Source organism: Triturus cristatus, chromosome 5_1, assembly GCF_964204655.1.
Source record: "Triturus cristatus chromosome 5_1, aTriCri1.1, whole genome shotgun sequence".
NCBI lineage: Eukaryota > Metazoa > Chordata > Amphibia > Caudata > Salamandridae > Triturus > Triturus cristatus.
Window position 1 is genome coordinate 192,342,501 of NC_140587.1, and position 72,089 is coordinate 192,414,589.

The following is a 72,089-nucleotide window of genomic DNA, read 5'->3' on the forward strand; positions in this document are numbered from 1 at the left end:
CTTATGATAGCCAGAGCATGGCTGGATAAGAACCCCCCAGCCTGGCATACATGGTTATCCAATCTTCTGCAAGCATACAACCTAGAAAAGTCCATATATGAAAGAAAAGGAAAAAGAAAAAGGCAGCTGGGGTTAAAAATATGGGAACCCATCATTATGTGGAAGGCAGGCCTTATTTAGCCCTAGGCAGTTGAGTAAAGTTGTACTATAAGTATACGGTTAAAACGCATTGAATCTTGTTGTGTATAGATGTGGCTAAGGAATTCTATGAGTTTGCTGAAATGTATGTATGGTGTTTATTATATCTGTAATATGGTAAAATAAAAAAAGGATTAAAAAAAAAAAAAAAGGATGCGTGCACCGTGCGCGCATTTCGCCGCCTTTTTAAAAAAAAAAAAAAAGGGGGGCCTTAGGGGGTCCTTCTGGGACCCCCTAAGCAGATCTAGAGGGTCAGAGTGTTTCCACTCTGCCCCCTTTATATCTTTTACATACTTATTTCCCTTCCATCTTCAGCCTCGCTTCTACCGAGGCAGAAAATGGCTGCCAACAGTTCCTGGTTTCGAATGTAGAGAGACGCTCGACAGCCAATTAGCATTCAGCGTGCGATCGGGAGGGTGCGTGCTCCGTTCGGGGAGGGTGCGCTTACAGTGCGGGTACGGTCCGCGGATCCTCCGCGGCTATAGATATCACTAACTTTTTTACCCTAATTTTCTCAGGAACTACTGAACAGATTCAGACCAAATATGCACAAGGCACGAGTCCGAACTGAGGACTACCTCTTTGCCAAATTTGGTGTCATTCCGTTCAGTGGTTCGGGCTGTAGCTGCGACAACAGATCCTATGGGAAATTGCATGGGGAAAACGTGTTTTGGGATCCCCCTTTTCTCTCGGCCCCCGCTTCACAGATCACCGCAAAACTTTCAGGGTAGGAGCGGAGCGGAGCTGGCCAAAAGTTTGGAGAATTTCGCAAAGATTCGTCAATCGGCGCCAAAGATATTCCCAATAGAATGTTGCGGATTTCCTATGGAAAATAGGTCCTAACTATAACTATCTACTGGCGACCGCAGGTAGATAATATATATATATATATTCCTATGAATGGGCACACTATTAAGACTCAGTAGAAATACCTAAAAGGGAAATATATGACAACGGAGTCTGGTCACGATCCATGTTTTCATCTTTTTCATATAATGGTATTATAAGAGTATCTATATATAATGAGTATAAAAAGATGTGCGTTACAGAGAGAAAAATAGTATAAAGAAAATAACCTGTCGCCACCAACTCCCATAGGAAATCAAAAAAAAACTATGACTAAATAGTTCATTAGAACAACAAAAAATCAAAGAATACATGTGTTTTTTTTGAATATGTGCAATTTACAGTATATGCTTTTTAACAGTATTTTATATTCCGATACAAAAATGGAATTTTACTGTTATTAATATTCGTGATTGTTTACATATTTATTGAACTGTAATTAATTTTATAAGGTATTTTATCTAAAGCACTGCATAATGTAATATCTTTGCGCATTTTGCACTATTTTTCGCACTTTTTTGCACATTTTGCACATTAATATTGTCTTTCTTGCTGCTATTGCACTTATGCACTTTCTTTTTCTGTCATGGTACTGGATTTATCCAGTTAGAAAATTCGTTTTTTAAAAAATCCAGGGATTTATCCTGTAATTTCAGTAATTGTTTGATATAAATATGTAACAAAGATATATGAAAAACATATGCTGAATTAAGACTTGCATGTAAACATATTCCTACAATGGAGTCAGCTTACATTAATGTCCACCGCAAGTCTTTCTACCCTGCTCATTACCATGTGACACGGAACTAGGGAAAGTGGGTGGTACACTTAAAACACATTTAAAGTGGAAAGTGAAAGGTTAACTTGCATGTGATCAAGGGCTCTTGAAGCCCGAAACGCGTCATTACTGGGTTGTGATCTGCAATAAATAACATCTGACCTGAAGTCCAGCGGGGTCCGAGTTTCCTTCTTCGCCGCCGTCGAGTGGAAGTAGCAGGAATTTCGAATTTTCTGATATTGTTACGGAGGTCGGTTGCCTCCGTCACCGGACCCCCTCCCCTCCAAGTAGGCGGCCGCCCACGACCGAAGCACAGCGAGGATCCGTGGTGGAACTTTGGCGACCGCCCCCTACTATTGCGAAAGAAACCGAGCATCGGTGAGAGAACGCGATCGGCTGGGTCGGAGGACCCGCAAGAAAACGTACTTCACCGGTGAGTTGAATTTGCAAATGTTGTAGGTGGGGAGAGACTGTTCATTAAGGCTATTGAACGACAAGTCCAGAGTTTACCGACTCGTACGACTTGCACGAATCCAGCAAAATTTCCACAACCCACAATGTCGGCAGAAATGATGCGAGAGAGGGAAATGGCGGCAGAGGAGGTGTTTGGCATCCTTCCAAGCACTTCAAACAGCACAGCACAAATGGCAAACATGGAGAGCGATCAAGACTCAGATGCCAAGTCCCTTTTGAAAAACTTAGAAAAGAAAATGAAATTGGAGACCACAAAATGGTGGGAGCATAAGTCACTGTCTAAATATGCCGAAGTTGGGAGGGTCCCGCGTGGCCTACGTATTTTGCTGGCACCTAGCTTCGACAAACCTAACCCCAACATGTTACGCGAGTGGGGAGAAAGCAATTTAGCGGCTTCCATGAATCTAGTCAAGATTTTGGTTAAATATGCCAACATCGATCGTCTGGAAATCTTAAAGGAAATTGAGGAAATAAACAACCAGTTGAGTAAATGCGAAACAACAGATCTGATTACTAAAACAAAGGAGGCTATAAAAGAAAGAGTAAAGAAGCATGAAGAAAAAATAAAATTCAGAAAGGCACACAAGTTCGCCCGTGATCTAGCGGACTATGAAAATGGCCAAATCTTTACTTTTGCCCGCAAGTTCGATACAGTAAGGAGACAACACTACAGTGAAAAAGCCAAGCGCGACACTGCAAGTGCACATATCGAGATCAACAACGACAATGACACATCCAGCATTGATACTGCTTCGTTGACGAGCGGATCGAGTATAGAAATAGATCGTCCCCATGCTAAACAAACTAAATTAAATGTAGAACAAGAGCTTGATTTTTTAGTGGAGGAAAGACTGTTAACACTGCGACCGAGGCAGCAAAGGAGGCCAACAGAAAACGCAGAAACAAGAGAAGAGCCAACAGGCGCAAAAGGTGCAAACAAAAGCACGAAGAAGAAAGCACAGTGGCAAAGAAAACGGCGCTAAAAGACAACAGTATTGTCAACTTAACCTCAATAGAATTAACCAAAGCGGAGGAACAACTTTTGGCACTCGGCTTGAATTTCTGCCCTGGTGATAGCTTTGACTATGCACGTACTCGCATTGATGTTTATTGCTTCATTAGGAAGCTCAAACTGAAGAAATTCTTTGCATTGCAGTCAGGCAAACAACAAGAAGACACATCCTCAGAACAGAACAGCACCTCAGATCCACTGTTGGCAGCCTCGGACATTCCTACTCTGCTTATATTGCAAGACCTGCATGGACAATCAGAATCTGAAATCCTCAATGACGACACAGACTTAAATACACAAGAGAGGCTAAGAAAAATCAACCAAACGCAGAAAGGGGCTGGGATCAGCCCTTTTAAATCTAAATCATGTTTTGTACCACTAATGCCGAAAGATGCCGTTGATACATATCACGACATGATCAGCAATGATCTAAAAAAGTTGAACCACAAAATTAATAAAAGCAGAAAACAAAGAAACATGTTTTTTAAAAAAAGAGAGTATGATAAGCTAATGAAAAAGCTAAGTGAAAATCATAATGTGGTTATAAAAAAATCGGACAAAGGTGGGAATTTGGTTTTATGGCCGAAAAAAGATTACATTTTGGAAGCACAGAGACAGCTTAATAATGAAAGTTGCTATACTAAATCTAGCATCAAAGAATATAATACAGCCAAGACAGTTTTACACAAAAAGCTGGCGCATTGGAGACGTGAAGGTCTCATTTCCACGGAGGAGTACAAATTTATGTATAATGAGTTTCCAGTATTACCTGTGTTATATTTAATTCCCAAAATCCATAAAAATGTTATGCCCATCCCTGGTAGGCCTATTATATCGGCCATTAACAGCGCAAGTGAAAAAGTTGGCCAATATATTGATCACTTTTTACAGAACATAGTTAAAGATTTACCTAGCTATGTTAAAGATACAGGCGATTTTTTACAGAAAATTGAAAAACTAAACTGGACTGATGATCTATGTCTTATTACTTTAGACATAGAATCATTATATACTAGTATAGATCATATCCAGGGACTACAAGCGGTAAAGCATTTTTTGGACCAAAGGTCTAGTGAATTTTACGAGCATAACAAAGTCATTCTGGAGCTCATCTCATGGTGCCTCAACAACAATTTTTTTCTTTTTGATAAAGATATTTACAAACAACAACGAGGCGTTGCGATGGGAGCCTGTTTCTCCCCCAGCTATGCATGCTTGCATGTAGGCTGGTGGGAGGAACAGGTTCTTAACAAGGCACACCAAGCAGCAGTTGAGACACACATAGTTTCTTACATGAGATACATAGATGATGTTTTTATATTATGGAAGGGAAACGAGGCAGAAGCCCATTCTTTTATTGAAGACATAAATAGAAACACCAAGAACCTTGTCTTTACATCCCACATACACAAAACACGCTTTGAATTTTTGGATGTATTAGTGCACATCAAGGAAGGGAAACTTGCCACCACACTATACAGGAAGCCAACATCGGGCAATATCATGTTGCATGCAAAAAGCCAACACCCTAGACATCTTATTGCTAGTATCCCTTACGGAGAGATTTTAAGACTCAAGCGGATATGCAACAATGAGTCAGACTTTAATGTGTGTACTGATGAAATGGTGGAAAGACTGAAGGATAGAGGGTACAGTGACAAAATTATTGGTGACGCCATTAAAAAAGCAAGTATGCGTCCAAGGGAAAGTCTGTTCAAAAACATCAACACTGATATTCAGTGCATATCAGATGCTAGTACGTTTAAAATTGACAGCCCAAGACTAATCACAACGTACAGTAATGAAGAAAGTAAAATTAGAGCTATAGTTAGAAAACATTGGCCTATAGTGATGACTGATATTGTACTATGCAACAGACTAACAGAAACCCCGAAAATCACCTTCAGAAGAGGTAAAACCATGGGATCTACCTTAGACAAGAGTTCCCCAGAAACCAGGAAATCGGCCAGCTGGTTACAACCCAGCAACGGCTTCAGAAAATGTGCAACTTGCAGAGCTTGCAAGTTTGGCTGCAACAAGACCCATTACACAACCCCATTCAGTGAATCTCCTATTCCAATACGTGGCCATTACAATTGCAAAACCGAATATGCTGTATATGTCCTGTCGTGCACATGTGGCCTTAACTACATTGGGAGTACGAAGCTGCAGGTGCACGTCAGGATATTGCAGCATATTAGAGCCATTTTACACAGTGATCCAGCTTATCCTGTGGCACGGCATTTTAAGCAAATCCATGCCAACGATATCAACTGTCTAACATACTTTGTCATCAACGCTGTCCCAAAGTCACGAAGGGGTGGGAACAGGGAGCGCAAATTAAGGCAGTTAGAAACTAGGATTATTCTGGAATTCGACAGTAAATGGCCTAACGGTTTGAACAACACAGAGGATATGCATAACTTCCTATGAATGGGCACACTATTAAGACTCAGTAGAAATACCTAAAAGGGAAATATATGACAACGGAGTCTGGTCACGATCCATGTTTTCATCTTTTTCATATAATGGTATTATAAGAGTATCTATATATAATGAGTATAAAAAGATGTGCGTTACAGAGAGAAAAATAGTATAAAGAAAATAACCTGTCGCCACCAACTCCCATAGGAAATCAAAAAAAACTATGACTAAATAGTTCATTAGAACAACAAAAAATCAAAGAATACATGTGTTTTTTTTTAATATGTGCAATTTACAGTATATGCTTTTTAACAGTATTTTATATTCCGATACAAAAATGGAATTTTACTGTTATTAATATTCGTGATTGTTTACATATTTATTGAACTGTAATTAATTTTATAAGGTATTTTATCTAAAGCACTGCATAATGTAATATCTTTGCGCATTTTGCACTATTTTTCGCACTTTTTTGCACATTTTGCACATTAATATTGTCTTTCTTGCTGCTATTGCACTTATGCACTTTCTTTTTCTGTCATGGTACTGGATTTATCCAGTTAGAAAATTCGTTTTTTAAAAAATCCAGGGATTTATCCTGTAATTTCAGTAATTGTTTGATATAAATATGTAACAAAGATATATGAAAAACATATGCTGAATTAAGACTTGCATGTAAACATATTCCTACAATGGAGTCAGCTTACATTAATGTCCACCGCAAGTCTTTCTACCCTGCTCATTACCATGTGACACGGAACTAGGGAAAGTGGGTGGTACACTTAAAACACATTTAAAGTGGAAAGTGAAAGGTTAACTTGCATGTGATCAAGGGCTCTTGAAGCCCGAAACGCGTCATTACTGGGTTGTGATCTGCAATAAATAACATCTGACCTGAAGTCCAGCGGGGTCCGAGTTTCCTTCTTCGCCGCCGTCGAGTGGAAGTAGCAGGAATTTCGAATTTTCTGATATATGTATATATATATATATATATATATATATATATATATATATATATATATATTACCTACTGGCGGTCGCCAGTAGGTAGTTATAGTTAGGACCACGTTTCCATAGGAAATCCGCAACATTCTATTTTGAATAACTTTGGCGCCGGTCGACGAATCCTCGCAAATTTTTCAAAATAGATGGGGCGCTACGCTCCGCTCCTACCCTGAAAGTCTCGGGGGGATTCGTCAAGCGGGGGCGGAGATAAAAGGGGGGTCCCAAAACGCGTTTTTCCCATGCATTTTTCCATAGGACCTTTAGACAGGGCTACAGCCCGAACGGCTGAACAGAATTACTAGAAATTTGGCAGAGAGGTAGTCCTCAGGTCAAGGAAGTGCCTTTTGTAGGTTTGGTGTAAATCTGTTCAGTAGATTCTGAGAAAATAGCCTTTAAATCAATATATATATCTGAGCCAGCTTACGGTGCGCTTACGGTACGCTTACCTTACGCGTACGGTGGCGTGCGCAGCGCGATTCTGATTGGCTCTTAGATCTTAGTAAACATTCGAATCGGCCGAAACCAGGAAGCGGCGGCCGCCATTTTCTCTCTCGCACTGAGAGTGATGTTTAAAATATAAAGCACAAAAACATGTAAAGGGGCTGTTTAGACAGCTCCCACACACATAGCAATGTTGAGGGAGTCCCCAAAGATCCCCCAAGGCCAAAAACGGAATTTTTATTTTTTCGCTAATTTCGCCGATTACGCTTACCGTACGCGTACGGTAAAAAATTATAAAATATCCACACTCTCCCCACCCCGTGTGCAATTTGTGCCCGAAGGGCACCAATTGTGCATGGCTTATTAAATATGAGTTAAACGAAAATATTAAAAAAAATAATAATAAAAAAAAAAATTATCCACACTCTCTCGACCCCGTGTGCAAATGGTGCCCGAAGGGCACTATTTGTGCATGGCTTATAACATATACGAAAAATTAAAATATTACCTTTCAAAACGAAGTGCATCATATGTCCTCCATGTGCGCACGGTGCGCGAAGCGCATCGTGCGTACATGGCCCATCTAGCGTAACGTGGGCACGCGGTGCGCGTAGCGCACCGCGTGCCCACCGTGCGTGCACGGCACTAACTGCGTAAAGTGGGCGCGCGGTGCGCGAAGCGCACCGCGTGCTCACTGTGCGCGCACGGAACGACCTGCGTTAAGTGGGCGCGCACGCCACGAATGGCGTAAAGTAACTTAGCATTTAAAAAACCGTACAAATTCACTGAAAAAAACATAGGTTTCACACATGTTATAGTTAACGGAAATTTTACTGATAAAAAACCAATGAAATTCCCCCGTTATAGTTAGTGCAGGCAACTATAACTCACGCAACCGCAATCTTCTGCTTATGACATATGTGTCTTTATGAAAAAAAAATATTTGTAATATATGTATAGCTAAAAATGTATGGAAGAAGACATGGGCAAATAAGTGTCTAAATACAGTATTAGCATCAGCAGAGGATTGCGGTCGCGTGAGTTATAGTTGCCTGCACTAACTATAACGGGGGAATTTCATTGGTTTTTTATCAGTAAAATTTCCGCTAACTATAACATGTGTGAGGGGCGTGGCTTGGCTGCCGAGCGGAATGGCTGCCTGAAACCGCAGCTCCGCCGATCGAGCACAGAAATCCTTCAATTATTAGCTGAACTGGGGTGCGAGCTCGGTCCTCCCCGCCCGAGACGGTAGTCCTGGGTGTCCGCCCTGTGCTCTGGCTTTTCTGACCCCGTCGGCGGCTTGTGGACGGAGAGCGGCCCGCGGGCGGCGCGGAGTCGTGGCGGCCTACACCATTCGCTAGAGCCGGGGCCTTGCGTGTGGAGTGCCCGAAACCTGTCCGAGGGGCGAGGCAGAGGCTGTTCGCTCGCCCAAAGAAACGCGCACCCCGGCGAAGGTCTCACCCCCTACGGCTGTCGGAGTGAAGCTGAGGAAGCGGCGGCTGGTGTGGAAGACCGCCGAACGTCCGCCCCTGGATTGCACGACGGCGCACGGCGACGGGCCCGATCGGCTGATCGCAGTGGCGGCCATTTTGCCTGAAGCAGTAGTCCCATGGTCGAAGGTTTCAGGGAGACGATCGGAGAGACGAGGTCGGCTGCCGTACATGCCCCGACAATACTGTGGTGAGGTTGGAGCGTTGACCTGGGATGTGGACAGTGCACGGCTGTACTAGGGTTGGCCTGCTCCGGCGGCCTGAGCTGTGACTCTCCCCGCCTGCTCCGCTTAGGGTGCGCGCCCCGCTATTGGAGGCCCAGCCCTTCAGCCTACCTACTGGGACTAACCGCCCTGCTGCCCTCGGTAAGACGCTGAGGGTCGGCGACTGGCGGCGACTGGTCGCGGCCGCCAAAGCATACTCGCGGCGCCGGGTGGCGGCTGGTGAGTGGCCATGGGCAAACCGGACACGCGGCAGCCGAAAATCACTTTCGACAAGTCCAAGCAGAAGCCGCCGGACCCAGACCCAGACCTCCGTGAGGCCGAATCTTCTCGAGCGGACCGGAGTGGTGCTCAGGAGGCGGACATTAAGGCCATGTTTCAGGAACTGAAAACAAGCTTACATGGCATTGATGGCAAAATGGATGCGCTGGCTGCCCGCATGGACGGTATCACGTCCCGCATGGACAAACAAGAGGGGAGAGTGGAATCGCTCGAAACACGTGTGGCCGACACGGAGGAAAATCAGACCGGCCTTGCCGGCCAACTGCGGGGCATGGAGAAGATTCTGACACTCATTCAGCAGAAAAATGAGGATTTGGAGGCGCGCTCGCGGCGCAACAACGTCCGCATCACGGGTGTGGCGGAAACGACGGACATAACCAGCATGGAGCTCTTTGTCGAACAAATGTGTAAGGATCTGTTTGGGTCGGGATTGTCTCCGATGTTCCTGGTCGAGAGGGCTCACAGATCACTGGGGCCCAGGCCTAAACCCGGTGCACCGCCCCGGCCTATTATTGCACGAATCTTGAATTATAGGGACCGGGACGTGATCTTACGAATGGCAAGGGACATATCGGACTTGCAATACAGGGGCAACCACATTGCACTATACCCGGACTATACGATGCAGGTTCAAGCCGCTCGAAGGGAATTTTTGCCGGCGAAGAAACTTTTTCAACAGGCGGGCACCAAATACTCCCTCATCTACCCTGCTAAACTCCGGGTCCAAGGTCCCGGTAAGCCATCCTTTTTTGTTGACGCTAAGGCGGCTATGAAATATGCCAAACAACTGTTAAAGGACCAAAAGGCTCAGACACCTGCAGTTGACCCGGACCAGCGGGACAGGCTAAGTGACGTTGAATGACTACTCCTGTTTACTTCTTGTTAAATCGCTGGGTGTCGCCTGTCTACGCTGTGCTGGGCCATATTGAGAATGTTTAATTCCCTGGAGTTCCAATTTCAGATGCTATGAGGGAGCTGAGCAGGGCTGCGGGATTGGGGGGGGATGGTCCTTGAGCTGGTACACTAGTCTCGCGCTCGATCGCCCTGTCACAAGTACAGGGCCTGTAGGTGGCCAACCTGCGTACCTCAAGGGATGATTCCCATTCACTGTTCACAGTTAGAGACTGTAGTTACAGTTGTTGTAGTTGGGAGGGGGTCCAGGGAGTTCATTGCACAACCTGATTGGGGGGTTGGAGCGGGAGGGTTAGGGGTTTGGCTGGGGCTGGGGGTTTTTGTTGTGTTTTATTTAAGTTTCAGAGCCGGGTCGGAGGAGGCGAAAACTGCTATTGAATCGCACGTTGTGCACAGCGCGCTGTCATGTCGACAGTCACCTAGCAAGAGGTGTTCTGGCATTTACCGGGCAGGCTGCCCAGCTGGCCGGGTGGGATGTGTGTTGTCTGACAGGGACGGGCTGCAGGAATCGATGCAACGAGGAACGGGTCCGTGGCCTGCTCGAGTTCTATTTCCCTGCTTGGTGCCTGGTGGAGGTTCCCTGCCCTGTCGGCGGGCGTACAGATTGCTGTGGCATTGCCGCCCTCATATATTGGGACCCGCTGGATTGGAAATGCGTGCTTCGAGATTTGGCGTGACTTGGCCGGGTGACTGGGGGGTAGGTGTATGCTTGAGGCTTGCCCGAACTCTGCTAACACGTATGGTGCGGTGAATAGCATAAAGTGTATTACCTGGAATGTACGGGGCATGAATGATAGGCGGAAAGTGAGACTGATACAGGCCTTTCTGATTAGGAAGGGTGCGGACATTTGCCTTCTGCAGGAGACGCACCTGACGGACAATGCTGCGCAGCTGCTCAGACACAACCGATGGGGTGAGGTAGTTCACGCTCACTACTCTAACTACTCTAGAGGGGTGGCGATACTTATCAGAAAAGGGCTTCACTGGAGGACGCATGAGGAAATCAGGGACGTGGGGGGCAGGTTTGTTCTGTTGGTAGGTTCGCTGTGCGGCGCGAGAGTGATTCTGGTGAATGTTTATGGCCCGAATGACGATAATCCAGATTTCTACGAGGGATTGTGGCATAAGGTGCGGAACTGTGGACCTGCTGCGATATTGTGGGGAGGAGACTATAATGTGGTGCTGTCAGATACTGCAGATAGGCAGGGCACCACTCGGGAACATCACCCTAGGGCGTCGGAGGCGCTTGGCCATATTATGCAAGAGGCAGGGCTGGTGGACTCCTGGAGGACACTGCACCCTGAGACCCGCGCCGGTACGTGTATCACGGCTCATCGTGCGGCCTGGTCCAGATTGGATTTCTGGCTGCTGTCCAGAGATCTGCACTCATCGGTGTTAGAGGTGACTCACTTGCCGCGGTCACTATCTGATCATGCCCCGGTTTGCTTAACGATATCCACCCCGCCGCAGTACATTCAGCCGTTTAGTTGGAGATTCCCGTCCCGGGCTCTGCGCGACCAGGTCTTCCAGCACTCTTTGCGGGAAAAACTGGAGGAATACTTCGCACTAAACGAGGGCTCAGTAGATTCACCTGGCGTGCTCTGGGAGGCCTGTAAAGCTGTGACAAGAGGTCACTGCATGGCGCTAAAAACTGGAGTTTTGCGCTCCATTAGAGCTAATCTCGGCAGGTTGGAATCTGAACTGGCTCAGCTTGAGGCTGCGATGGTGGCAGCCCCGTCTGGTGGTGCGAGTGCAGACTTCAGGACGAAACTGACCGAGTATCAAGAGGAGGCTGAGAGGGAGGTCAGGTTCTTGTCCAGGGATTCTCAGGCCAGGCGTTACGGAGAGGGTGATAGAGCTGGCCGAACACTAGCAAATCTGCTGCGCCCGCCACGCGGGTCGGAGCATATTCTTGAGCTACAGGAGTCGGGGGGTGCAGTGATTCGAGATCCTCCGGCTATACTGGCGGTGATGACAGACTACTATAAGGACTTGTACACCTCTAAGGTGTCCCCTGACGACACTATTATTAGTGATTACCTGGACACCATAGCTCTTGCGTGGTTCAGTAATAGTGCCCGACAATATATGGACCTCCCCTTCACGCAGGAGGACATTCGAGCGGTTATAGCCGCTATGCCGCTCAGCAAGGCACCAGGCCCAGACGGGCTGACGGCAGCCTTCTACAAGGAATACGCAGACCTACTGGTCCCTCGCTTGCATAATGTTTTTGAGGAAGCGATGGAGGTTGGCATCCTCCCTGCCTCGATGCGAGAGGCCCTCATCATTACGCTGCTTAAACCTGGCAAGAATCCTGTTACCCCGGACTCATATCGCCCACTCTCGCTAATTAATCTTGACGCCAAAATCTACGCGAAACTACTCGCTGACCGCCTGAAACTTATGCTGCCTCAGATAGCGTTGTCCGATCAGTCGGGCTTTGTGATGGGGCGGTCCACTTCCCACAATCTTAGAGTGCTGTTTGGGCTCCTGCATTATTTGGATCCCAAGGTACAAGCCGCGGCCGCATTGCTTGACGCCACTAAGGCGTTCGACTCACTAGAGTGGAAATTCCTACGGGCGTTATTCACTCGCATGGGTTTCAGCCCCTCCTTTGCCAGGTGTATTGGAATAATCTATAATCACCCGACGGCTAGGGTACGGGTTAATGGTCAGACGTCTTCCCCGATCCCCATAACAAGAGGCACTCGGCAGGGCTGCCCCTTGTCGCCATTGCTGTTCGCTATTGCGACGGAGCCGCTGGCGGCTCGTTTGCGCCAACACCACACTCATCGCAGTATCGGCTTCACGTCGCGTGGCCTGCTGGTCTCTATGTACGCCGACGACATAACCATATATATGATGAATCCATCGGAAAACTTCGACCCACTGATGCGTGAGGTGACAAGGTATAGCGGCCTCACGGGTATCGGTATCAACTGGTCAAAGTCGGCGATGTTCCCGCTGACGGACGGTACGAGTCAATGCCACACGGAATTCCTGATTGACTGGGTCACTAATGAGATTAAATACCTGGGCATACGGTTTAGCCGATCGATACAGGACATATGGCTGGCCAATTTTGGGGTGGCCGTGGAATGGCTGGAGTGCAAAGTGAAGCGCTGGAAAGCGCTGCCGCTATCTCTGATGGGCCGCATAGCAATTGCTAAAATGGTGGTCGTTCCTAAGTTTCTTTACTTATTCGTAAACATCCCCGTGCCACTCACTAAGTCGTTCTTTCGCCGGCTCCGCTCCGCCTTGATTGAACTGGTCTGGGCGGGTAAGCAGCCCAGAGTGGCCTGGAACCTCCTCACACTTCCCTTCCGTCAGGGGGGACTCGCGGCCCCGGACATGGAGCTATATGCGTACAGTGCTCAGGCCCAATATCTGCACTACTGGCAGCACCAGATCCCTTACCAGCCGCACGTGGCTATCGAAATGGATGTTGCGGCCCCCTGCCCCCTTCGTGCAGCGGCATACCAGAGATACAGACGCTCCAGGGACGACATTGACACTGTTGAGATGGTGCGCTGGGCCTGGTCAAGCATTGCCAAACGTGCAGGCGTAGATGACTTATATGCGCCGAGTATGCCCCTCGCGGATAATCCACTATTGGGGCCATTGACGGACGCGGCAGTGGCGCGGCGGGCGCAGGCCTGCGGACTGAAGGTGGCGGGAGACTTGTACCCGGACGATACCTTCCTCGCAGTGCGGGACATGGCGGCAGCGCCGGAACCGACGGCCTCGGAGCTTCTTCTCTACTATCAACTGTGGTCCGCCTGCAAGGGCAGGTACCCTATGTTTCCAGAGGCTCCGCCGACGATTGCGGCCTTGGAGGACGTACTCTCGAACTCCTCCGCGCGCAAACTGATCACACGGATCTATAGAGCTACTCAAAGCACGGCTCCGGTTGCGTACACTGACTCTAGATCCGCGTGGGAACTTGAAGCGGGTATATCTATTACCGAGAAGCAGTGGGAGTACTGTTGCTCCCAACTTGAAAACCTATCCCCTAATTATAGGCTGCGGTTGGTACACTTCAACTATCTGCACCGGACCTACCGGACGCCCATTCAATTGTGTAGGATGGGTCTGCGGTCTGATGCGTGCTGTTGGAGATGCGGTGCGCAGGATGCCGCGTTCTATCACCTTGTCTGGGTGTGCGGCCCCATACGCGACTTCTGGATTGCAGTCTTCAATGCCGTGGGGCAGATCGTGGGGATGGTACTGGGGCCGGACCCACTTGTGGCCCTATTGGGATTCGTTAGAAATGTGCCCAAGACCTCACGTAGGCTTGTGGCCATTTTATTATTACTTGCTAAGCGTCAGGTAGCGCTACACTGGAAGAAGACAATGCCGCCAAACGTGAAGGCCTGGATAAGATCGGCGGTGTACTGTAGGGAGCAGCTGACCTCATACTGGGACCAGCTGCCGCAGCGCTCGCAGCCTGTAGATATCTGGCAGCCACTGGTAGACTGGTTGGCTAGTACGACGGCGTTGGAAGATGACCAAGCGGGCTGATCGTGGCTTAAATGACGTGGAGTGGTTGGAGTTCGACTGTGGGGTGCTGTAAGTGGTGATCCGCCTGGCATTAGTGATCTGGGATACGGGGTTCGTTCTCTGAGGGGGTTTGTCTGTCGCTTGCTCTGTCTGGGAGGGCTGTGGGTGCAGCGTGAAGATGATTATGTCATTTCGATCATTTAATGTTTGCTTCCCTTCGACTCGGGCTCTTTATTAGTTCTGTTTTGTTTGTTCCATTGTAAAATGCTGTATTGCCGGTTGAAAGTACGATCTCAAATGCTTGGGCGGAGTTCCGCCTCGTATACTAGCTGCCTGCCTCCGGGTTGTTGGCTGAATAGCGGTGTACTCTTCGATGGAACAATAAAGGTTTTTGAAAAATTAAAAAAAAAAAAAAAAAAAAAAACTATAACATGTGTGAAACCTATGGTTTTTTCAGTGAATTTATATATATATATATATATTTCACAGTGGCAGTAGACACTGCATAATATAGTAAGACCTAGTTATCATAGGAAGTGCGATTTTTGGCTCGCTAATAACTTCGGTGCTGCTTAATGAATCTTCATGAAACTTTTCAAAAAAAGTTAATTCATCTCAGCTCCTTACAGGAAAGTTTTATGGTGAAAAAAAAGGGTGAGTCCCAAAACACAATTTTCCCATGCAATTTTCCACTGGAAAATTGCACAACAATGCCACAAAAAGATTGTCGTAAAGCTAGATCTTGGTCCAGAAAGCATGTATTTTTTGAGAAATTAAGGTTCAAAATCTTTCTGGACGGGTGAGTTTGCCAGGCACATGAGAGTACTGTATCATGTAACTTCAAATATTAGAACAAGCTGATTGGCCGAGGGATCTTTTTTTTTCGTGGTGCCTGCTTTGCTCCAGCAGGAGTGAAAGGCACACATGAACACACGGGGGAGCTTGTGCTGTAATTGGCAGGCCACAAAATGAAGAGAAGTGCCTCTGTCCTGAAAATGTAAAAAAAGATAAGCTAGGGCAAGGTAGGGCTACCTTGTTCCCCCTGGACCTTGTGGGGGGTGTCCCAGATGGATCTCCTTGTGGGCAAAATAAAAAAACATATTGGGTTTCCATGATCCCTCTGGTGTCCTGCAGGAACCAGCATGGTCTCCTGGACTCCTGTAATTTTTACGGGATTAATTTTTTAAATTTTAAAATAAATGGGGTGGGGTCTGAGTGTCTGCATTGGGTTGCCACGAACAGGTGGAGGCTGTGTTGGGGGGGATGGATTGGCTGCCTACAAGGGGGTGGGTGGTTGAGTGCAGGGTCTGACCGCAGGCCAGGACCTGTGGCCACTACCACGCCATGGTGTTGGATGGCTATGCAGGGTTGGGCGCAAGGCCTGGCTGTGTGCGCCAAGGACTTGTCCTTACATATGGTCATGAAGTATATTACTTTATGGTAAATTAAAACCTAGAATTTCACTGAACATATAAAGGTTGAAGTCATGTTATAGTTAGGGAAATTTTGGCCACTCCTCGTTACTCTTTAAACCTGATTAAGGGCTACATTTCGCCAATCCCTTTGGCGGAATTTGTCTCCTGTGAGGCTCAAGAATATGCAATATATATATAGTCGCCACTGTGTAGTTATAGTTAGGGCAGACTTTCCACGGGAAAATGATTTATGCTTTGTGATGTCATTGGCTGGTCACAACATGAAAAATAATGTTGCGCCTGCCATTACAGGACACAGGCACTGAGCCCCCGTGTCTCGTAAAATAAAATTGTAACTATTATAAGACGGCAGTATGGGGGTACCCTGCCCCCTGGTTTTTATGATGGGGCCTCAAAGGGACACCTCTAGATTCAAATTAAAAAAAACAATTATCCAGCCAGTCCCATAGTGCTCATGCAGAAGATTTTGACAGGTCCAATCGGGTCCTGCGAGACCCATTGTGAGCCTCCAAATATAGTCCAATGGGCTTTCCGCAGGCCCTGGGCTCCATTGGGAGTCCTTGGGACCTAAACAAAACTCTGAAAAAGAGGACTCTAAAGATGGAGGTCCATGGACAGTTTACCGCTCACAGTATTAGGGGGGGTGTTGGCTGCCCATGTGGGGTTGGCCACAGGCCATGCGCAGTGGCGGGTTCACTACCCATGGAGGTTGGGCGTGGTAATAACATTTTACTTTAGATTTAAAAAATCCAGGAATGTACTGAAAAAAAGCAAAGGTTAAAGTGACAATACAGTTAGGTAAAGTAATAAGTTGCTACTTTATAGTAAAACCCCCTCAGAAAGTCACAGAAAAAACAAAGGTTAAAAGTGACATGATAGTTAGATATGGTAACAATATCTAGATTTGTATTAAAAAGAAAACCTAGAAATACATTGAAAAAAACAAAGGCTAAAGTGATGTAATAGTTAGGTGACAATGTCAGGCATTATGTCATGTTTTAAATGCAAAAAAAGACAGAAATTCACTACTTATAGTTTACTGAGGTAGCTATAAGTTGCACCCCCACCATGCCCTGTTTATGACCTCACATTCCACATCAATCATGACGGGCTCAATGACATGAATGATGACCACAGTGATGGAACCTCAAATGTCATAATTGATGAGATAACTGAGGACATCATCACACCTGCTGTTGTTCGAATTACTCTATAAACCAGTACAGGATTTAAGATGTCAAATGAAGTACTAAGGGGGTGATTAGGATGGCGTGCGGACTTAAGTCTGCCCGCCATCCCCGCGGTGTTGGGACCGGCCGCCAGACATGCAATGCAACCGTCACCCTGGCGGTCGCATTTTGCAGTTTAACATCGTGGCAGATGCTGCTTACAGCAGCACCCGCCTCAACGCCAAATTGCCATGTTGTGCATTTCCATGCACAACGTGGCAGGCAAAACGCGGCGCCTGCCACCTTGTGCATGGATATGGAGGGGGGTACCATAGGTACCCCCCAAGTGCACCCCCATCCCCTGGGGACCCGCAACGGGCCCCCATAGCAAATCCCCGCCAGCCTTTCCATGGCGGCGATGCTGCCATGGAAAGGCCTTTACATCCCAGCATCCTAATATGGCTGGCGGTGCCTGCTAGGCACCGCCACCATATTAGGCCCAAGTCCTCCCGGCCGGCAATCGGAACGATTGCCGACCGGCGGAAAAGCGGCGGTTGGACTTTCCATCCGCCGCATTACCCACTGCCATTGTAATCTGGCGGTGGGTAAATCAGGTTGCGATGGCGGGTGGATTGCCACCGCCGGGCCGGCTGTGGTGATCCGCCCGCAATCATAATCAGCCCCTAAATGTCACAGAATCATGTATACTACAAATTACATTCACAAACACAAACTTTCTTAGGTGAAGCAAGGTCCTCCTATGCACAGCCTTTGCCCTGTACTGAACACTTTGTGGCTAACCGAACTCAGTTGAGCAATCAACCAAACGTGAGTGTGGAAGCTTGTACTGCTGACAATCTTTGCCTTGAGGACAACTTTTCATGGAAAGCCCGCTATCTCCAGACACCCGAGCTAGAGTAGGTGGCCAAGCCCCTACTATGCAAAGCCTTTTTCCTGAACTGAATCCTTGCGGAAAACTGACCTCTCGTGACCAATCCATCATACATGGGTGGGAAAGTGCCTATTAAGAACAGTTTTTGCCTTGTGCAGAAACACTCCAGAGAGCCCACCCCCCCTACCCACCCAAGGCCCCTTGAGCCGTGAATGCTCTAATATGAACAGCCTTCTCCCTGTACCAAACAATTTGCAGATAAAAGACTTCTATTGGGCAGTCTGGCTCTCATTGATTGGACAGCTACCCGGTGGGTACAGTCTTCACTCCTCTGCGCAAATTTTCATGTATTTTTCCCTACCTCCAGACACTCATGGCCCCTTAGGAGAGTTATCGCTTACTATGTACAACCTTCTTCCTGAAGCAAAATGTCTGACCTTTTGTAAGTAATCAACAAAACATGAGTATGTGGAGTCATAAGCAGAGCATGTTGGGGAGCAAGTTATAGCTAGCTCAATGAATTGTAACTGGCGAATTTCAGCTTTTTTGTTGTTTTTATAACGTGGTGTTATGGCTGACATTTTCACCTGACTATAATGTTGCTTTAACCTTGTTATGTTATGTTATGTTAAAATGACTTGTAGAGCGCACAAATACGAGAAGGTGTCTCGGCGCTGGCTTCTCCTAGGACTAAACGATAGCCTAATTGTTAAAAAGCCAAGTTTTTAATTGTTTCCTGAAAGCCAATGGGGTAGGAAGGGCCCTAATCTGAGAAGGGAGATAATTCCATAACTTGGCAGTGGAAACCACAAAGCTTCTGTCACCCCAGTTGGTTCTATATGTTCTGGGGACGGTGGGCAGGTTTGCACCAGAGGAGCGCAGGAATCTGCTAGGTGTATAGATCAGCAAGGAAATCTTCAGAAACTCTGGCCCTGTGCTTTGGATCACCTTATAGGAAGCCTTAAATTGTATTCTGCTTCTAATTGGCAGCCAATGTAGTTGTCTGATAACCTTAGAAACAGAATCAAATTTAGGTGCGTCAGAAAGCATCCTAGCAGTTGAGTTCTGTACCAACTGGAGCTTATTTAAAACTGAATCCCGGGCAATGATCAATAAATTGTTACAACCAATAATCCACTTTGGACATGACCGAAGTGGAGATTACAGTCCTCCTAGCTTCAACAGGGATGAAAGGGAACAGTTTCTTCACCTTTGCTTTTTCCAGTGAATATATATATATGTATATATATATTCACTGAAAAAACAAGAGGTTTCACACATGTTATAGTTAGCTGGACATTTCACTCGTACAAAACCATTGAAATTCCTCTGTTATAGTTAGTTCAGCTAACTATAACTCGCGCGACCGCAATCCACTGCTGATGACATCACATATTACATCACTGATGACGTCATCCAGTGAGTGTGTGTTTCTGTAAAGTTTAAATAATTATAATATACATAGGGAAAGGCCTGTGGAAGAATGAGTGGCTGTACAAGTGTGTGAATGGATGAATTTCTAGGTGCGTAACTGACTCTATAAGTGAGTCATTTGAGATGTCATCAGTGATGTCATGAGTGATGTCACTGACCATGTCATGAGTGATGTAATATGTGACGTCATCAGCAGTGGATTGCGGTCGCACGAGTTATAGTTAGCTGAACTAACTATAACGGGGGAATTTCAATGGTTTTGTACGAGTGAAATGTCCAGCTAACTATAACATGTGTGAAACCTATGGTTTTTTCAGTGAATTTGCAAGGTTTTTTAAATGCTAATTCCTAACTATAACGTGTGTGAAACCTATGGTTTTTTCAGTGAATTTGCAAGGTTTTTTAAATGCTAATTCCTAACTATAACGTGTGGGAAACCTATGGTTTTTTCAGTGAATTTGTAAGGTTTTTTAAATGCTAATTTATGTATGTATTATTATATTTTTTATATATTTATCTTACAATAAACTACCTATGTATATAGTTATAGATTGACTGTATCCTGTAAAATGGAATGGCTCAGCTCTTTTTTTTTTAATTTGGATAAAGTTGAACAGCATAGTTAATAGCTTCTATAAATTTATAAACAGTTTAAAATGTTTTTTTTTTTTTAAGGGTTTTTCACGGCAATTTTTTTATTAAACGAAATGTTTTTTTTTATTTACGAGGTACTTTAGGGACCCCCTGAGAAGGTCTAGGGGGTCAGGGACTCTCTACCCTGCCCCCTTTTAACGTTCTCCACTTGTGTTTTTAGCTCTCTACTGCCTCTAAAACTCAAAATGGCAGCTGGGGGTGCGCGCACCGTGCGCGCACCCCGCGATTTTTTGAAAAAAAATTAAATGTTTTTTTCACCCTTCGGGGTCCTTCAGGGACCCCGCGATTTTTTGAAAAAAATTAAAATGCTTTTTTCACCCTTCGGGGTCCTTCAGGGACCCCTGACAAAGGCTAGGGGGTCAGGAACTCTCTACCCTGCCCCCTTTTCACGTTCTCCACCTTTCTTTTTCACTGTCACACACAAAATGGCATTCAACACTTCCTGATTTTGACCGATTGGAATGTTGACTGACATCTAACCACCAATCAGAATTACGCTCGCGCACATTTGGTGCGAGCACGGTGCGCGCACGGTGCGCGCATATAGATATTTATGTCCTTATAACTGCAATTTTCTCAGGAACTACTGAACAGATTGACACCATATATGCAAAAGGCACATGCCTGACCTGAGGACTACCTCTTTGCCAAATTTCAAGTAATTCTGTTCAGCCGTTCGGGCTGTACCTTCGACTAAAGGTACTACGGGAAAATGCATGGGGAAAACGTGTTTTGGGACCCCCCTTTTTTTCTCAGCCCCCGCTTGACGAATCACCCTGAGACTTTCAGGGTAGGAGCTGAGCGGAGCGCCCCATTAGTTTTGAAAATTTCACGAAGATAAGTCAACCGGCGCCAAAGTTATTCAAAATAGAATTTTCAGATTTCCTATGGGAACTCGGTCCTAACTATAACTATCTGCTGGTAGATAATATATATATATATATATATATATATATATATATATATATATATATATATATATATATATATATATATATATATATCCAGCTCATTGGGGAAATGTCCAAAAAGCGAGCCGCACTCGAGTGTGAGAAGCTTTCTCCAAACGCTTTTATTTGGTACAGGCAATGCGCGCTGGTAATTTAAAGCACCTGACATCGCCGACGCGTTTCGATTAACATCTTCTTCCTGGGCTTTAACGTCAGAAGGGTGCATGTAGGTCCACCAATCCCCCTTCGTTTGGCATTATCGTGTGCCCCAATGGGCTGCATTGAGTCCCACGTAGCCTTATGGGAGTTGGAGTCCTCGTAATTCCTGAATGGATGCGCCGTCAATTAGTGCAAGTTTCTGGCTCACACATGAACCCCAGAGATCACCACTGCCTTCAATCCATGCTCACACCCCCAAATCATGAACTGCCAATTTCTCGGGTTCCGTGGCCCCCCCTTGGTCCTGGGGTGGTGCAGGCCCAGCGGCAGGACGGCCGCTAGTATATCCAGCTCATTGGGGAAATGTCCAAAAAGCGAGCCGCACTCGAGTGTGAGAAGCTTTCCCCAAACGCTTTTATTTGGTACAGGCAGTACGCGCTGGTAATTTAAAGCACCTGACATCGCCGACGCGTTTCGATTAACATCTTCTTCCTGGGCTTTAACGTCAGAAGGGTGCATGTAGGTCCACCAATCCCCCTTCGTTTAGCATTATCGTGTGCCCCAATGGGCTGCATTGATTCCCACGTAGCCTTATGGGAGCTGGAGTCCTCGTAATTCCTGAATGGATGCGCCCTCAATTAGTGCAAGTTTCTGGCTCACACATGTGCCCCAGAGATCACCACTTCCTTCAATCCATGCTCACACCCCCACATCATGAACTGCCAATTTCTCGGGTTCCGTGGCCCCCCTTGGTCCTGGGGTGGTGCAGGCCCAGCGGCAGGATGGCCGCTAGTATATCCAGCTCATTGGGGAAATGTCCAAAAAGCGAGCCGCACTCGAGTGTGAGAAGCTTTCCCCAAACGCTTTTATTTGGTACAGGCAGTGCGCGCTGGTAATTTAAAGCACCTGACATCGCCGACGCGTTTCGATTAACATCTTCTTCCTGGGCTTTAACGTCAGAAGGGTGCATGTAGGTCCACCAATCCCCCTTCGTTTGGCATTATCGTGTGCCCCAATGGGCTGCATTGATTCCCACGTAGCCTTATGGGAGTTGGAGTCCTCGTAATTCATGAATGGATGCGCCATCAATTAGTGCAAGTTTCTGGCTCACACATGAGCCCCAGAGATCACCACTGCCTTCAATCCATGCTCACACCCCCAAATCATGAACTGCCAATTTCTCGGGTTCCGTGGCCCCCCCTTGGTCCTGGGGTGGTGCAGGCCCAGCGGCAGGACGGCCGCTAGTATATCCAGCTCATTGGGGAAATGTCCAAAAAGCGAGCCGCACTCGAGTGTGAGAAGCTTTCCCCAAACGCTTTTATTTGGTACAGGCAGTACGCGCTGGTAATTTAAAGCACCTGACATCGCCGACACGTTTCGATTAACATCTTCTTCCTGGGCTTTAACGTCAGAAGGGTGCATGTAGGTCCACCAATCCCCCTTCGTTTGGCATTATCGTGTGCCCCAATGGGCTGCATTGATTCCCACGTAGCCTTATGGGAGTTGGAGTCCTAGTAATTCCTGAATGGATGCGCCGTCAATTAGTGCAAGTTTCTGGCTCACACATGAGCCCCAGAGATCACCACTGCCTTCAATCCATGCTCACACCCCCAAATCATGAACTGCCAATTTCTCGGGTTCCGTGGCCCCCCCTTGGTCCTGGGGTGGTGCAGGCCCAGCGGCAGGACGGCCGCTAGTATATCCAGCTGATTGGGGAAATGTCCAAAAAGCGAGCCGCACTCGAGTGTGAGAAGCTTTCCCCAAACGCTTTTATTTGGTACAGGCAGTACGCGCTGGTAATTTAAAGCACCTGACATCGCCGACGCGTTTCGATTAACATCTTCCTGGGCTTTAACGTCAGAAGGGTGCATGTAGGTCCACAATCCCCCTTCGTTTGGCATTATCGTGTGCCCCAATGGGCTGCATTGATTCCCACGTAGCCTTATGGGAGTTGGAGTCCTCGTAATTCCTGAATGGATGCGCCCTCAATTAGTGCAAGTTTCTGGCTCACACATGTGCCCCAGAGATCACCACTGCCTTCAATCCATGCTCACACCCCCACATCATGAACTGCCAATTTCTCGGGTTCCGTGGCCCCCCTTGGTCCTGGGGTGGTGCAGGCCCAGCGGCAGGACGGCCACTAGTATATCCAGCTCATTGGGGAAATGTCCAAAAAGCGAGCCGCACTCGAGTGTGAGAAGCTTTCCCCAAACGCTTTTATTTGGTACAGGCAGTGCGAGCTGGTAATTTAAAGCACCTGACATCGCCGACACGTTTCGATTAACATCTTCTTCCTGGGCTTTAACGTCAGAAGGGTGCATGTAGGTCCACCAATCCCCCTTCGTTTGGCATTATCGTGTGCCCCAATGGGCTGCATTGATTCCCACGCAGCCTTATGGGAGTTGGAGTCCTCGTAATTCCTGAATGGATGCGCCCTCAATTAGTGCAAGTTTCTGGCTCACACATGAGCCCCAGAGATCACCACTGCCTTCAATCCATGCTCCCACCCCCACATCATGAACTACCAATTTCTCGGGTTCCGTGGCCCCCCTTGGTCCTGGGGTGGTGCAGGCCCAGTGGCAGGACGGCCGCTAGTATATCCAGCTCATTGGGGAAATGTCCAAAAAGCGAGCCTCACTCGAGTGTGAGAAGCTTTCCCCAAACGCTTTTATTTGGTACAGGCAGTGTGCGCTGGTAATTTAAAGCATCTGACATCGCCGACGCGTTTCGATTAACATCTTCTTCCTGGGCTTTAACGTCAGAAGGGTGCATGTAGGTCCACCAATCCCCCTTCGTTTGGCATTATCGTGTGCCCCAATGGGCTGCATTGATTCCCACGTAGCCTTATGGGAGTTGGAGTCCTCGTAATTCCTGAATGGATGCGCCCTCAATTAGTGCAAGTTTCTGGCTCACAGATGAGCCCCAGAGATCACCACTGCCTTCAATCCATGCTCACACCCCCACATCATGAACTGCCAATTTCTCGGGTTCCGTGGCCCCCCTTGGTCCTGGGGTGGTGCAGGCCCACCGGCAGGACGGCCGCTAGTATATCCAGCTCATTGGGGAAATGTCCAAAAAGCGAGCCGCACTCGAGTGTGAGAAGCTTTCCCCAAACGCTTTTATTTGGTACAGGCAGTGCGCGCTGGTAATTTAAAGCACCTGACATCGCCGACGCGTTTCGATTAACATCTTCTTCCTGGGCTTTAACGTCAGAAGGGTGCATGTAGGTCCACCAATCCCCCTTCGTTTGGCATTATCGTGTGCCCCAATGGGCTGCATTGATTCCCACTTAGCCTTATGGGAGTTGGAGTCCTCGTAATTCCTGAATGGATGCGCCCTCAATTAGTGCACGTTTCTGGCTCACACATGAGCCCCAGAGATCACCACTGCCTTCAATCCATGCTCACACCCCCACATCATGCACTGCCAATTTCTCGGGTTCCGTGGCCCCCCTTGGTCCTGGGGTGGTGCAGGCCCAGCGGCAGAACGGCCGCTAGTATATCCAGCTCATTCTCACATTGAACGTCCTGATTTAACTTATGTTTACTGCTTATAGCAGCCACATCCTTCAGAAAGCAGGCTTCAAAATGAAGAGCATGAGACTTTACATTTAGTAGTGAAACCTTCTGGAAAAGTTCAATTTTAGAGTGGTGAACAATCTTTATATACTAACAGAATTTCACAAAACATCGTAAACTTTAGATTTTGTAAAATTTGTGAAATCACTTTATGGAAATTTGTCACAAATTTCCCAAAATGTTGATCTGGTGGAGACCAGAAGTGGTCTTTCTGAAGCAGGAAATGTCTACAAGGTGATATTTCTTTGTCGAAACAGTCGCACTGCTGGCATCTCACCGGAGTGTTCAATAGGTATGCTCTGCGTTTCCTTTTCACCACGATGTTGGGAAGTTCGTTTCATGAACATGACATTTTGCACCTGCCGGATGGTCTTAGTTTCATTCTTGAGCCTACAAACCTTATGAAGACACTCATTGCACACCCTGGAACACTTACTCATCTGCTCTCCATTTGGAAGGCGCTTAGACACTTTTGCTTAATTTTAACAAATAATTTAGGGCTACATGCGTTAAAATGTAAATTGCGAATATCTAATTGCGAATTCCTGAGAATTGGATTTAGGTAATCATAATTTACAATGCATGAAACTCAAAGAGTTTCAGATTGCGATTCCTAGTGGATCGCAAATCGCTCTACCTCATTAATATTAAGGAAGTAATTGGCAGTTTGCTACCCCCTTAGAATCGCAAACATCATGGGGATGGTGGACTGCTGGGGTCAGCAGACCACCATGCCCGTGATTGCTTTTAAATAAAGCAATTTTTGCTTTTGCAAAGCAGCCCGTTTTCCTTAAAGGAAAACGAGATACTTTACAAAAAGTTAAATAAAAAGTTATCTTTTCATTTTTTAAGACCAGACAGGGGTCAGTGGGACCACTGCCTGCTCTTAAATATGCTTTTACAACCATTCACAAAGGGGAAGGGGGCTCTACTCACTTGCGAATGGGTTACCACCCACTTGAAGTTGCTGGTAATATGTGAATGTTTTGCGACCGCATTTACGGTCACAAAACTTTCATGCTTACCGTTAGGATTCGGTATTTGGAAGGGACACCCTAAACATGCCCCTTCCAAATACCGAATCGCAAACCCATTTTGCGATTCGGTAACAGGTTACCAAATCGCGAATTGGGGTTTACTGCATCTGGATGCGAATCGGCCCATTTGCGAAGGCAAAAATGCTTGCTACATGTTCCCCTTAGTATTATTTAGTGTCATGTTAGGTTAAATTAACTTGAAATAGGTAATAAAATTCAAATTATTTCCGTACAGGGTCCGCCAAATAGGTCTTGCCCAGGGCCCCCAAACTCCATAATTTCACGCTGATTCTTCATGCTCTGTGTGCTAATCCTCTTCGTGTCGTTTCAGTGCGCTACAGTGATGCTGCGGGCGTCTAGAGAAACTTCTGTTTGCAGTGTGCACTCTAAAATACTACCATGTAATCCAGTTCCATGGGCAATACTTTATAACTATTTTGGAATCTCTCGCCACATATGTACCTCATCCTTCTCGGTTTCTGGAAAACAATACCTTGTCTTTAGGTCTCCAGGTTCTTTGATGTGGTGATAGGAGTTTTCTTAATTTTCATACCATTGAAATCAATGAAATAGAAAGTGTTAGAATTAAATTGATTCTAGTGTTTCTTTGGGCAAAAAGGTAAGCGCAATCTAACGAGGCGAAGATTAATGCATCAAAGTCGAAACTTCAGAGAATCAAAGAAACGTGTATATTACATTTAACAGCATGGAACCCACTGAACATCAATAGAGAAAAAAGGCCTTTGTAGAATATGTTCTCATTAGTTGATTCTTTCATCTCTAAATTTGGAAGTGTCCTTTTTTATACCTAGAGTTGATAAAATTGAAAAAAGTTTAAGTTTAATTTGGCATGCAGTTGCTAATAGAACTCCATCTTTGCTGTCTAGTGTGGATAAGAACAGATACTAGATTTTCCCTGATTGTCCCTACGCAGCTTTTTGTATGCTTCCCTTCCATCTCTCACTACATTGTGTTTCATTGAGTGTGAGAGGTGATCTGCTGCGGTAGAGGGTTGAGGGTAGAATCATGAGAAGCATGTGTTATTAAGTGTGTTATGGCTACTGGCTTATAATAATAATTCCTATTTGTAAAGCACGAATATATAACCCTGACGGGTTTCAAGGTGCTTGGGGCTGTTTGGGTGATTGAGGGGCATATTATCAAGACAGGCGATAAAATGATCGCCGCTTTTGCGGCAGAAAACTGCCGCTAAAACGGCAATAATGGGCTTGATAATATGCTCTATGGAATTCCAATTGAAGCTCAGGTTAGATGTCCTTCACATCTAACATGGGCTTCTATTGAAATTCTCCAGAGCATATTATCAAGCCCATTATCGCCGTTTTAGCGGCAATTTTCTGCCGCTAAAACAGCGATAATTTTATCGCGTGTCTAGATAATATGCCCCTAAGTGAGCTATTGCCCAGAGTCACCTGAGCTGCCGCCGACAAATGTGCAGCGATCTGGAGTGAGCCCCTCTGGCCGCTGTGCCACACCGCTCCCATTCGTGCCCCAGGAGGCCAGCAGGTATGTTTTTATGTTTTATGTATTTGTAGAGTGCTCAATTCACCCGAGAGGGTATCCTGGCAGTGACAAAAATACAGGTGGTGACCTGGGCCAGTCTAGACCCAAGACTAGGAAAAGAGTCAGATCTGAGGAGGCAGCTCTAATGTTCAGGGGCAGGTCATTCCAATCCGTTGGGAGCGAGGTAGGAGAAAGTTAGATAGTTGGCCTTCAGGTTATGCTTCTTGGGTTTATGCCCTCACAGATGCCCTAAATAATGTCAAAATCTGTCACATTGGTCTACACCTCTGTTTTTGCATGTCTCTTTAAGGTCCCAAATTTGTCACTGCGGGAGACATTTTTTTGTCAAATCAGAACTCATGCTCATATCTGCCTTTTCAATGTATGGTACGCTCTGCATAATGTTCCTCAGGATACAATGAAATTTTGTTATGCAAACTTCTGTAAGCTCATGTAATGACGTTTTGCAATTTTGCATATGTATTGTGATCTTATGTTCACCTGAGAGGCTCTAAAACGTAAATGCACTCTCTGCACACGTGAAAACTTTCTGATCTGCTCACCATCCGGAAGATGCTTAAAAAAATTAAACCAAAAAGTGATGTGTGGAACGTTTGATAGAATCTCAATCCCGAGAGATTATTATAACCACATTTCATTCACTTTGTTTGTACACACTGCGACCCATATACCAATCAGGCTTAGTACTGCTCTAGTAGAAACAGAAGAGCCCTACATGCTAGGCCACGGCCTCTCCGAAAAGAAATGTAAGCTACTAATAATTACTCTGTGCTGCAATCCAATCTATTATATTTTGCCCAACAAAAACTTTATAAGCATCCCATATTCAGCTGCACATTGTACTGGTTTTCACATTTTTCTAGAAGGCTTGTGAACTAGAAGCAGCACAAATCCCTAGTTGACATATGGCACATACCTTTGGAGTCCTTAGCAGCTTTTTGTGGCGGAATCAGCTTTTACTGTAAGCATCTGGTTTGTAACAATTTCTTCAAGGCTTGTGAGATACACAAAGTTCCAATATTTATGTGAACAGTTTTGTGTGTGTGCTTGGTTTCAAGTGCATTTCAGTGAGGTGTGTATGTGTGTGCGGGGCGGGTGATTTTGTATCCAGTCCAGGTGTTAGGTTCAAGGTTGGTGGAGCCTTCTGTCCCTGAGGCTCTAGTCAAGATCCATGTGAAAAAACACAATGGTTGTTGTTGACAATACAAAAATACTTGATAACGACCATGCACAGTTGCAAGTAATACTGGAAAAGGATGTTGAAGGAAAGACCCTGGTACAGAATTCAATCAGGAGATCAAATACTGTTTGCACAAAATCATATCTGTATACAACATATTTTAAGTGACAAAAATGTGACAGGACAAGGTTTATTAATACATATTAACAATGATTATAAAATAAACAATAGCTATCAACAGCATTCTTGTTATTTTACAGAAGCTGGAAATGGTTTGTTTGTAATGCAAGTAGGTGAAGTTTCGGCCCCACTACCAATGAGGGGTCGCATCAGGAGCTAAAAATGAGGGAAAACTGCAATAAAGCAGTAAAGAATGACTAAGCAGGGATATTGGAGAAACTCAGGGGAATCGCACAATAACTCACGAACCACAACTTCCTTGTTTAGCAAAAAAGGCCACTTTATTAAGACAGGTGCCAATTATCTTTTTTCTGCAACACATTTTGCCATTCCAATGAAATAAAAATTCCCCAAGTTTGTCTTCACCTATCCAACAAAACATACCCCCAATGTAAAACCCCACTCCGAACCAGAATAACTGACCCCTGTGTATAGCTTCCCCTAATTCTCCTTTCCTGATCACGTGACTGAGCCCCCCCTCCCCCGTTGGAGGATGGACAATCCCGCTCAAGGCTGCCCACCCCCCCCAGCAAAACCCGCCACCCAGGAAAACCAACAGAGTTTTCCTGCCCCACCTAAGAGAAAAATTTGTTTGAAGACCCTTCTCAGGAACACCATATGCTTTCTTTCCAGTTTTGCCCAAACAAATCCCTTAACTCAAGGAGATAGTATGCCTGCCCCAACGTAGACAAATGTACCCCATCTTCCCGAAAAAGGTACCCTTCAGTGTTTCGTATGTTAGAGTGAGCGAGAACCCTCACCCCAAGACCCTCTCATGGCACGGTTGACCTTCCTTCTCGCCTTCTCCATAGATGTCGTGCCCCTCTCCAGTGCAGCCTCGTTATGAACTCCGTCCAAATCAACTGAGTGCCCTCCCAAATAGACTTGAGGACCTCCAGATCACGTTTCATCAACTTAATTAGAGTCAGCCCAGATAAGTCAACCAGATCATTCTCGCCCAAATGAATAATGAGCAAATTCGGTGGGCCCCCTCTTGAACACATAGTGGCCAACAAGGGAAACAAACCCCCCCATCACATTCCCCCTTTACCATTCCATACGACCTCATGGCTAGCACTTTGAAGTCCAAGTGATCTCCCGCAAATCTGTTGCTCAGCATACACAGCGGCCCATTTTACGAAGGAGTGTCCTATTATCCAAGTTGTCTTTTTCGAGTTTACAGGCCCCGGAAACTTACCTAGATAGAAAAACAAATATTAACCAAAATGAACAAGGATCTATGCAGAGTATTTCCTAACATATTTTTCACAACATTTGGACTTCCATCTCCCAATGCGACGTATGTCTGCCCAGGACCACCCCCCAACCTGGCCGCCTCTGTGGCTGCCCCAATACGGAAAGAGTGCGTTCAAAAACATAAGGGATTTTCACCCAAGCTAATGAGCACCTTCCTCATCACTGCCAGCAACTGAGCAACGGAAATCGGTTGTCCCGAGGCATGGCAAAAAATGCTTCCCGGAGAAAAACGACTAGAAGCCTTGAAAACCTCCCATTCCCCAACAGGACAGCATATGCCCACCCCACTTCTGTTTAAGAAAACCCATTTACCCCTGCCCAGTTGATCAGTCTTAGAAAACCTCAACCAAAGGCGCAATATGTGCTCTTCTAGAAAAACCTCATCACTGTGAATACCTGACCTATGGCGCAGACCAAGGAGCTCCGAAGCTCTGAATGCCCCAAAAAACAACCATTCAAAACATAATCGAAAAAGACCACACTCAGACTCATTGTAACAGAAAAATGGGAGCTGCAAAAGCACTCTTTGTAACAAATCATACGTCACATCCCTACGCAACTGCTTCGTCCCCGCCTGCACCCTACTTAAACCTCTAAGGACCCTCTTCACCAAAACCCCCTTAACCAGATCCCTCCCCCACCACAACTGCCCGTAAAAGGAAATCCCAGCCAATTTGCCAGAAATGGTAGTATGGGAAAAACCTTTGTCTATCAGGTGTAACAAAAAACCTAATACAAACTGGTCATCGTCCATCCTCCACCTATTCTCAGCACACAGGTTACCATAGCGTAAGAACTCGCTCCACGCTTGCCGATAGCTCCTTCTTGTAGATGCCACTATTGAGTTCTCTATCAAGGTGACAAGTCTCAGTCCCCCCACTCCCAAACACACTGCGGGATTTGAGTCTTGGTGTGTTCCGCCCCAGGGGCCAGCCTGCGTAATCTCGCCCACTGCAAACGAGACAGAGAGTCTGCTATACCGTTATGCACTCCTGGAATGTGTTGTGCCTTAAAAACAATGTTAAGCTGTAAACATTTGAGCATAAAAGCATGCAACAAGCGTAAGACTCTCAAAGCCCTGGGTTTTTGGTTATTAATCAATGCAACCACCGTTAGATTATCAACATTAAACAGCACTGAACGATTCTGAAATTCGTCGCCCCAAACATACAAGGCAACTAGAAGGGGAATTAACTCTAAGAAAGCTATACTGCGACCTTGCAATATCCAACACCGTGGCCAACTTTCAGCGCACCAACGCCCTTCCCAAAATACTCCAAAACCTTTTGCCCCAGACGCATCTGAGTAAATCTGAACTTGCCAAATCATGTCTTCATCCGCAAAAAATAAAGACACACCATTAAACTCCGCCAGAAAAGTCAACCATATGGACAAATCAGCCCTAGTAGCTGTTGAGATACGCACTCTGTGGTGAGGGAGAAAAGCCCCTGACATAGACATCCCCAGCCTCCTACAAAAAGTTCTCCCAGCCCGGACCACCCAAAATTGAGGTAGCCCAACAGTTTTTGCACCTTCCTGAGCTCCCATTTGCGCTCTGCCATCACAGAGGTCAAAAAAGCTGAAATCTCCTGCACTTTCGCCGCTGGCAACCGTGCTATCATTGACACCGTGTCAATTGCAATACCCAAGAAAACCATCGTTGTACTGGGACCCTCCGTCTTATCCATTGCCAACGGCACTCCCAGCTCCTGTGCTATTATCTGAAAAGAATGCAAAGCCCCTTGACACTCACCTGTGTTCTGAACGCCAATGAACAGAAAATCATCCAAATAATGACAAACGAGGGCATGACCAGTAACATGAGTGAAGCGCCACTGCAAGAACGTGCTGAATGTTTCAAAGAGGGCACACGATATAGAACATCCCATGGGAAGCATTTTATCTACATAAAAAGCCCCTTGCACCTGCATTCCCAACAGTTCAAAATCGGAAGGATGAATGGGTAGCAGACGAAACGCCGATTGGATATCACTCTTGGCCAATTGCGCAGCTCTCCCTGCCGATCTAACCAAACACAGAGCATCATCCACAGAAGCGTAAGACACGCAGGAATCCACAGACGATATAAAATCATTAATTGAGGAACCCTCTGGCCATGACAAGTGGTGTATCAGACGGAACTCCCCTGCTTTCTTTTTGGGTACCACCCCCAGAGGAGAGATAATCAAATTGGGCATTGGACAGTGCACAAAGGGACCAGCAACTCTACCTGCCTCCACTTCGGACCGTAACTTCTGTTGTACCACCTGAGGGAAATCTTTAGCTGACTTCAAATTATCAGACCACCTACTCTGCCTTGGGCCCTGGTAACCAATTTTGAAACTATCCTTGAAACCCCAAAAAAGTCTGTTGGCGGCCTCAGCATCTGGATACTCCTCCAGCCATCGCACCAAAATCTCGAACTTAATTGGGGTAGGACCCTTTTGATGCAAACTGTAAAACATGTCCTCTTCCCCGCTGCCCCCTGCCCTGTTCACCGAACCTCTGGCCAGCGAAGCATTGTGTGAGGGGATGTTTGCCACCACATTGTGAGCACTCATGCTTATACCTGCAAAACTGCCTACTGCAGAAACCCCTGTTGAAATTCCAACAGGCCCCAAAATTGGTTGTCTGACCCTTTCCACCAAACCTCGCCCCAGGCTGGACGGGACGAGATTGAAAGGGCCGATAAGATACTGGTAACCCACTTGCCGTATGAGTGGTAGCAGGTGGCTGAGAAGACGCCATCCATTGTAGCCACAGCTCGGAATCCACATCACCCCAGGGTCTATCATGGGACACACTCAGTCGAGCTCTAAACTCCTCGTCATATGACAACCATGCAAATCCCCCAAAGTAACTCTGAACCTTCCTTATAATATCCATATATTTGAAAATTGCTACCGCCCTATCCGGATATTTTTCCCAATATATGCTGGCATAATTAAGAAAAGCAGAAGTCCAGTTCTCAATAGTTTTGGGGACCCTAGGACACCTGGTCAACTCCCATTCTTCCTCCTTAGATCCTTCTTTTGCCTGAATGTCACGATGTAAAAATTTAAAAACATCCACAAACTCATGACGCCAAATTCAGCTTTTTGTCTTTTCTGATAAATGCGAGCCCAATGGCATAGCAATCCCCATATAAGGCAATTTTTTGTGTATATTTTTATCTGTCTCCACTGCATCCGTGACCTCCTTACCCGGTGCCGCAGTGGGCTGTGCCCCAGGGACGGAGGCAACCCCCCCGTACCTTCCCCAGTGATGAACCTTGTTATACAACCCCGTAAGGCCCCGTCTCCCCCAATCTCTCCCCCACAACGCCAATGGACCTGGTTGCTTTGGGCGGGTGACCGCTGCCAAACAGACCATCATCCCGCCGTACCTTTAGGCAATGGAGCTGCTCTTGGGTTGACGACTGGCCTGTCCACTTGTGGTCGACTAACAGTTGCAGGATCCCGCACCTTTGCATTGTCCGCACTTGACGTCTGCAAAAAACTAAGCACATTTTGTTGCCCCAAAAAACCCCTCTTACCCCTCACAGATTTCACCAATTGTTCCCCATTGTCACCATCCCCGTCTCTCAATTTGCCTTCCTCCAAATCATCACTGTCCATATCCGGACTCACAAGATCACCAGCAGGTGCCCCACTGTCCCCCATCATATCCAAAAAAACCCTCTTCCAGAACCCAAATGCCAATTATCAGTCCTCGTAGCTGAAGGGTGGCCTGTCTGTGAAGGGAAATCCACTCCAGATCACCCTCCAGACAGAGCCGCAGCGTGCTCTATCCGCAGTGGGCGCTTGCCGGCCGCAATCCTTGTGGTTAAAACCGGCATATTCTCTGGCAAGCCGCTCAGACCATACTGTTCCTTCTCACCAGCTGCACACCCCCTGTCCTCAAGACTGCCACCCAGTTCCTTGACCGCTGCACCCTCACTACCCACCCATACTCACTAGCCCGCCAGTGGCTCCTGTGCCCACGTCGGGGAAAACCCCTCTAAACGCGATCCCTGTGGCCCATGCACTAACATTGTGCCGGTGAACCGATGAGCTACTTGGCCGCTAACATCGCCTTGGGAAAAAAGGGGGCATGTATCACAGGATTGTTGAGACCTGGCAGGCAACTGCACGTAATCTGCACCTCCCTGCTCACTCCTCTGCCCCAACAGACCTCCGCCTATGTTGGCTGTACCTGGCCGAACTGTACCCGGGGCCCCAACAACACTTCCGTGTGCCAATACCCCGGACGGCCCCCCCAAGGGGGACTCCCTATTGAACCCCTGTGAGGAAATGCCTGGCAATGACGGCACTGGGCTCAGAATAAATTGTTGCCCATTAACTTGCACCAACTGAGGACTGCCCTGCCACACCAAGCCAGCAGGCCCTAAGACTGGGGAGGGAGCTTGCACATGAACAGGCCCAGGGGTTACCACTGCCTCCAAACTCTTTGCTCGCTGCCCTCTCTTGCCATACGCATTCTGTAAACCAGCCTGGCCAACAGCGCTCCTTCCACGAATCCCAGCTGAAGCGAGGGACCGCCCCCTCCTCCCTCCCACATTAGCGCGCCTCCCGCCCACAGCTATACAGGTGGGCGCACGTATCTGCACCTCCTCTGTCACCATCGCGGAAGGGCCGGCCTGCTCCTCCACGCCTGCAACCCGGACCTGTTCAGGCCCCACCGTCACCTCCAGCGCAACCTCCTCGACTTCTGCGGGTTGCGGAGACAGGCATGCTTCCACCACTCGAGCGACGCCTCTCCTCGCTTTCCTGGGAGTGCGTTCGAGGCCCACCCAGGCCTGACCCGAAACACCGGGCTTCAATAAATCGCTTCTGCCGGACTCGCAGAGCACCTGGACCGCCTCCCGCACCGCCTCCTGCGATGTCATCCTGACTGCGCAAAACCCTACAGTGAGAGAAAAAGAACAAAATACTGCCGACCCCTCCTCCCCGCTCCCGAGGGCACACTAACTTTCCCGCCCTTCTCGCCCCCTACTTATGCTCTTACCTCACGCGCCTCCCGCCTCCCTGATTGTCCCCTTAACTACACCTGGGTGGCCGCTCCATTGTGCGAAGCCACCCAGGGGGAGACTGGCTCGCACCCTGCACTCCCTAGGTACCCCCTTAAGCAATAAGGGAAACCTGATTATATATACCTCAAGAATCTCAACAATCTAGCGCCAGAATTGGTGAAGCGCACACCAACCACGTGAGGAAAAGGAAGGGTATTGTACTCACATGGGGCCCAACCGGGTGCTATGGGGATGGAAGAGACATGGGATTAGTATCAGAGACGATCATCTTAGTTGTGATCCAATCAATCAATATGGAGACATACCCCAGAGGGGAGAAATAGCAGGGATTCAACCTGCCAGTAAATCGAGATGTGTCAAAGTGGAACACGTTAAGGATAGAAATAAAATGTGCTGTGGACACCGTGCACCGCTGTAAAATAGGGATAAACTCGATGTAAAAATTACTTACAGCAAAAGGAAAAGGAAAGACTGAGCCCAAAAGCACACACTGAACGTGGCTGCACGCACCTGGTTAACTGAGTTGCTGACTATCAGGAATGCACAGTTGAAGTGTGGGAATAGGCTGTCTTCAGGTTGGAGATCGCAGGCCGCCAAAGTCAGCCACACGCCACAGCTGACACCAACATGTGCCCCATCGAAAGGAGGACCGCCGAGGTCAGCCTCCTATAGCAAATGCTGAAGGTGCGGGGCACGTCTTCCACTTGCTATGTACACCATGGAGTGATGGGCACTGGGCAGCGTGTCTGTTTACTGTGGCAAGACAGTGCGGGAAGAGACGAGTACCACATTGTGTGCGCCTCAGGGCTTTGACACGGACTGAGGAGTTCCTAAATGAAGAGGAAGGGAGGTGAATTAAAACCAAGTGTAGGAGGCATAATCAAAAATACACAATTATGATGAATCTTTAACTGTGACAAAATAAACGACAAAAGAAGTACAAATGATTGTATAGTTTCGTTCTTCAAAACAATAATTCATATTTAGTAGCATCTTCTTTCCTAAGGTCATAATGTCCAAAAGCCTATCCATTTCAGTTTGCAAGAGTTATTACAAAATTGCGCCATTCTTCCGAAGGGTTCAGTCCTTGACCAATGGAATTACATCGTTCCATCCATGTACATTCCGCCCTCACAACCTATCAAAACCAGGATATGATGTGCCGGTCCCAACACACCTTTGGTGGCCAATTTCATTGAAAAGTCTCATACATGGGATGATCTTAAGTGGCAGGTAATTGATGTGTCAGTTGTTCGGAAAGAAGAGGTGACATTACACACATTCTACAGAGCCCCTGCTTAGTCATTCTTTATTGTTTCATTTCAGGTGCCTCTCATTCTTAGATCCTAATGAGACCTCCATTGGTAGTGGGGTCAAAACATCATCAACTTGCATTACAAACAAACCATTTCCAACCTCTGTAAAAAAACAAGAGAGCTATTGATAACCATTGTTTATTGTATAATGTTTGTTTCTATATATTATGAAACCTTGTTGTATGTCATATTATTATCACTTAAAATGTGTTGGTTCTACTTTCACTTGGAACACAAAGCACATTTTATGAGTTTTTCAATACCGATACGATTTTGTGCAAACAGTATTTGATCTCCTGATTGCGTTATATATGAGTGTCTCTCCTTCGACACCCTTATTCAGTATTATTTGCCGTTGTGCATGGTCATTATGAAGTATTTTTTGTTTTGTCCACAAGAACCATTGTTTTTTTTAGATATATTATACGCCCTGGTTCCTTGTGGGTAAGGTTGCCCTTGTTTCTTGAACATGCTAATCAACATCCAGGCACACCTAAGCTTCCTGTTGTGTGTGGCTGTCTAGGAGGAATACACAAAGCCCAACAGTCAACTACATCCTGTCATGTGACCCAGAGACAGGCTGCAGGCATCAAATGGCTAAGGCAGGAAACGTCCAACTTTCTAAAAGTGGTGTTTTCAAAATTGTAATTTAAACTCCTGGTTCACCATGAGAGAGGATTTTTCATTACCATTCCATAGACACATAGCATGAATTGGTGTGCCGGCTCGCATTTGGAAATCATCACATATTAAATTTAATAAGGTAACTCTAATGTTATCCTATAGAAGAGGTCGGCCTTGAAGTAGTGAAAAACGAATTTAAGAGTTTTTCACCACCAGGACATGTCCAATGTATTGCATACACTGCACACTGTCCTTTGGGTTGTCCACTGCCTACCATAGGGGTGATTTATGTTGAATTAAAATAGATGGTTTGAGCTTGGCAAAAGTTTTATGCTGTAGGGGTCAAAGTGGTAGTTTAAAACTGCACACACAGGCTGCAGTGGCAGGCCTGAGACATGTTTAAAGGGCTACTTACGTGAGTGTACAATCATGGTGGCAGGCCCACTAACTGTATTTAATTTACAGGCCCTCGGTACATGTAGTACCACTTTACAAGGGACTTATATTAAATATGCAAATTGGGTATGAGTCAATGTTAACATGTTTTAAGAAGTTAACATGTGCAGTTTAGCACTGGTTAGAAGTGGTAAAGTGTGCAGATTCCTAATGCCAGAAAAAACACTGAACCTCCTGACCTTGTACTAGTTTGGACTCTAAGAAATGTAGAATTACTTGTGGAATAGGTATTTCTGAGTCTGATTGCCCTTGTAATTCCTCCTTTTGGACCAGTGTTGCAGGCCTCATTGGAATTAAGAGGCCCCTCATAATGCTAGCCTATATGGTAAGAGATTTCTCCAAGCTATTAGCACAGAAATAAATCACACATGCAATAGGAACACCTGTGACCTTACTTGCAGAATGCTTTGCTAATGCCATATCTTCCTCTCACACTCCAGATTTTTCCCAGTGACCAAATGCAAATATATGGCATGTTGGCATGAAGTCCATTGCTGAGTAACCTAGAAAAGAGTCATCTGGCTATATAGGAGATCTGATATCCTCCACCTTGGTAAAAACACCATCACAAGTGCAATCCATTCTGACTTCAACTCATAAAGTACTCTCTAACTGTAACCTGAGTCCAAGAAGTCCCCATACTTGTCATCGCAAGACGTTAAACCTTACCCTGCTTTTTCCATATTGGCTTTTTTATTACACATGCCACTGTCCTGATGCAACTTGACTTTTCTTTCAATTAATCAATTATCCATGTCACCTGTATGCTAGTTCCCCCTCGTCTGTCTTTGAGCACGTTTTGCGCTATATATGCCTGTCCTCAAATACACACGTCTCGTTCTGCCTCTTTCCCCACTGCGGTCCCTTCAGACATCTAGTTCCCATTGAGTAATTATATCTCAGCAACTTGTATCCTTCCAGTGTTGTCCTACTCCATTCAATGCACCCCATTGTTTGTTTTTCAGGTGGCTGCATGGCTTGGTTTTCCTTTTTATGTTATCCTTTGTGTATGTGGCTTCACTACTGTCTCATCAGATCTCTGTTTGTTCTGAAAATCTAAATGAACCTTTACTGTACAGTGGTCAACCACCCCCCAGGGTCTAGTGGCACATCCATTCTTTGTGGGTAATGTAGTTTAACCTGTACAGCACAAGGCCACCAGCACAATTGCATGCCAATTGGATAACCAAGTTACTCACTTTGGACACTCTACTCAAGGCATAATCTCAAAAAGTGGCACATTTTAGAGATTCAAGTACAGCATGGAACAGTGAGTGGCATGACTTGAATGCTGAGTCAGTACTATGACCTGAAGAATTACTATAACTGCAATTACTGGAAGGTTAAAATATGGCAGTTAAACCTAGGATACACAAATAAATGCAGGAAGTTTTATTACATTCCTCTCAGATTTACAAATAAAACCAGATGTTTTGGTACATTCTGTATCTGAGAATGTCCCAAATCTATGCATTGTGCTTAAGCAGTGGTGGCTATGAAAATAAATACCTTGGGACAGTATGATCAATCATAGCCATTGGGGTACCATGTGCAGCAATGCTAGTCGATGGCTCAAGACTCATGAGGTATTTACAGTGTCTTAGTCAATGGACTGAGGTGCCAGAAAGGGAGGTACAACATATCCAGTTGGACATGATAGGGTTGTCCTATTGTTTTTAGGTCATTGGGTACAATGCTGGGCCCATCAAGGTCATACTACTCAAACAGAAATCCAGATCTAAAGAGATTGTTATGAGGCCAATGCTAATTTAAATAAAATGTCAATGTTCAGTTTATTAGGAGGGGCATAAGGAGTGCAGTAGGAGATTTCTGGTAGACACTGTTAAAATCCTGAGTCCATTTAAGCGTCCAACTGTTATTGCAAGGTTTGTAAAGTGTTTTGGTGATGAAAAAACTGGGGGTGGAATAACACATGCAAAGCTTTTAGTCTTGTATCTCAAAAGGGTTAGGATCTTTGGTTGGCATGGCCAGTTTCGAACATATGCAAAATGGTATTTACTTTTAGATTACATGACACCGCCAGACAAAAGTATTTTCAAGTATAGGTTAGAGAGAACATGTCAGTAGTTATGGATTCAGGGTGACTAACTGCAGCTTATAGATGCCAAGTCCTCAGGTGAGGCAGAAGAATCTTTGTGCACTTTAATACTTTATAAATGACCTTTTCTATTGTGATCTCTTCAATCTAAGACATCAGCTGCGGGGTCCTAGCATATCTCAAGACAGTGAAGGATATACATTCAGGGTAATTAGTGTGATCCTGGCATCTCTTGAGTATTTTAGTATGATCCTTACCCACTCATTCCACCAGTGGCATGCTTCAGCATCGGATCCACACCCACTAGATCTAGTGTGAATGAGTGGGCTTGACGCAGTTTGTAAGCGCAGCTCTTTAGCTAAGATTGAGGGATTAAGAATGTGAATTAAAATTGCCTTCCCTATCCTAATTTTTACTATTGAGGTCCATTGGCAAAGATATAAACAAGTAGTTTCAGCTTTTTGAATGCCACCAAAGGTCAGTAGGCTTTCTTCAGAACCAAAGACTATGGTGAATCCCTATGGTTCAGGGTTGGTATTTCCAACTCTGGACTAGTTAAATGGAACAAACAACATGAAGCAAGCAAGCAACATACAGACCATAATGGACCTTTTCCTATTATGGTTTCTAGATTGTAAAAAGGGAATACGTATGTACCTGTTAAGAGATCACAATAGAAAAAGTTAATCCTCCTGTGTGGAGTTACACTTTGATATTGGTCATTGATGGCATAGGTTCACCACCAGTATCTTCCTAAAAAGCAGTTCTGCAGCTCCACAAATTAGTTGCTCACTGGTTAGTTGGTGATGATATGATTCTAGTGGTGAGAGAAAATGGTCATATGATATTAGAGGTGATCCTGAGGGCATTGCCATATGGTGTTCACTTTGTCTGTGAAACCAAAGGCAGCACCAATCCCCCTTTTGAACTGAGCAGTTTTGAAGCGTGACTGGCTGTAGTGCTGATTCAATTGCGAGCAGGTAGCACTAAAGGGCTTTTCTCTATTTTGCTTAAATGTTTTCATGCATGGGTTTGAGGTGGTGTTTCTTTCTGGGGGACAGTGTATGATGTTGTTATGTTTAGCATCTCATCCAACAAATTCTTGAGCATCGCAGGTGTGACGTTTTTCAAGAGGTTATTGATGCTCGCCTCTGTGGGTGTGACCGCAATAACATGTTTGGATTTATAGTATGCATAAAAGCAAGGTTTACAGTTTCATTTTGAAAGTGCATTGATTAAACAAATTGAGCAATACAAACACTTTAAATTCCATCTTTATGATACAATAAATAAAGGAAAACTGCTGTAACTTGTTTGTGAAATTAAAGCATGTACTTCATCTGTAGTACACATTTTCAGCAGGTGCATTTAGAAGCATTTCATGCAAGAATTAAACATAATAACAAGAATATCATACACAAGACTTCATCTTCTTTTGGACATGTCACTCGTTGACTCTAGGAAGGAGAATGCTATCAAAAATTATTACTCTTCCACATCTTTTGAACATTTTTACCAATATTTTCGTTTATATTGCTGATTCAGGTGTTTAAGGACCTAAGGGCCATAGGAACATTGGATTCGATAAAAGAAGTCTCATTGGTGCACTGACTTTTACCATATCCAATGATATTTTAGGAATTGACCTAAGTACTATTCAGTCAGATCACAAAATACTGAATAGTAGTGGGACACAATTAAACCTGTTCCTAAAGAGGGTCGTGTGTACTTTCGAAGTGTAGACAGATCGAGTAGAAAAATGGGGAATTTCTCCTTTTGAATATAGTGCCCTCATACACTCTTTCGAGTGTCTTGCTTCATCATGGGGCATTGCTCCTCGTGGGGGTGGCGCTGCAGTCCCCCACGGGCCCCGCAAGAGGGCTCTTTGTCGGAGATCTTTTGTTTGGAGACGCCGCAGTTGTGCATGGGGGTGTGTGGGCCTATCTAAAAGGTGGTGAGTGGTGTGTTTAAAAATTACTGGATAAAGTATAAGACCTTTATTCGCAACTCTACCTAGTAAAAGTTTAAAATGGTGATCCTGGAGCTCCTCTTGGAAAAGAAATAAAGAGGGCAGATGTGATGATTACTGCTGCTCTCAGGAAGGTGCATGTGAGTCCTAATAAAAAATGGTCAACATGTTTCACGCTTCAAGGTGGGTCCTTAAGGGATCCCGATGCGCTTCGTCAGGACCGAACTATAAATGAGTGAAACAATAGTGAATGAAGGGGAACAGGTTTCAAAAGAAGGTTCTGTGTTGTAAACCTGTGATACCTTAATAATAGGTAAATCCAGCGTCCACGCGCTGGTAGGTACTCCTTCTTGTATGGATAACCTTTACCCAACCTGGATAGGGTAGAAATACACAAAGAAAGACACACAAATGGATAGGGGAGAGAGAAAAATAAAACATAACATCTGGTAAACAGGATCTATTGTGATCGCAATGTTACCCAGCACGAGCAGTAAAGTTAAAACCATGCTTCACAATGATTGCATGCAGGTACAGATAACTAGTGTTGGAACAGTATTCGACATCATGCTCGGGACCGCTATGGTGGGGTGCGAGTAATATTGGATCTATTAACAATACTCGAGTGCCACCAATGAGTATTCGACAACCTGTGTAAAAAGACTAGTAAATGTCATCATGTGAGCTTGGAATGCTATTGTTTGTGAGGTTCTTTTCCAAGTACAGAGCTACAAGATTAAGCCTACCCTGAAAGTATAGGGAATAGGCTCCATCAGCAGCGCGGAGTAGGCAAAAAGAGAAACTGGATAAAGGAAACAAAAATTATCAAGGATGTCGGTAAACTGTCATCAGAAACAGAGCGCATAAGCTCACCTCATTGGATTCAAGTGGATACTCACGGGTGCTCTTTCGCCAAGGGTGAAGTAACCTACCCCTCCTCTGGACAACGCTGGGACGGACAGAGGAATTTTCGAAGCCCCGTTTATAAGTATGTTACTTCGTGATTGCTAGTTCCGGGTAGGGGCGGTCCCGGGACGCTGAATGATGACGTCATGACGTAGCGTCATGCGTAGTCAAGGTGATTCTGGGTTCCGCCGGACCTTATTGGTCGTTATGGGATTTGTCAGTCCTGGAAACCATGGGGATTGTTCATGACGTAGTATTACTGAACATACAGTTGTTATGGAGACCGGGGGTGTGTCTGGCAGGGAGGAGGTGCCAGCTTTATCGAAAGGATATGTGATTGCACACGTTGCGGGACATCAAAAAGTTCCCGGCATGTGAGAGAGACTAAATAGAATCTAAATGATGTCTTTTAAAGGGGGAGTTTGTTATTACGCCATGTGGACTACAAAAAGGAGTAGTGTGGAATACTCTCGTATGAACCATGTTCGTAATGTTAGGGATCATAAAGGGTTTATCATCTTTTTGTTTTTGAACAAGGCATAGGAGTGTTCAAACATTGTTTGTGTCATTGAGGATCGTGATTATCTCTACAAATTGAGCAATATATCAAGGTATGGATCATTATAAAATGTGCGGAATGGAATGAAGTTGTTATATTAGCTCAACCCATGGAATTTCATCATTCAAGCCCCTAGTGTCACATCCCAATCTGTGGACCCATCGTTGCTCCTGTCTGAACAGAGTACGTTTTGTCCAGTTAGGATTGGAGACAATGATGGTCCATCTTAAGCTGTTCGCTGTGTGTCCTTGTTCTGCGAAATGTGTCAATAATTTCGTGTTTGTTTTGCCTCGTCTTATGGTACTTTTGTGCTCCCCTATACGAATCTTCGCTGCTCTTGTGGTCATACCCACATATCTCATGTTGCAAGGGCAGACGATGGTATAGACACAGTTGGTCGTGTTGCAATTCGTGTGTCTTGTTTGGCGCCAAGGTGTCTCGAGGCCCAAGTCGATTTCTTTTGAAACCATGGTCTCAGCACATGTGGAACAAGAGCCACACGGATAATGGCCTACAACTGGTGGTAAAGACCAGAGTGTTGATTGTGGTGTAGTTTGTGGTTTTGGCCTAGTGTGTACCAGGTGGTCTCTCAAATTCTGCGTTCGTCTAAATGCGAACAAAGGTGGTGGGCCAGGGTCAAATGATCCTGAATTCAGTATAGACCAATGTTTTTTGATGGCCTTTCGTACATTGTTGGAGCTAGGAGTGAAAGTTGTTACACAAGTAATAGTGTCCAATGCAGGTTTTTCTTTTATTTCAAGAAGAGATTCCCTGGGGCTGTTCCAGGCTCTCTTATGAGCTTGGCGGATGATGTTTTTTGGGTAATGTCGTTGAGCCAGATTGTTACTGAGAAGATCAGACTGTATCTCAAATTCCTTTTTGGTGTCACAATTCCTCCGCAGGCGTAGGAATTGGCCAACTGGAAGGTTATTTCTGAGTGCTCTTGGGTGGTGGCTGTCATAGATCAGGAGATTGTTCCTGTCTGTCGGCTTCTTGTAGTTGGTCGTATGTAGGCAACCATTCTCCAATGATATAAGGAGATCCAGAAAGGGAATTTTTTGGCGTGATCTTGTGCTGGTAAATTTCAAATAAGGGTTGAGAGTGTTAACCCAATTGCAGAATTCCATGCACTGTTCTTCAGTCCCTCGCCAGAATAAAATGACATCGTCAATGTAACGACGCCATAAAAGAATGTGTTCCTTAAAGGGGTTGTTATCTCCTAGAATGTGTCGTTCCTCAAAATGAGCCATGTAAAGGCATGCCAGACTCGGCGCGAATGTGCTTCCCATGCTCGTGCCTTGTATCTGGTGGAATAGTTGGGATTTAAAGGCAAAGAAATTTTCTTTCAGAGCGAGGGAAGCACAGTCGCAGATGAATGGAATGGGGGTGATGTAAGGCCAAGGGTTGATGTTTCTGAGGGTGTCCTCTAATACTTCCAATGTGGCATCCTGTGGTATGTTCGTATAGAGGGCTTCCACGTCCATTGTCACTAGGAAGTCTATTTTGTCTGCATCTGGAAAGAGATCGATAAGATTGAGGACCTCTGTGGTGTCCCTTAGGTAGGTGGGGGTCTTACTCACAAGGGGGCGTAGATAGAAGTCGCAGAATTTACTTAGTGGTTCCAGAACAGAATCAATGCCAGAGACGATCGGACGGCCCGGTGGGGGGTTGACCCCCTTGTGTATCTTAGGAAGTGTGTAGAAATACGGGGTCCGAGGGTCTTCTGTCGTGAGAAAATTGGCTTCCTGTTGTGAGATCCAGCCTTCAGTGGATGCTTCACAGACCATGCTCTTGATCCTGGTCAAAAGGCGCCTTGTGGGATCTTCTGTAATTACTTCGTAATATGTGGTATTGGCCAATTGGCGGGTGCATTCTCTATCATAGATCTCTTGGTCTTGGATGACAATTGCCCCTCCCTTGTCAGCCGGTTTGATTATGATATCTCGATCTTCGGTGATGGTTCGGAGTATAGTCCTTTCTTCCTTAGATAGATTGTCGTACGGTCGCTTTGGATTCAGGGCTCCAATTTCTTTTAGGACCGCTTGTTCGTAGGTGAGGACCTCATGTGGTGTCATAGCGGTTGTGGGCGTAAACTTTGAAGGTTTCTTCAGACCAGTCTCAGTGGAAGGGTTGTCCGGTTTTCCTTGGAAGAAAGCCTTCAGTCTAACTTTTCTGAAGAACTGATGAAGTTCTTGATGAAGCCTAAAGGGATCTTCTTTGGGTGTGGGGACAAATCCCAACCCCTTTTCCAGTAGCGTGATTTCTTTGTCTGTTAGTGGTCTAGATGAAAGGTTCACCACTAAGGTCTCTGACCTCTGGTCTGGCTCCGTAGCGTCATTGGTTCCTGGTCTTGCCATTGTACCTTCTTGTAATTTCCTCTTCTTCTGCCTCTTCCTTTGCCCCTCCCTCTGTTGTGAAAAGGTGGGTTCGGGAATTGTTGAAAATGAGTCGGCAGAAGATGATGATTAGGAGGTATGTGCCACATGGGTGGAGGTCCCATCCATTGTCCTGGATAGCCTGGTGGTTGGAAAGATGGATGAGAGAATTGAGGGGGTGGTGGAGGATTCTGGAACAAGGGAGGGCGTGTTGATTGCGGTGTTCCTCTGGTGTGTTGGGTATATCGTTGCCCTTCATGGCTTGAGTCGCTATCAAATGATCCGGTTCTGCTAGATCTCGTACTGCTCCCTTCATCAGAAGTTGTTTCATAGTTCTGAAAGATATAATCCTCTTTTGTATAGGGGTAAACCTTCTCTTTGTTGAACCTTTTCAGGTCTTTTTGGAACTTTGTGATCTTCTGCTTAGTTAGGAAGTCTTTGTGTTCATTCATTTCCTCATTTATTTCCGCTAGTCTTGACTTAAATGAAGAGATAGAGACTCCTGTTTTTAGGCCATTCTCCGCTATGGTAATTTGGATAAGTAGTTCATCCGAGAGACGTTTTGCCGTGTTAATTATTAACACGAGCCAGTCTCGTGTGCACTTCCATGCAATTTGAGACCATTCCGTGCGGAATGTTAGGTCTTCAAGGAAGATTCTCGGAGATAAGGTAACTAGGAGACCGTTAGGTGCTACATTAGCCCTCAGGTATTCTGTCATCATCAGTCCATGTAGAGCTGTCTTAATTTGAAGTTTCCTAAGTGATAATAGTGATTTCCAGTCGTCTGCTTTACTGCCTGTTGCTGCGCTGCCATCTTCTCCTAGTAGTGAGGGTGCCCGCAGTATTTCTGCTACCGTGGCGTCATCAAAACTGAGACCAACGGTATCCATATTGATATGGATGTGGGTTTGATATATGCAGGCTACCTGGATGGTATGACTAAGAAGAGGTCAGAAGTGTTTGTTTGGGATAGGAAAGAGGAGGTAAAGATAACAAGGTCCCACGGCTAACTGCCGTACGTTAAATTATGCTACAAAAAGAGGGGGGGACCGGGAGCGTAATTGGAGATAGGTCCAGTACCCGTGCTCCCTCAGAATCACGTGTATATATTGAGAGGGTAACTGTTCCTAAAGAGGGTCGTGTGTACTTTCGAAGTGTAGACAGATCGGGTAGAAAAATGGGGAATTTCTCCTTTTGAATATAGTGCCCTCACACACCCTTTCGAGTGTCTTGCTTCATCATGGGGCGTTGCTCCTCGTGGGGGTGGCGCTGCAGTCCCCCACGGGCCCCGCAAGAGGGCCTCCCTTGTTCCAGAATCCTCCACCACCCCCTCAATTCTCTCATCCATCTTTCCAACCACCAGGCTATCCAGGACAATGGATGGGACCTCCACCCATGTGGCACATACCTCCTAATCATCATCTTCTGCCGACTCATTTTCAACAATTCCCGAACCCACCTTTTCACAACAGAGGGAGGGGCAAAGGAAGAGGCAGAAGAAGAGGAAATTACAAGAAGGTACAATGGCAAGACCAGGAACCAATGACGCTACGGAGCCAGACCAGAGGTCAGAGACCTTAGTGGTGAACCTTTCATCTAGACCACTAACAGACAAAGAAATCACGCTACTGGAAAAGGGGTTGGGATTTGTCCCCACACCCAAAGAAGATCCCTTTAGGCTTCATCAAGAACTTCATCAGTTCTTCAGAAAAGTTAGACTGAAGGCTTTCTTCCAAGGAAAACCGGACAACCCTTCCACTGAGACTGGTCTGAAGAAACCTTCAAAGTTTACGCCCACAACCGCTATGACACCACATGAGGTCCTCACCTACGAACAAGCGGTCCTAAAAGAAATTGGAGCCCTGAATCCAAAGCGACCGTACGACAATCTATCTAAGGAAGAAAGGACTATACTCCGAACCATCACCGAAGATCGAGATATCATAATCAAACCGGCTGACAAGGGAGGGGCAATTGTCATCCAAGACCAAGAGATCTATGATAGAGAATGCACCCGCCAATTGGCCAATACCACATATTACGAAGTAATTACAGAAGATCCCACAAGGCGCCTTTTGACCAGGATCAAGAGCATGGTCTGTGAAGCATCCACTGAAGGCTGGATCTCACAACAGGAAGCCAATTTTCTCACGACAGAAGACCCTCGGACCCCGTATTTCTACACACTTCCTAAGATACACAAGGGGGTCAACCCCCCACCGGACCGTCCGATCGTCTCTGGCATTGATTCTGTTCTGGAACCACTAAGTAAATTCTGCGACTTCTATCTACGCCCCCTTGTGAGTAAGACCCCCACCTACCTAAGGGACACCACAGAGGTCCTCAATCTTATCGATCTCTTTCCAGATGCAGACAAAATAGACTTCCTAGTGACAATGGACGTGGAAGCCCTCTATACGAACATACCACAGGATGCCACATTGGAAGTATTAGAGGACACCCTCAGAAACATCAACCCTTGGCCTTACATCACCCCCATTCCATTCATCTGCGACTGTGCTTCCCTCGCTCTGAAAGAAAATTTCTTTGCCTTTAAATCCCAACTATTCCACCAGATACAAGGCACGAGCATGGGAAGCACATTCGCGCCAAGACTGGCATGCCTTTACATGGCTCATTTTGAGGAACGACACATTCTAGGAGATAACAACCCCTTTAAGGAACACATTCTTTTATGGCGTCGTTACATTGACGATGTCATTTTATTCTGGCGAGGGACTGAAGAACAGTGCATGGAATTCTGCAATTGGGTTAACACTCTCAACCCTTATTTGAAATTTACCAGCACAAGATCACGCCAAAAAATTCCCTTTCTGGATCTCCTTATATCATTGGAGAATGGTTGCCTACATACGACCAACTACAAGAAGCCGACAGACAGGAACAATCTCCTGATCTATGACAGCCACCACCCAAGAGCACTCAGAAATAACCTTCCAGTTGGCCAATTCCTACGCCTGCGGAGGAATTGTGACACCAAAAAGGAATTTGAGATACAGTCTGATCTTCTCAGTAACAATCTGGCTCAACGACATTACCCAAAAAACATCATCCGCCAAGCTCATAAGAGAGCCAGGAACAGCCCCAGGGAATCTCTTCTTGAAATAAAAGAAAAACCTGCATTGGACACTATTACTTGTGTAACAACTTTCACTCCTAGCTCCAACAATGTACGAAAGGCCATCAAAAAACATTGGTCTATACTGAATTCAGGATCATTTGACCCTGGCCCACCACCTTTGTTCGCATTTAGACGAACGCAGAATTTGAGAGACCACCTGGTACACACTAGGCCAAAACCACAAACTACACCACAATCAACACTCTGGTCTTTACCACCAGTTGTAGGCCATTATCCGTGTGGCTCTTGTTCCACATGTGCTGAGACCATGGTTTCAAAAGAAATCGACTTGGGCCTCGAGACACCTTGGCGCCAAACAAGACACACGAATTGCAACACGACCAACTGTGTCTATACCATCGTCTGCCCTTGCAACATGAGATATGTGGGTATGACCACAAGAGCAGCGAAGATTCGTATAGGGGAGCACAAAAGTACCATAAGACGAGGCAAAACAAACACGAAATTATTGACACATTTCGCAGAACAAGGACACACAGCGAACAGCTTAAGATGGACCATCATTGTCTCCAATCCTAACTGGACAAAACGTACTCTGTTTAGACAGGAGCAACGATGGGTCCACAGATTGGGATGTGACACTAGGGGCTTGAATGATGAAATTCCATGGGTTGAGCTAATATAACACCTTCATTCCATTCCGCACATTTTATAATGATCCATACCTTGATATATTGCTCAATTTGTAGAGATAATCACGATCCTCAATGACACAAACAATGTTTGAACACTCCTATGCCTTGTTCAAAAACAAAAAGATGATAAACCCTTTATGATCCCTAACATTACGAACATGGTTCATACGAGAGTATTCCACACTACTCCTTTTTGTAGTCCACATGGCGTAATAACAAACTCCCCCTTTAAAAGACATCATTTAGATTCTATTTAGTCTCTCTCACATGCCGGGAACTTTTTGATGTCCCGCAACGTGTGCAATCACATATCCTTTCGATAAAGCTGGCACCTCCTCCCTGCCAGACACACCCCCGGTCTCCATAACAACTGTATGTTCAGTAATACTACGTCATGAACAATCCCCATGGTTTCCAGGACTGACAAATCCCATAACGACCAATAAGGTCCGGCGGAACCCAGAATCACCTTGACTACGCATGACGCTACGTCATGACGTCATCATTCAGCGTCCCGGGACCGCCCCTACCCGGAACTAGCAATCACGAAGTAACATACTTATAAACGGGGCTTCGAAACTTCCTCTGTCCGTCCCAGCGTTGTCCGGAGGAGGGGTAGGTTACTTCACCCTTGGCGAAAGAGCACCCGTGAGTATCCACTTGAATCCAATGAGGTGAGCTTATGCGCTCTGTTTCTGATGACAGTTTACCGACATCCTTGATAATTTTTGTTTCCTTTATCCAGTTTCTCTTTTTGCCTACTCCGCGCTGCTGATGGAGCCCATTCCCTATACTTTCAGGGTAGGCTTAATCTTGTAGCTCTGTACTTGGAAAAGAACCTCACAAACAATAGCATTCCAAGCTCACATGATGACATTTACTAGTCTTTTTACACAGGTTGTCGAATACTCATTGGTGGCACTCGAGTATTGTTAATAGATCCAATATTACTCGCACCCCACCATAGCGGTCCCGAGCATGATGTCGAATACTGTTCCAACACTAGTTATCTGTACCTGCATGCAATCATTGTGAAGCATGGTTTTAACTTTACTGCTCGTGCTGGGTAACATTGCGATCACAATAGATCCTGTTTACCAGATGTTATGTTTTATTTTTCTCTCTCCCCTATCCATTTGTGTGTCTTTCTTTGTGTATTTCTACCCTATCCAGGTTGGGTAAAGGTTATCCATACAAGAAGGAGTACCTACCAGCGCGTGGACGCTGGATTTACCTATTATTAAGGTATCACAGGTTTACAACACAGAACCTTCTTTTGAAACCTGTTCCCCTTCATTCACTATTGTTTCACTCATTTATAGTTCGGTCCTGACGAAGCGCATCGGGATCCCTTAAGGACCCACCTTGAAGCGCGAAACATGTTGACCATTTTTTATTAGGACTCACATGCACCTTCCTGAGAGCAGCAGTAATCATCACATCTGCCCTCTTTATTTCTTTTCCAAGAGGAGCTCCAGGATCACCATTTTAAACTTTTACTAGGTAGAGTTGCGAATAAAGGTCTTATACTTTATCCAGTAATTTTTAAACACACCACTCACCACCTTTTAGATAGGCCCACACACCCCCATGCACAACTGCGGCGTCTCCAAACAAAAGATCTCCGACAAAGAGCCCTCTTGCGGGGCCCGTGGGGGACTGCAGCGCCACCCCCACGAGGAGCAACGCCCCATGATGAAGCAAGACACTCGAAAGGGTGTGTGAGGGCACTATATTCAAAAGGAGAAATTCCCCATTTTTCTACTCGATCTGTCTACACTTCGAAAGTACACACGACCCTCTTTAGGAACAGTTACCCTCTCAATATATACACGTGATTCTGAGGGAGCACGGGTACTGGACCTATCTCCAATTACGCTCCCGGTCCCCCCCTCTTTTTGTAGCATAACACAATTAAACCTACCTCATGATGTTAATGAGGTAGGTGGTAAACTGTGACCAAATAAAGCAGTCTTTTTTCTTAAATCCAGACCATTTTTATTAAAGGAAAAGTGGATGCATTTAAAAAAATGAAAAGATCCTTCAGACCATTGACTACTCCTAATAAATGTTTTTTCCACATTCACATAGTCTGATCAGGACAGTTTGCCAATGGGTTACCACTACCTTTATGTAGTTGGTAAAATAAGAATGTTTTGGGACTGGATTTGGGTCGCAAACTTTAATACATTGATTAGCAAATTACTGCTTGGAAAGGACACCCTAAGCACCCCCTTTCAAATAGTGATTTGTTATGCATCCCTTCATACATCTTGTTAGAAATAGAGTTCCTGGTTGACGGGCGCGGGTGCCCTGCTCAAACAGTAACCACAACCAAGTTAGGGTAAGGCACTAGCAATCTTCAAATTAACCTATGCCTACCCTATGGTAGCTTGGCACAGAGTAGTCAGGCTTAACTTTAAGGCAATATGTAAAGTATGTGTGCAACACTTCAAACAGTAACAACAGTGAACTCACCAAGCAAAAAGTCTGTCTCCTGTTTAGAAAAATAAGATTTATTTCAATGAATAAAAGAAGACGAAAAGGACAAAAATCCAATAAGATGAATTTCAGATATTTATTTTTAAAGAATAAACTGTAAAATTGCGCTTAGAAGCAATAAGCGATTATTTGGGATAGCTGGTCGCACTGGACTGGGACAAAGTCAAAAGTTCAGGCTGACCGCGATGGAGCGCAGGCCGGCTACAGGGACCCATTGAGGCCTGATGAACAAAAGTACCTTAATCCTGGTTATGTCAACATCAAGGATGCATGGTGCACACGACCGAGGTGATGCATTGGTGCCGATCCATGCAGTGCGCTGGCCTGATCTGCTCGGCAGCTGCATTGCGTCAGCTCCGATGAGAGGGGTGCGGAGATGCGGAGGTTCAGCATCGTCGTAGAGGCTGCTGTCAAAGGAGATGCGGGGACTTTGCACCAGGATGAAAGTTGCACAGCCATGGTTCCAAAGGGATGGGTTGAGTCCGATCCACTCATCAGAAGCGATACACTGTCTCTGGTACATGCAACAGTGGCGATGTGCTTGTTCCAACCTGCACAGTGTTGGCGATGCATCGGCTTTGCAGAGGACACATCGGTTCTGCTACAGCAAGCATCTTAGGCCCACTTCCAAGGGTGCAGGAATGAGGTGGCACCACTTGACAGGGCAGACTCGCAGATCGCAGAGTCTAGGTGCAGAAGCAGGGTGGTTGGAAGTCTTTTATTTACCTGAGACTTCAGAGCAGAAGGCCAGCCAACTAGCCTTAGGAGTCACTCTGGCTTCAGGGTTCAAGTGCTGCAGGTCCAGTCCTTCTCATCCAGGCAAGAGGATAGCAGGCAGGATGCTGCTAAAGCAAAGCAGTTGTCCAACAGAGTAGAAGTTCAGCAGAGTGGCATTCCTTTCAGCAGCATAACAGTCCTTCTTCCTGGCAGAGTAAGCACAGGTCGAGAAGTGTACTGAAGTGGTGGTGTCAGAGGTCCAGTACTTATACCCAGTTGTGCCTTTGATGTGGGTAAGATTTCAAAGACAGGCCTTTGAAGTGCAGAGAGGTCCTCCCTTCATGGCTCTGGCTCCAGATGCCCTACAGTGGGGTATGCAGCCCTTTGTTTGGGTACAGGACATCCTATTCAGTTGTAAGGGAGGCTGGGTCCAGCTCCTCCCTCCCATCCTGCCGGGATGGCCCATTAAGTCACACCTAAACTCTCATTGTGTGTGTTTGTCTAGGGAGAATACACAAAGCCCACTCCACTCTGTTTGGGGGTGACCCTGCAGAAAGTGCCATTTCCAACACATTTGGCCCTAAATGCTATGCTTGTAGAATTAATAGAGGGAGAGGGGGAGAAAAGAATTGCACTCGTCGAACTTCAACTCTCCATCACAGAAGTACCAGAGTCTGAAGCGTACTAAATGGTGGTGCAAGTGTAGCGAGTGTCCAAATGGTTCAACCCAGGTCTATGTGCCAAAACACAATTCATCAAACATGACATACACCCACCCACTCACTGTACCACAAGCAGTGCTCCATGATAAAAGAACTAAAATGGACTGTCCCTAAATTTTGAATAGGCAGACGGAAAGTGACATGGGGCCCCTAACATTCCCCCCAAATGTGTGTATTTTGTATTGCGGCGTGTTCTGCAGCCCGCAGCACACGCCGAAATGCAAAATATACACATTGCCACCGTAATGCGGATAGCGGGACCGCCGACTTCTAGGACCTATGTACCGTTAGACTCGATGGCGGAGTGCTGGGAAAGTCAAATTTACTATTCCCACTCCTAACTTAGGAACAATGGGGAAAGCTTGGCCCCCGCTAGGGGAGAGGGCAGTTATATTTAACATTCCTACTCCAAAACAGGCAACACTGCGAAAAGAGTTGCTGCTTGTGGATTATGTTTACTCCGCACTAGAAACAAACAAAAGAAATTAAGGAAAAACGTTGGACTTTGGAGGAGTTAGATTTACTATTCTCACTCCAAACTAAGCAACATTGGGCAAAGGGTTGAACTCTGGAGACGTCAGATTTATTTGTTTCACTCCAAACCAATCAAAATTAAATAGAAAAAGTAAAAAAGATGAAAAGGGAAAAAAGAATAAAAATTATATGCATATAACAATAAAAAATAAAAAATAAAAACATGAGAACTATATTAATTATTAAAGACAAACAAATTGCAAATGATAGTATTTAAAAATATTAACCCTTTACAAATAGTATAAATATAAATAATTTGATAAATGTAATACTATCTGACATATTATGCTAGATTGGCATAATAACTTTAATGAAAAGAAAATTGTTTTAAATGTGTAACAATTCATTATTTCTTTTTCTTTATAAATCATGTTTTACCATTCAGAAAGAAACATAAAAAATAAAAAAAATAGAAAATGCATAAATATTTAAGACAAAGAATATAAAATCACTCAAAACCCTGATAATATCCAACAACCTTAAAAATATTACAAATACAAATGTAGTTGAAATGAAAAAATAAAAATATTAAACTAAAAAAACATTAAAACATCTAAACAAAACACAACATTCAAGCGAGAATGCATGTTGCACTAAGAAATAGAGCTATATGGGCTCTTGGGGTAGGATTTCCCCCAACTTACTCCTGCCATTTAGCGCTGATTTGTTACAACAAAATTCACCCTTGCGTACAAAATAAACGCAAGGCTGCATATTATGGTAAATGTTCTCTCCCAGTAGGATTTTGTTCCCCAAATTACTCTTAATTAAGTGAGCAAAAGTAATCACATTAATATCAATAATTTTGCGTCAAAGAGTAATGCGTAGTTACCAAAATTACTCCAATTACTCAGGCGTAAATGATCCTCCACCCGGGCCTATTTTTAAGTACAGTGTCATCAATATAAGGATCCACACCCTCTGAAAAATAGAAACTTTTGAAAAGAGGTATAGGATATTAACAATGAATTTTCAATACAGAAAAACATTACCACATATGAACAATGTTCAACCACAGAAATGTGCTACCAGTCTTCATGAGATACACATTTCCTATTCATTGGTCCCTAAAGCTCATATGGAACCTTTATTGTGAGGATGCCCTCAAAACATTTCCTAGCTTAATTTAGTCTTAATCTCCCTTCCGCTCCCAAAGCTGAGGACGCGTATTGTTTGTAATTCTAATGCTTAGAGTGTAAAATAAGGACAACTTCGGCCTTGTTTTTTAAGCGAATACGCTTCTATTGTAAATTGATACTCTACTACACCCTTGAAATTTTTTTGCAAATGTACCATACTGCTGATCCTTCTTGCATTAAATGCAGATGTCAGCCCGCCGACTGGGTTCATACGATATTTACTAGCTCTAAAGTAGCTGAGTTTTGGACAGGGATCTTTTCGGAAATAAGTAGATGGGTGGGAAGACTGATTACACTGGATCCGATGAGAGCCCTTTTTGGTGTCCCCATCAACTGTCTTTAATCTGACCTCCGAATTGAACCAGCTCTGCTTTATTGCATCTTTGGTGACTAAATCATTAGTTTTGGCAAATTGGAAGTCTACTAAAGTACCAACTATGAACCAACGGTGTAATAAGATGCATAAAGTGTATCGTCATGAGTTACTATATGCAAAGAGAGTAGGTGTCATAAAGGCGTTTAACAAAATTCGGTCAAGTTGGCAGATGACACCAGGCTCAGAGTAAAGACGTTATGAATTAGGTATTGCTGTATATATTATTTTAATAATCCAATAGTTTACCTGTTATAGCATGGCCATTGAGATATATTGGGACATCTTAGGAATGAGGTAACATTATCATGAAATATTAGCAGCGTTATGTTTTACTGCAATCTATTAATTAAGTTGTTTTAGGAATAATTTACATGAATTAGTAATATGAATTATGTATTTAGAGATGAAATTGGTGATGCTGTTAAATTTTCTCCAATAAAAACATAAAATAAAATATAACTTAGGCCTTGTCGCCCATTTTTACTGTGACGTTGCATTTTGACAAGAGACTCGAGCTGCTGATTTATTCTTTGACATATAACAGGATTTGTAGGCTTGAGGGTACTTTCCCAAGGACCAAGCGACTGTCCCAGACTGAATAACATACTTTGCACCATGTCATCTGACTAGAACATATGTAATGTGCACAAGAACTGTATATAGTAGAATAGTAAGAGAATCTACGAATGCATCCTTTTGCAATTGTTGCTCCTTTGCTTGATTTTTATTAGTTGAGAACATGTGAGCCTTGTTCAGATTTAGTAAATGCATGAAGCTTTTGTCTAAAGCACTATAAAAGAGCGTGGTTTCTCTGTGCTAGGGAGAAATCCTTTTTCCATTTCAGGTTAATCCATGCGGGATTTTCATTAGAATTTTGTAAATTTCTTTGCTGCATTCTTAATTTGTATTTATGCTGACTCTGGTGGAGTACGTGAATTTTTGCCCACTCCACACCCTGCCTGGAGAGCAGAGTTCCAGAAAAACTCTGCAAACCACTGCGTGGTGGAGTTTTTCTTATGCATGGCTTGCCAACATTAAATTAGTGAGTGAGGAAAATTGAGCGCTAGGACGAATCCTGGTGTGATTTCTGAACGCTGGCAGTCGTGGCAGTTGGCTACCATTCATGTTGAGAAAGCTGCTGTTTGAGTGGAAAATGTACTTGAGCCGCAGGAAAAAGCAGTGCCCGCTGGTGCGACGCGTGGTGCTGTTCGTGCTGATTTTACTGTACGGAGCAAGCTCCCGCCGCTCACTTATGAGAGAGGTTCCAAAATTCCGCAGCTCGCAAAGTTTTTATGTAACTCTGCAGAATTCCACAGAGTAAAACTGCGAGTTCTATCCACTGCTAATCTTTCCCTGGTGTAGTAGTGCTGCGGTTCTGCTTTTGCAGAGGTGTTAGAGTCAGTGGAAGCTCAGTGAAACATTCTGTGATAGGCTGGCTCAGCTGCAGGACTTCAAAACTGCACCTCCTCAGAAACCAGTATTTTCACTTCTATTCATTGAATGAGTTTGTTAGCTGCTACCCATATCTGAAACCCATGCCTATGAAGTACAGTCTCAAAGCCTGTGACAAAGAGATTAGCATAATTTTATGTGCCAATAAAATCCTCAAGAACAGGGGCTGTCCATATGTTTTGTGCCAAGGGCTGGAACGTAGATGTGAACTGATGGGTGCCTTGCATTAACACTTCATGAGAAATGCAACTGTCCGTTTCAAGACCATTATGTTATCCAAAAAGGTTTAATTTCAGTAAATTATCTGATTAAACTGACAAGTGTCTTTGTTCTACTTCAAGTAAAGTGTCACCCTAAGGGCCTAATTATGAGTTTGACAGTGTGGGAGCGGGACAGATTTTGACTTTTTCAGCCTCTGACAGGTGGTTCTTTGGCATTCCCAGGGCAGTGCCTATAAAATAGACAGCGCCATAGGAGCGTCAAAGACAGTACTTGTACGGCATGGTGTAGTCCATACTGTGCAGGTTCTGGAGTGCATGCATACATGGGGCCCCTCCCTGTATGGCCCCTTGGCCCAGAGGCAACAGGGGGCCCTGTAAGGCCCCATTGGTTTCCTCTCCACCGCAGTGTTCATGAAGGAGGAACCGCCATGAAAACCATGGAGGAGAGCAAATTAGTAATATGCTTGGAAGCATATTGCAGCTTCCAGACCGCTGCGCCACCTTCGGGGATCTCTGATCCCTGGTGGTTGAGGCAGTGCAATGTTGGTCCGACCACCAAACTCGTAATGGGGTGGTCAGACCAACGGTGCGGTGGTGGCTGGACCACCAATGCTGAGCCACCACGAGTCTGGTGGTCCAACTTATTAGCAGGCCCTTAGTGTCACATATAATGCAGAAAGATGTCACACAGAAGTATGCTGAAAGCATGAAAATAGCACATATGAGCAAACTGAAAATGTTGCCAATTGCCTATCATTGCACAGAGGCTCTTCAAAATAGTGTATTTAGCAGTCATCAGCCATTGGAGGATAAACAACTGGGAGAAGCTGAGGCTGCAATGATGCAGGGGCAAAATAAGGGGAGCAGACACATTGTGATCAGACTGTAGCCTGGATATCAGTAAGGGAGAAATGTCCAAATGATGGGGGGAGGGTCCAGCCTTCCAGAAAAAACATTAGTCTGAGCTCTATGTTCTGAAAAAATGGGGGACACTGCATGGATGGATCTTGCAGAGAATTTTGATGTAAAAAAGAGATTGATCAGTCTGTTGAACGTGGAGATGAAGGAGAGATACTTATAAAAAAGAAAGCCCAAGTTCCAGAAAAATGTCTGGTGACACCCAAATGAAGAGAATAAAGATTCTGAAGGGGCCATCCACCACATTAACATTAATTTTGTCGGAATTCATCTTAAGTTAGATTTATCTCCTCTAAACAGACTGTGGATACCGTCGGAATCAGAATACCTACAACCACTGTCGAGTACAATCGAGGACTTCAGGACGAGACGGCTGTTGCAGAAGGATGAAAGAGTGTGTTGGAACCTGGGTGCGCGTTTGTGTCGAAAAGGGGACAGAGTCTATGCCACTCTAGGACGTCCAGGAGGCATGGAAGCCGAAGGGCACTTGTGTTTAACGAAAACAGGTCAGTTGATAAAGAGGCTTCAAGTACTGGTACACCGAATCAGTAGCTCTACCCGAGCTGCCGTGATGCTGAAGACAACAAAATCTGTCTGTCCAACCAACCGCGTCAGCACGGGTCAGTTATTGCAGGAACAGAATATTTCGGTGCGGTTACCGTGTGATGAAGCAATGCAGCGATGCGATGCACAGGGGTTCGGTTGCAGGGCGATCTATGAGGGATGCTGGCCTCAACTCGACAAAAGAACAACTCAGGCCTTGAGGGAATGCAGTACCACCACCTATGTTGCTGAGCCTTTTGGAGTCCGTTGGAGCCCAGGTTCGGCAGAGCTGTCGATTGTGTTGCTGTGCCTGCGGATGCAGGGGAGTGGCTCCTTCAATCCAAGGGAGATTCCTTTGGATGCCTTTAGTTGTCCTCAGGCCCAAGACCGAACCTGTATAGAGCACGGACACAGATGGTGCAGCAGATTTGCAGGACAACGAGGTCAGGAGCAGACATCGTCTTTTCAGTTGCAGTCTCGGTCCCAAAGCAAAGGACGATGCGATCAGTCCGGCACGGTCAGCACAACTCAGCCAGGATGTCCTGATGGTCAAAGATAAAGTGGAGTTGGAGCTTCATCGAACACCACGATGAATCTAGGATCCCACCCACAGGTAAGACCCAGGCACCCTCAGGAGAGGGTTGGGATGATTCAGGGGTCCCTCCCAGCGGAGGTGATGGACAGAGGGGAGAATGCTCCCATGTCTTTTGTCCAGTTTCACCCCAGAACGGGAGCCAACAGCTCCCTGAGCTGGTTTGAACTGGAGTATGCAAGAAGGGCACCAAATGTGCTCTTCTGCCAGACTATGTGGTGCTGGAAAGCTCCACCTCCCCAGCCCAATACACTAAATCCTGTCTGAGAGGTGGTCACACCTCCCTGTGACAGGAAACCTATTGTCCTACCTTCCCCTGCTCAGCCTTGACCCAGCAGCAGGAGGGCAGAATCGTGTCTGTGGTTGGCAGCAGCGCTAGGTTGCTGTCAGGCTTTGTAAGATCGGCGCTGGGAGCATGGAGGGCTTCCCGGAGGGGCCTTACATTGGATGGAATCATACCTCCAACACCGGATACGGTCTTGGGGTATGATTCCAACATGTTTGATACCAAACATGCCCAGGTTCGTTCCAGCCAGTTTAGAGATGGTCATCGGGTAATGACGCATGGCCTCTCTATCGTAATGGCTGATTCACTTACAAAGTCTAGAGAATAGACCCTGGGGTTTGAAGGGGTGGTCTGCTCATGCAGGGGCACCCTCACACTCAGAACCGCGCACCCTGCCTTTGGGACTGAAAGGCCTGCTAGAGGGGTGACATATAGGTCTCAAGTGCAGTGATGTAAGATATAAGGAAACGTATATCTTTCCTGAGAGGTGCATGCGCCAACTCACACAGGCTGCAATAGCAGGCCCGTAGTTGAAGTTTGCAGGGTTCTTTATGGGTAGCATAATACATGCTTCAGCCCATAGGGGATCCCTGGGGTATCCATGCACTAGGCACCTTAGTATCATATACTAGGGACTTTCAAGGGTGCCTCATTATCCAAATAGGAATGTACTAAAGTACGCACCATAACCAATTTAGGGAGGAAGCACAGTGACTGGGGTCCTGATTAGCAGGATCCCAGTGAGATTAGTCAGAAAAACAGGAGAACACCAGCAACAAAATGGGGGTAACAGTGAAAATGGATCCTACTTTCCTACAATAATTTAAAAAGAGTGGGACTTAGTGAGCAGCCCACATATATAAAGGCATATAAACAAAAACAATGATTCTGTCGGGCGTACAAACTATTTCTTGTGTAAGCAATAATTTCTCATGTGTTATTTTCTACAATCTTCAAACAATGAGATGTTTAGACATATGGAACACATAAAAATAAGCAAAAGCAACGCAAATCGGTGAGTATTATGTTGTTTTATATAAATTAAGGCATTTATATATACTCATACATTTGTAAACAAGGTTGTCAACGCAAGGTGATGTGTACTAAAGTGACATTAGTGCTCAGTGATAAAACTTGGTGCATATATTATATACAAAGCGAATAAAATATGTACAAGGGAAAAGGCCAGAATATTATGAAAAACATAATGACTCTGTAGCTTTATACAAATTAATCAATCATTTGCACACAGAGTCTTGGTAAATCTGGACCATAGGTGATCCATACCCAGGTTCTGAGGGACACAGGGTCGTCCCATTGTTGTTTAACTCTAACACATATATACAGGCAGCACATTTTTTACGGAAGGGCAGACAGGAGGAGGATGGATGCCTTGTGAGCAGTCCAAGGCAAATGATGTGAGGCCGTGAAAGCTGTTGGAATGGGAGAGAATATGAAATGCTGCAGAGAGGCCTAAAGGGCCAGCAGCCAACCTTCCATGATCATAGCCTGCTCCCGCAGTACAGCCAATCAGAGCTGATTCAATGCTGTGAAGAGAACAAAAGTCCAACTCTGCTGATTAGAGAAGAAAAATGTTTTCAAAAAAATATTAAAACAGGTAGCTAACCCATTTTTGATCAGTTTGGCGTGAACAGGTAAAAGGGATATGGGACAGAAAATGGTGAGGACAGAAGGTCATCAAATGGATTTTGAAGTAGAAGCCTCAAGAAGGCCTGTTTCCAATCTGGAGGTACTGAGGCAGAAGAGAGGGATAGATTACAGAGCACTTTAAGAGCACTACAGACAATGCCAGTGAACAGTAAAGAATGTGTGAATGACTGCAGTCAAGAGGGTGAGACAAATTTAATGGAAGTTTTTCAGTAGATTGCGAGGACTGACAATGATGTATGGAGGAAGTTTCAGAACTGAGGCAGTCAGAAAAAGAAATAGAATATATATATATTTATGCTACTTTTTTAATTGTTGATAAAGAAAGTCGCAGAGATCTCCTGAAAGGGAAAAACAGGTCATGGAGTAGGTAGGGTTATTGAGATACTTTACTGTGCTAAATTGACCCTTGGAAGAGTTACAGTACACAGCTATCCAATATTTATGCTAAAGTGCTTTGCAAGTCTGGAAACTACAAAGTAAATATATTTTAGTATGGACCAAAAATGGTACTTACCAAAGGAGCGATATCATGAAGCGTCCCAGTACTCAAGTATTTCTTCCTGATTGCTTCTTTGAAAGCCAGCTTCCTGCAAAGCCGCAAAATGGCAGCGCGCTTTATGGGGCTCCTACAAGGCTTCCCAGCGCTGCTGATATAGACATGAGTTGAAAGGCAGCTCTGGGAGACGCCGGTGGGCGAGCACTGGTGGCACTGTACAAGGCGGCCGTGTGCTACACAACTCTGCGATTCCTGAGTTGGGATGAAGGAAGTCTTTGGGTACAGGAGAAAGCTGAGAGTCTTTTCATTTCCCTTCGTGTAATTTGCAACATGTTGGTAATATTACGCGAAATCATGTGGAATTATGAGAAGAGCAGACCTGCCAGTTAACCTTTCTTTTAGCGCGAAATCCATCCTCACGTCCATTTTCGATGCAAGGATGCATCTTGGACTCAGAAATAACACATTCTCCCAGGCCTAGTCAGCATTAGCTCTGCTTTTGTTGGTGTGAGTGGAGCAGTGTTCAGCACCCTGGGCAGCACAGCTCAAGAAGGAATGCATTACCCCCACCTCTGTGGTATAAGATGGATTGCGAAGCAGGGGCTAGGTCCGGTTGAAAGCCCCAGGCGCTAAAACTGCCTTAAAAAATAAATTAAATTTTTTTTTTCCTAATCCATGTAATATATAAATTTATCATCCTAATATTGTCATGGTCTTTTCCTACTTGACAGCCAAATACCTGCTGTTGGCCGCAGGAAGTGTAGACTGTATACAATTCTTAACTTGGCCTTGAGGAAAAACACATCTTTGGTCTTTGATTTTAATATTCCCAGCTCTGCCAATGTCAATGAAAGACTGAAAATCAAAGCAGATTCTTTAAAATATTGTAGAGACTTTACACACTGCACTGGTTACAGTGCTTGAAGATATTAGAATGCTCCTAGACAAGGGCCATAGTGCAGATATGGTATTGTTGGATCTCAGTGCTGCGTTCTTTACAGTCTCACATTCCATTTTGATACATAGATTGCCCACATAAAGCATGCACGGGGGAGTCCTGCACTGCAGCTAGACTGTAAAGAGTTCAAAATTGAGCTTGATTGGAATTAAGAATTTTGCTTCCATTTCCCCCAACTCTAAAAGCCCTGAACTAGCTATCAGTAAAGACAGAAAGTGTTTATAAGACTGCATGCATGGCACATAAGGCTGTTTACAAACGAGCCACTGAGATTCTTTTAGCAAAACTCCATATTTAAGTATCATGCAGGTCTTTAATATTTGGAGACGCTCTCCCCTTTTCAATCTCTCAAATCAACTTTGATGGCAGAGGTCGGAGCTCATTCTGTTTCTTAACCCTCAAGCTTTGGAATAGCCTCCCCCTCACATCTGGTCAGAAGCTTATCACTTGACTTTTTTTTTTGTAAGGGCCTGAAAACCTGGTAATTTCAGTAGAGCGCTGTGCTTCAATTACGCTGTCAGTTGCGCTTTGTGAATACAGTCCATTTATCGTCATAAAATTCTTCTCTGAGAAATCACAAGGAGAATGAAAGAAAGTGATATCAGGATTTACTGAATAATTACCTGCTCCTTGAGCCGAGATGTGAATCTATATTTGGCACTAATACACGAGACCTTTCATATTCTTAGTAACAGAAATTCTTCCTAATATGGCACCCGTGTACTCTCATTACCTGAAACTGTTGCAGGCCCCTAGCAGAGGTAGCTGTTGTTGGCTGATGAGCCAGTACAAAGCACATGAGAAGGTACTTTACCAGAGAAAGGTCAAAGCATATTATTAAGCACCCCCAGAATGAGTATACTCTCAACTGGCAATTGACAACCGCCATAATGCAATCAATCAATCAATCAATCTAGATTTGTATAGCACAGCTAATCACCCATGAGAGTACTGTTGTAGAAGGCTGTTAGATTTGGCGTCTCTAGTTGGCAGAGGTACGTACATTTGTCCAAGTAAGGACCCTTCTTCCTAGTCAGGCTAAGGGTGATACACTTCTAAAAGAACCCCTGCTCACCCCTTTGGTAGCTTGGCATGAGCAGACAGGCTTATCTCAGAGGCAGTGTGTAAAGAACTTGTGAACACATACAGTAATACAGTGAAAAACACTGAAAATGGACACCACACCAGTTTAGAAAAATAAGTAATCTTTATCTAAACCAACAAGACCAAGAATGAACAAATCCAACATACAATAGTCTTGAAAATAGTTACTGTGCAAAATAACCTTTAAATTGCAGGAAAAAAGAAAAAATACAGTTCCTCCGACTCAGTAGCTCTGTCCGGGGCTACTGCGATACTGAATAAGACAGAGTCTCACAATTCCAGCCAACCTCAACGATACGGGTTAACAAAAGCATCGCCAGACTCGGAGACAATGCCGATGCAGTGCTGGCAGGTCATGAATGATGCGGTGACGGAGCCAGTCGATGTTTGAGTCGGGCAGTGACGGAATCGGTGATGTCCTTGCACCGTGTAGCGAAGCGTTGCGGAGTGCGGTGCCCACAGGACGCAGTGCAAGCAGCGGCTCGTTGACGGAGTCGGTGAGACCAGGGTTGCGTTGCGAAGCGAGGCATTGCTCTTGGCGGTGCTTTCAAGATATGGAATCCTGCAACGGACTCGATGACAGAGTCAATTACTCTTTTCGTCTGCGGATACGATCAGAGACAGTGCCACAGATATGGGGAGGTCTTTGCTGTTCCTGAGACCTCTAGAACAGGGGACAAGCTCAGTTCAAGCCCTTGGAGATCTTTTCTTCAAGCAGGGGACAAAGCAGGCAGTAAAGTCCTTTTCTCCATTCCTTGGCATCAAGTAGCCACTACAGGCCAACCCCAGACAGCAAACAGCGCAGGGGCAGTATTCCTCATCAGCTTCTCCAGCCCTTCTCCATGGCAAAGGTTCCTCTTGATTCCCAGAAGTGATCTAAAAGTCTGCGGTCTGGGCCCCTCTTTTTATACAAAAAACCTTTGCTCCCTGAAGGCAGAGAGTGTCTGTACCTAGCCAAAACCAGTTCTGTACTCACCGGTGCAGCTTCCTGGCAGGAGGGGGAGACAGCATTGTTGAATTCAGACCAGGCCCATTCAGGTGAAAGGAAATCTCCTCCCTCTACTCTAAATGCAGCCCAGGTCTATTCAGCCAAGCCCTGAGTCATCAGGTTCTCTGGAGCCGATGCCCCTCTCCAGCCCCCCTATTCCGAAAGCCAGACATGCAATACACAAACCAGGCAGAGGCATAATAGATGGCTTAGCAAGAAAATACCAACTTTCTATAAGTGGTATTTTCAAATACAGAATGTAAAAATCACCCTCACTAAAAGATGCATTTTAACATTCTGAGTTCAGACATACTAACCTTTATTTTCCTACCTTGTTCCCAGGGGTAGTTATGTTTATAAGTTGCTATAAGCAAACTCCCTATTCTGTCCTATGGGAACAGGTAGCATTGGAATAGTGAAACACTAAATTGACAGTATTTCACTATCAGGACATACTACACAAATCAGGGCGTGTACCACCTTTCATATACAATGCACCCTGCCCACAGGGGTACCTTGGGCCTACCTTAGGGGTGACTAATATGTAAGAAAAGGGAAAGTTAGGGCCTGGTAAGTGGGTACACTTGCCGAGTCCACATGGCAGTACCAGACTGCACACGGGCAACGCAATGGCAGGCCAGATTTACATTTACAGGCTGCTTCTGTGGGTGGCACAATCAGTGCTGCAAGCCCACTAGCAGCATTTGATTTACAGGCCATGGGCACACACAGTGCACTGTACTAGGGCCTGACTAGTAAATCAAATAGCCAATCATGGAAACACCAATTCATAACAGTAATTTACAAAGGGAGCACTTGCACTTTGGCACTGAACAGCAGTGGCAAGTGCCCAAAGCATCTAGACTAGCAAAACAAAGCCCAGTACACAGCAAAACACAGGAGACAACGGCAAAAAGTGCAAGGGGGACCCACACCAAAGGTGCCAGGTCTAACAAGGGCTCAATTGAACAGTCAGGTCTTGGGTCCTTTTCTGAATTCCAGCAGAGAGGATGAGGTCTGTAGTTGAAGTGGAAGGTCACTCCAGGGCTTCATAGCGAGGTAGGTGAAGGAGCGTCATCCAATGTTGCTGTGGCAGAGGGAGGGTCTGGGTGAGACAGTGGGAGGCAGAGCCCAGGTGTCTGTAGGGTAGGTGGAACTTCAGTCAATGGTTGATGTACGCTGGTCCCTGGTTGTGGAGGACTTTGAAGGTGTGGATCAGCATCTTGAACAGAGATGTCCTACAGTGGTAGTGCTGATACTTGATGGACAAAATGTAAGAACTGTGGGTATACATAATTTTGTTAAATACAAATATGTGATTCTTGGAGAGCAGTTTCAGCCCCTGGGTGCCAGCAGGAGTGCTTGAGTCTTCTTCAGGTGTAGTCTTCCCAGTTCCAGAAATATTCTGATGAGGTGTTGTTGAAGTGGCAGTCTTACCCAGTGCATATGTGCATTATTAGAGATTACATATGTCTCATTCCGCCAGCTCAAGTGTCGAGGTTTGATCGCGACAGTCTTGTCGGCAGGAAGGCACATCATGATTGGGCTGGCAGAAAAACTGGTGGTACGCCCTCTGACAGACGCATTGGCTTATCCCAATGCAGTCAGCATTTCTGACTGCCTGCATCTGCCGACACCACGGTGTTCTTGGGACTGCCACCATGGCAGTTTGGCGGTAAGACTGTCAAACTGGTAATTGGGCACTTACCCAGTTCTGTAACACAGTGAGAATATTTGTTTATAATTAGTAACACCAGCGTTCTTAAAAAAGAACACCAGCTATTTATTATGCACTTTCGTTTTTTTTACAAAATGCATAAAGAACAAGTTGTATCTGTGGCATCCAATATGCTGTCACAATTTCTGCCACACTCTCACTATCTAATCCCTGTAATGGCAGGGCAGGTCTCAATTGGTCCCAGTTTACTAAGCTGAAAGCAGGCTTGAGATCATTGAAGATAAGAGACAACATATCCTTCTAAAGTTGTAATTTGTATTATAAAAACACATAAAGATGAATTGCCTGAGGACCCATTCACTCCCTAAATCCAGACTCGATATTGGTGAGAAAGTTCTCAGAATCGGCCCAACCGCTGATTCCATTCAGTAGCACATGCGATAAAGAATGCCTACACCATCCAGCAAGAAAATAGGTTAGTATTTAATGGGGCTGCTACAAAGTGAGACAATTGTCACCGACCCACACTATTTAGGATTGTGTCCATGACTGACCATGGCATCAAACACTTTCATTGGTTCAGGCATCTAACATTTACATTCTGCACAAGACAGATCTGTTTGCATGTTGTCAGGCACTGGGCCCTATTTTGCATTTGTCCAATAATCACTTTTTTACCTCTGGTTCTAAGAATATCAAGACAGTGTATTAATGTATGTGTAGTTCAGCAGATTGTTTCCAGGCCAAAGCGTTTACTAACTTGGTTTGGGCAACACTGTATCATAGAGTAATGCCGACAGCCCAATCATATGCACCTATAAGATTTACAGGATGGATAACTCAACCTAAAAGGCCCCAAAGTAATCTTTTGGTATTCCTGTCTCAGGAGGCCATTGCTAGATCTTCCCAAACTCTAAACACGTGTTTCTTTTTACTTGATGTGCACACCTTATACTCTTTTCTTAGCGCAATCTGGGCCTGAGTTTTCACCTGGATTTTTATACCAGGTGTTAAAAATTATTCATACTTTTCTCTCAAACAGTCAGAATCAAACTGATCATTGTGGCTTCTATAACAGCTGCTCTTTAGGGTGTGAGTTGTGGTGAAAGATGAGAAGACTGTAGGAAGCTGGCTCTTTATATACTATACCACAGTGAGGTATAGTGTGCCCACAGTCCAGTGGATCCCGAAAGGTACGCAGAGGTAAAAGTAGATAGCACCTCACTCTCTTGACGAACAGTACGGCTGTATCAGAGGGTAGTGTTAAGCATTTGTTGTACACACTAAATTAGCAAATGATTGTCACACACTCAAAGACTAAACTCAGACCAATGTTGTTTGTATAAAAATATTCTTTTAGTTATTTTATTTCCTAGGACCAACCAAGCTTGGCACATGTAAGTGATAAGTACTTTGCAGTAATAATACAGTTAGTAAACAGTTGTATTGTAGTTGTATATATACTTTTGATTTGATTACAGTAGAACTACTAGTAATGCAATGCTTTGAAAGATTGTACATATACTTTGTATTGACTTTTTAGTAGAAAGTCAAGTAGATTACTTTACAGATTACTTTTCTTACACCGTGCAGTATACCTGGATACTGCATTGTGACATTTCCTGTAAACAGGTAATTAAAAGCGGTTTTGTTATTTGGTTACAGTTTAAAAGACTTTTATAGATTTTCCAACTCCACACATAAACTTTTCACAGAAAAACAGTCAATGGTATCCTATGGAGGAAAATAGGGTTATCGGTTCAAAGGTAAGTATTTAGTTGTGGCAGTTGGTATTCTGGGAGTAAACTCAGGGGTCCTCCAGGGTCAAGGATGCACTCTTGTTACACCCTCAGCGGCACTAGGGCGCCTGTGTGCAGAGTGCTGAGGCCCAATGTTATCCAATTGGGGATAGGGGGCCTCCGGTTGGTGGCTGCTGACGAGCAGGCCCCAAGGTTGTGGGAGCCAAGCTCCTAGTGTTAGGCTCAGGGCAAAGGGGGATCCGGTTTAGCACACAAAGTGAACCCGCAGCGGTGCTGGGGAGGCTGGGTGAAGGGTGCTGTTTTGGTGTCGGGTGCCCTGTTGTTTTCAATGGGGATTTTGGGTTTTGGTTTTAGCTGCAGGCTCGGTCCAAGATGACTTCTGGGAGGAACCAACAGCTGGGCAGGTAAGTTGGAGGGTCTCGGGGATGTAGGTGCACCTCTTTTTGTTTTCTTGAGGGTGCAGGGTGGCTGGATGCAGGGATGTCTTTTGAGGTCGGATTTCACCTTACTGGGCCACTCGCGGTTGGGGGAGTATCTGTGCAGAGGCTGCAGGCGACGTTGAGGAGTCCTAGAGGGGACTCTGGAGCACTGGGGGACCTCGCTGGGACCGGTGGGGTACTGGAACAAGGGGCCATAGGCGTCGGGTGCAGTGGTGGTTCCAGGCGTCGGGCTCGTACTCGGGCCATAGGCATCAGGTGCAGTGGTGGTTCCAGGCGTCAGGTTTATTTGTCCTCAGCAGGTTCGGAGTATTTCTTGGCTGTTTCTTTTGAACAGGGCTGCTGTTCGCAGGAGATCTGATCTTTCTTCAAGGCAGTCAGTCCTCCCAGGATTCTGGAGGTCGCTGACTGCAGGACAGGGCGACTTCTGGCGCAGGATCTCTGGAAACTGCAGACGGGCTGGTAGGGCTGGGGCCAAGTCAGTTGTTCTCTGTAGTCTCCTCTGCGGGGCATCTTCTTTTGTCCTTCTTCGTAGGTTGAGGGAATCTGCCTTCTTGGCTCAGGGCTGCCCCCAAAATACTGTATTTAGGGGCATTTTAGGAGTCTCGAGGTTAGCAGCCAATGGGCTACTGACCTTAGGTTGACTACACCCTTTGTGTGCTCATCCCACGTGGGGAAGTGGGCACAATCCCTAGTCCTGATTGGAGATTGCCTGCCATCTGCAAGATGGCTGGCACTGGAAAGTGGGCTTCACCTCGCCTACCCCACCTAATGGTTGGGGTTGGCAGAGGTGGGCACACCTTCTGGGCTGGGCTAATTTTTCCCGCCTATCTTCCCGCCGAAACGGAGGGCATACAGGAAGGGGGGGGGGGGCAGCTCCTGATAGCAGGAGAGGCTGGGGGTTGCATTACAAAGGCGCAAGGCCTTTGAAGCTCCCCTTCCACAGATGGCTCTTCCTGGCCTGGGGGAGGTGTGGACACCACTGCCCAGGAAAGGCTTTGTTTCTGGGCTCAAGGAGTGAAGGCTCCCATCCCAGGGGTCCAGAAACATGTCTTTTGGTGGCAGGCTGGTGTGTACCAGTCAGGGAAACCACCAGAGGCTGGGGGCATCAATAGGATGCCCTCTGAGTGCATTTTTCATTAAATCTCACACTGGCATCAGTGTGGGTTTAATGTGCTGAAATGTTTGATCCCAAACTTCTCAATTTTCAGTAAAGCCATTATGGTACTGTGAACTTCGTAATGACAAACTCCCAGCACCATATTCTCTAAATGGCAGTACTGCACTTCCAATGTCTCAGAATTGACTTAGAGACTGTAGGGGTACACGGCTCATGCACCTGTACCCTCACCACTGGTATAGTGCACCCAGCTAGAGGGGTGGCTGATCTATGCCAGGGCAGTGAGTTGTGGGTATGGCACACAGGGATGAGTGCCATGTCGACTCTTCACTTTGTTCTGTACCAAAACATGCAGCCTGAAAAGGCAGTGTGTGAGTGTAAAGGTACAGGGCCTCTAAGGGTGGCACAATAAGTGCTGCAGTCCTTAGAGGCCTTGCCTGATCAGAGTGCCCTGGGTACCTGTTGTACCATTTACCAGGGGCTGACCTGTTTATGTTTATGTTTATGAGATGTATAAAGTGCTCAACTACCCATGGGTGTCTCCTGTGTCACCTGTGGTCAGAGAGTGCCAATTGGGGGTACAAGGCACAGTTTTTGGGAAAGAACACAGGCCCTGGGAACCGGATTGACAGGGACCCAGGACACATCACAAGTCAAAGTGCATCAGTAGTCTGGCAAAAAGTGTGGGGGGGGTTACTGCAACGGAAACACAGCTTACTACAGAGACATTTCCAACAATTCTCTTGAAGGCCTACACCCTCTTAATCACCCTCATTACCTCTCTTGTTAACAATCACTCTAAGTCAGATTTGATTGCTTATATGAGAGGCAATTTTATATAATGTTTTATTACCCATTTGATTGCCCTGTGGTTAGTACATGGGAGGCTCTCAGTACCACCAGCCATGTTCTCTCCCACCGCAGGGTTAGGCACAAACGATCTAGAGACGATCAGATTTAGCACTGAGTCGTATCCGCTTTCTTGCAATGGTTTCACCATCATATTTTTCACCACGGCTTAAGGTTCATTATTGGTGAAAACATAATCAATGTCCACTTTTAAGGGGATATTTGCTGTGCAATAAGACAGGGTATGGTTAGCCAGATGGTGTAAATCTCTTTGCATGCAAAGCAGACATCACTCTGCCCTAGTTGGCTTGTCCTACCTTACCACATGCACAGAGATCCTTCATTGACATTCCTTTTCTCTTATAAGAGCCGACATATCATTAACTAGAGACGCCTTGAAGTCCCCAATGTATGACTGTGGCGGGATCACTAATCTCACTACTCAGCAACAAGATCCCATCCTCAAGAACTCATAGCATGGCTGTTCCACCTAGTTGCGCCTAGGTGGATTATATACATTAAAAATATCAATCACTGGTTCAGTGTCCCAACTCCAATAGGTCTAATTTCGAGTATGTGCGAGTTCGGTAATGGACAAAGTTGGATTCTAACTTGCAGGGCCAGGGAAACTCAATTAGCTAGGCCTCCCTTTGGTTGACCTTGCTTGGCATTTACTGTAAGGGCAGACAGTGGCAGTCCTAGTCCAGGTTTCCTAATCGTAACAAACATCTTTTTGCAACAACCAATTAGTATTTTCCAAGTTTTGGCTCAAACCTGCAATATTCCAGCTAAGTCCAAGTTAAGATGATCCTAGTTTCTTGCTATGAACATAGGATTCTGTTTTGGGCAGCAGGCTAAGAGCCCATCACCTTCAGCCTTTTAATCAGTTCTGTAAAGTTATCAACCTCACCTAGGACTTATAATCCATTAAAGTCCCCATACTGTGGTTTTAAAGAATGTAGCACCAACATTCTATGTTCTGTTCTTGTGACAGCAGACCTACTTGCTTCACTTACAGTACTTTGGGGGTCCTTGAAACTACCTATAGGATATAAATCATTCTGGACATGGCTACCCTGTGCTTAGCCCCTGGCTCAATGGATTCAACAGTGGCATCCTAAACACAAAATAAGACATCTATAACCATAATGCATAAGCATTCAATATGATACAAAATTAACTTGCATACTGTACTATATTCAAAATGTGTGCAAGTGTACATAGTTTGTTGTCGCCTTTGATTTACTTCCACAATATCAGTTGTGCATCATCTCCTTGTGTTTGTTTTGCTCGCCCTAAGTTGGCAGGGTATGCCTAGATGTGGGTCCCTTGCTCACTTTGCCACTGGATACAAGCTAGCCTGGCTGATGAAGAGTGTTACCAGAAACCGGTCCCAGGATGCTTGTTTCCGGTTCAGGGAAGATCTGGCTTGGTAGTTCGGGCTGGACTGTTCCCATTAGGCACAGGGTTAAGACTGATTTGCATATAGCTGAGTCTGAACTGAGGTGGCGAAGTGAGCTAAAGAATGATGATGAATTCAACCCAGATCTGTGACTGGGGATGAGTGTCTGAAAAGTTTCAGTGCTCCGTCCATCATCCCCTTGTGTTTGCATCATAATTTCAAGCCACAGCTGATTTTGAAGTACGTCATTTAAATGGGACAATTACTAGTGGGGCACTGACATCTTCTATTCACACATATGGGTATTGAGAGGATGTTTAACACCTTCCCTAGGATTAAAATTGCCTTGCTTGGCTGTAATTGTTAGCTTCATCTCTAACTAGCGCACAGTGCTGCCACGCCTTGATTACTGTTCCAAGGAACGTAATACAGGAGTAAGCCCGTTGACCCAGCTGAGACCGGGTAAGAATTGTACC